At 31.7% G+C, this 72,089-nt stretch overlaps 5 protein-coding genes across 11 annotated transcripts; 4 read left to right on the top strand and 1 right to left on the bottom strand.

Moving 5' to 3' along the window:
* Positions 1-8,124: 8,124 nt before the first annotated feature.
* On the top strand, positions 8,125-15,057 carry LOC100787284 (probable sulfate transporter 3.3). Of its 2 annotated transcripts, XM_003529367.5 has the most exons (13): positions 8,125-8,712; positions 8,891-8,939; positions 9,035-9,242; positions 9,388-9,559; positions 9,706-9,771; positions 11,883-11,996; positions 12,133-12,249; positions 12,739-12,865; positions 12,957-13,243; positions 13,701-13,891; positions 13,984-14,066; positions 14,456-14,532; positions 14,633-15,057. In XM_003529367.5, exons 1-13 carry the CDS (start codon positions 8,413-8,415, stop codon positions 14,819-14,821), a joined length of 1,980 nt encoding a protein of 659 aa, XP_003529415.1. In that variant the 5' UTR covers positions 8,125-8,412; the 3' UTR covers positions 14,822-15,057. The 2 variants fall into 2 exon arrangements, with proteins under 2 accessions (XP_003529415.1, XP_006583911.1); XM_006583848.4 differs by lacking the exon at positions 9,706-9,771.
* A 10,831-nt stretch (positions 15,058-25,888) lies between these two features.
* On the top strand, positions 25,889-34,183 carry LOC100779433 (probable sulfate transporter 3.3). 2 transcript variants are annotated; one of them, XM_003528493.5, is made up of 13 exons: positions 25,890-26,478; positions 27,042-27,090; positions 27,205-27,412; positions 28,025-28,196; positions 28,291-28,356; positions 29,916-30,029; positions 30,147-30,263; positions 31,404-31,530; positions 31,631-31,917; positions 32,470-32,660; positions 32,762-32,841; positions 33,307-33,383; positions 33,483-34,183. In XM_003528493.5, the coding sequence occupies exons 1-13, from the start codon at positions 26,188-26,190 to the stop codon at positions 33,672-33,674; spliced, it is 1,971 nt and encodes a 656-aa protein (XP_003528541.2). In that variant the 5' UTR covers positions 25,890-26,187; the 3' UTR covers positions 33,675-34,183. The 2 variants fall into 2 exon arrangements, with proteins under 2 accessions (XP_040873311.1, XP_003528541.2); XM_041017377.1 differs by lacking the exons at positions 29,916-30,029; positions 30,147-30,263 and having other exon boundaries at positions 25,889-26,478.
* Positions 34,184-35,426: 1,243 nt separating this feature from the next.
* Positions 35,427-46,884, top strand: LOC100786727 (SEC12-like protein 2). Of its 2 annotated transcripts, none has more exons than XM_003529366.4 (10): positions 35,427-35,870; positions 36,259-36,359; positions 36,982-37,132; positions 37,526-37,617; positions 37,773-37,872; positions 43,669-43,744; positions 43,821-43,941; positions 44,111-44,227; positions 44,313-44,380; positions 46,478-46,853. In XM_003529366.4, the coding sequence occupies exons 1-10, from the start codon at positions 35,574-35,576 to the stop codon at positions 46,555-46,557; spliced, it is 1,203 nt and encodes a 400-aa protein (XP_003529414.1). In that variant the 5' UTR covers positions 35,427-35,573; the 3' UTR covers positions 46,558-46,853. The 2 variants fall into 2 exon arrangements, with proteins under 2 accessions (XP_003529414.1, XP_040873310.1); XM_041017376.1 differs by having other exon boundaries at positions 35,473-35,870; positions 36,297-36,359; positions 46,478-46,884.
* On the top strand, positions 37,881-43,661 carry LOC102665832 (uncharacterized). The gene is made up of 2 exons (XM_006583847.3): positions 37,881-39,545; positions 39,782-43,661. The coding sequence occupies exons 1-2, from the start codon at positions 38,897-38,899 to the stop codon at positions 39,895-39,897; spliced, it is 765 nt and encodes a 254-aa protein (XP_006583910.1). The 5' UTR covers positions 37,881-38,896; the 3' UTR covers positions 39,898-43,661.
* Positions 46,885-47,675: 791 nt separating the features above from the next.
* Positions 47,676-64,811, bottom strand: LOC100778905 (uncharacterized). 4 transcript variants are annotated; one of them, XM_006583843.4, is made up of 26 exons: positions 64,218-64,809; positions 63,415-63,527; positions 63,183-63,309; positions 62,683-62,781; positions 62,524-62,592; positions 62,271-62,405; positions 62,127-62,195; positions 61,411-61,466; positions 61,124-61,283; positions 59,827-59,991; positions 59,036-59,120; positions 58,259-58,492; positions 58,059-58,177; positions 57,896-57,938; positions 56,703-56,854; positions 55,611-55,721; positions 54,501-54,569; positions 54,249-54,392; positions 53,755-53,829; positions 53,476-53,652; positions 53,253-53,338; positions 52,270-52,324; positions 51,185-51,310; positions 50,934-51,047; positions 48,011-48,127; positions 47,676-47,915 (listed from the first exon to the last, which is right to left on the bottom strand). In XM_006583843.4, exons 1-26 carry the CDS (start codon positions 64,332-64,334, stop codon positions 47,850-47,852), a joined length of 2,883 nt encoding a protein of 960 aa, XP_006583906.1. In that variant the 5' UTR covers positions 64,335-64,809; the 3' UTR covers positions 47,676-47,849. The 4 variants fall into 4 exon arrangements, 3 of the variants coding, with proteins under 3 accessions (XP_006583906.1, XP_006583907.1, XP_006583908.1); XM_006583844.4 differs by having other exon boundaries at positions 58,059-58,153; XM_006583845.4 differs by lacking the exon at positions 64,218-64,809 and having other exon boundaries at positions 63,410-63,528.
* Between the last annotated feature and the right edge of the window lie 7,278 nt (positions 64,812-72,089).

Raw genomic sequence — 72,089 nt, 5'->3', positions numbered from 1 at the left:
ATACATGGAAGTTTTCAAGGCATACATCCACAAAGATACGGGTAAAGTTTAATTGATTAACATACTCCTAACCATATCCATTAAAGTTCTATTACGCCTTTCTGATACACCATTTTGTTGTGGTGTACCGGGAATTGTGTATTGCACACAAATGCACGTTTCTGAACAAGCTTAGCAAATGGACCTGGGTGTTGCCCAGTTTCATCATATCTTCCGTAATACTTATCACCTCTATCATATCTAATAATTTTCACATTTATGTCTAATTGTCCTTTTACTTCATTGTAGTAAATTTCTAAGGCATCCATTGCCTAAGAAATCTCGGGCAGTAAGTAGACATAACTGTAACGTGAATAATCATCAATAATGGTGATAAAGTATCATTCCTTTCCGAAAGAACTAACATCAAAAGGTCCACAAATATCAGTATGCATAATTTCAAGAAGCTGAGTGCTTCTTGTAGCTCCTTTCTTTGTATGTTTTGTTTGTTTTCCTTTAATACAACCCACACAAATATTTAGATCCGTAAAATCTAGATAAAGAAGAATTTCATTTTTTATTAATCTTTCCATCCTTTCTCTAGAAATGTGACCTAAACGTTTATGCCACAAGAAAGCAGATCGTTCATTCACTAAACTATGTTTAGTGCCAACATTATGATGCAGAGTTAAAACAGTTTCAACATACAAACTGTTTATTTCCAATTTATATAAACCATCACAAGAATACCAGTACCAATGAGATGATTATGCTTAAATAAATTGAAACATTCATTACCAAATTAAAAGAGTATCCAGTAACATCAAGTTTAGATAATGAAACTAAATGACTAGATAAACTAGGTACATAAAGAGTTTCCAGTAAATCTAAATGATGTCAAGTGTCGAGTTTTACGCAATAAGTCTCGACTGCTTACACTAGAGTTTCACTCTATTCCCCATGAAAATGAACTTCTCATTTGGGCTTATGCTTTGGATTGTAAGGAATCTCTGCATAATGTTAGAAACATGAGTCATACACCAGAATTAATAAATCATGTATCATGGAAAACTTTAGTTAAGTTTGATTCAAAACATACACGAGCATTAAGCTCACTTTTCTTTTCGAACCAAGACTTGCACTTTAGATAATCCTTATGGAAATGTTCGGATTTCCTACAAAATTAACAATTATTTCCCTTTGATACCTTCCTTTGGATTTGCAAAGAGTCGTCATTGTTCTTTAATGACCCTTTGCCTTTATCATGCTTCTTCATAAATTTCTTTTCAAGCTCCTTGATTTCCTTGGTGGCTTACATAATGAACTGAGTGACTTCCTTGATTCTTAAGCCTTATTTTTTTTCTGAACTAACATACTGTGCAATCCATGCACATTCCATTTATCTTTCATGGTATTATAGTTCATTTAGAACGGGCCAAACTCAGACGGTAATGAGTTTAGAACAAACTGAACAAGAAAGTTCTCATTCACAACCATTATATTCCCAAGGTCTTAAGTCTTGCTGCAATGTTTGTCATCTCAATGACATGTTCATACATAGTACGTGAACCATCAAACTTCATGGTGGTCAATGTACTCATTAATGTCCCAGCAACAGACTTATCAGCTGTTTGAGAACACTTTCCCACTAATCACATAAACTTTTTAGCACTTTCGATTTTAGGGAGAGTTGTCTTAATACTGTTTGCAACAGTCATTCTCATCAACATTAGGCTGAGTCTGTTAGATCTTTCCCAAGTTTTATAATGGACTTTCTCTTCATTGCTACTAGCATCAATAAAAGTAACAAACTTCTCTTCCAACATAGCAAGATCATGATCCAAAACACTAAGGTGAAATTGGACTTGCTCATTTCAGTCAGAGAAGTTAAGCCTATTAAAATTGGCTCAGATGATACATAAGAATCCAATGAATTCAAAACATGTATTACATAATAAAGTTCACATAAGTGTTTTGAGACATAAAATACATGTCATACATATGATTCATTTAGATAACGGTTAATGTATATTGATGTTCTCCTTTGGGTGATACACCAACACACAACATACAAACATAATGATGCTAATAAAATTTTAACATTATTTGACAATTAAATATGCACCAATTAGTAATATCTATTTCCTTTGGGCATATAAATAAAACTAATGATACACACAAATTGCCTACAATTATATTCATTAATTATAAGAACAACTAATCAACCTTTGGGCGATCCATAAATGCCTTATAACAATGAATTTCAATTACCCATAAACCAATAATCATATAATTTAGCATCCATTATTCTATGAGTAATTGGAATAATCATTAAGTTGGAATTAAATAACCTTACAAATTTGGTCACTTTGGTGACTAACAAATTCAACATACATTTAATTCCAACCAAGTATAATTGAAATAATCATTAATTTGGAATTAAATAACCTTACAAATTTGGCCACTTTGGTGACTAACAAATTCAACATACATTTAATTCCAACCAAATATGTATGGTCTGCACATACTTATTGCTATTAACAATTCATAGTCATTCTATTAATTTCATTCCAGGCCATAAAATAATATTTGCATTTATTTGTGTTTTTGCATTCAAACACGTTCAAGCAAATATGTAGCATATACATATATTTACTGCTACCAATAATTGCAAAACATTCACATTAATTTAATTACAGAATATAAACTTTCAATCCTTTAATCACCTTCAACAATAATTTTTTTTTTGAAAAAAAAAGGATCAAGTGGGATTGGAAATAGCAAACATAAGGTTGCAAATAGCAATTTCCAAAATTTCATATTCTTCCCTACAATAAACGTGCTTTTCAAAATTGGAATTGAATCTTTACGTTAATGGCACGCTTCCTTTCTTTCACCATTAAAAGTAAAAACTTTCTCCAAATTTAATATATACATGTCGTGTAGCTTTCTCTCCGATAATCATAAGTTTTCAAATAATCTTTCTCCAAAAATTGGTATTCAACAATAACAAAATATTGCCAATAAAACAATACATGCAGCGGAAAATAAAATTCCTAAATTTCATAATTAGGATTTATGCATAATTGGAAGAAATTAAATTATCCCTAAATTTCATAATTAGGATTCATACATAATTGAGAGAAATTAAATCATTCTTGGAGAATCATAAATTTCATAACACATGCTCTAATACCACATGTAAAAATTCTTAAGGGATTTCCTAGACTATCAATGATAGAAAACAACAGGATCTTGAAACCTATGGTTCTCACAAACAATCAATAAACAACAATAGATAATGATGTGTACCTTTCTCCATAGGAAGACTTGTACCTTTCTCCATAGGAACTTCTCTCCGGTGCACTTTGATTTCCTTGAAAGAGGAGAGAAATAAGATTTCACTTCCTTTGACCTTTCTTTTCTGCCTCTCTCCGTTAGTGATGACTATCAGTGAGAGAGAACACTTTTCTGGTCAGGAAGGGAACCTTATTTCATGTTAGTGGGTATTAAGCCCCTTTTATAACCACTACTCCCATCAAGTAGCAGTTAACCTAGAAACTTATCCTATTAAGTCCAATTACAATTTAGCCCTTAATCGTTAATTATTTATTTATTAGTCCTTACATAAGTCACATATCTCTCACATGAGACATTAATTCTAACAAAAGAATCATGAGACATGCAGTACTGTCTGGGAGGTGTTCTTCAATTCTTTCTTTTGCTTACAAAAAGTTTCAGTTCTTCTTTCTCGATGTACCATAATTTATAAGCAAAAATGAAGAACCTAATGCAATAATGTATGGAAAATTTGATTGCCATAGCTAGGAAAATTTGTAGTATGGCACGTTGGTGCTTTCTGCCAAATGCTGTCATATGTTTGATCGCATTACACTTAGAAAGATGTATACCGTTGCTTACCTTAGCAGAAAGGTACCGACCTTTTTTTTTTTATCACACACTTAACCGAACTTATTTTCATTTCTTTATTCTATCTAATTGTAGGGTGTGATTACCGGATAATATTCTTTTCAATTCCTCTTCTTAATAAAAAATTTGAAATTATCATTTTGTGAGAGACCAATTTTTATCGAAGAGTCTAATTGACCATTTTTAATGGAATATTTTCTCTTAATTATTAATTATTTCAACATGAATGAGATATAAGGTCCGGTGAGTGTGGTTAAAAAAGAAGTGAATGAGAAAAGATTGCTGGTTGAATTTTCTTCTTAAAAAATAAATAAATTAACAATTACTATTTAATACATCAATAATAATAGGAATTAGGTTTTTTTCAAAAAGTTAGGTTTTCTATTCTCACAAAGTCACGAACCATTATTTTAATCTTGATTGAAAGAGACACTGTCGTTCAGTTTTCAATGTACGTATTTCTGTTTGTAGTATTACTGAGTGGGGGGTGTGACGGTCTCCTACATCGTTTGTGAAGCATTTACGGACATCATTTGGTGAGATATAATACTGCTGTTGGGATATATATAAATTAATGTTGTCGACACAGTTTATTATCTATACGTTATCACTATAAAGATTTGTATATTATTAATGTAATAGAAGTTTTAAAATAGTTTTTTTTTACTGCAAGTTTTAAAATAATTATTAAAAATTCAATGATCTTACAAAGATGACTATAAAAAAATATTACACACTATCATAGTATATCAATTAAATTATATTATGTTTCTAAAAAATTAAAATTACATTAAGTACATTTTATGAATTATTTTAATATTTTAATTAATTACAGTATAATTTTAATATACTATTATTACAAGTATTTTTATATTATTAAATAAATAGAAATTAAATGAATTTAAATTATATATAATTTGTAAAATAATTATTACAAACACTAACAATTTGTAACTAAATTATTGGATGATAATACATAAAAGTATTTACATGGTTAGTGTATTTTAATTATTCTACATTGAATAAAGTAAAATAAATAGAAATACATTAGTTAAAGATAATTTAAAAAATATAATTAACTAACGAAGAATAACTAAAACTAAACAAGAATTATAATAGCCACACGGTCGTGACGGTCCACGCCCATATTGTTTTCGAAAAAAACAGTGAGATGGAAGAGTATGTATAGTAAGAGTCAGAAAAAATAAAAAAGTATGTACAGTAAGGAAAATACTATTTAGTACTCATGTAATAAATGAGCTAGTTAATAGAATAATTAAAACAGATAAAAACAGGATTTATATACGAGTGTGCCATGGACTTGGCTACATGGCATTGCATAGTCGCATACTCGCATTGCAGTTAGCAAATTAAAAAAACATCTTGGACGAATATTCTCGGAAATATTTTAGTAAATTACATACAATTATATATATATATATATATATATATATATATATATATATATATATATAATTTAGAAAGATGGATGATATAAGGAGGCTACTACGAAATATTTATTCATCGGTAGGGCAACCTCTGTTAGTCTAATTTATGGTTTCTCTTGATTATATAATTTATCCAGCTCTAAGAAATAAAATAAAATAAAATAAGATTTTTTTTTCTTATATTTATATTTATGAAGATAGAATTTATGTCATAATTTAAAAAATGAATATGTATAAATTATTTCATAATAAAAAATTATGTGGGAGTTATTATAGTTTGAAAAGAGTATTGAATGGAAGAATTAAGTTATTATTTAATAAATTTAAATTTGAATTTTTTAAAGGATGAGATGTCAGAAGTATTTTTTGTATTTTTTTATTTATTTAAAGAGATGTTAACATGTATTTTATTTTTTCTTTATTAAATGTATTTATTTTAAAAAAATTATTTATATTTTATACTTTATTTTTCAATTTATAACGGTATACAAATAAACGATTCAAATTAATTATTCAAGTTAAATTACTATTGGTATATTTTGATGTTGTTGGGAAAACTTACACGCGCAACACAAATACTCGTGTACATATACAATATATATTTACGTCAGCAAAAAAAAAATTCAGCAGAAAAACAATAGATATTTTTGGTCATTAGAATATGACCAAGTCCCTGATTTTAATTATTTTTGTTTAAATTGATGTTTTATTTATTAAAATATTCACTTTGATGCTTCATTTATTTAAATCAATCCAATTGGGTTTTTACCATCACTTTGTCGTGATTGCCATTGATAGATAGATAACAAAAAATGAGTCAAACAATTTTTAGTGGCTAAAAATCATCAAAAACACAATTTTGTTTTCTCTGTAAACATCTCCATTCTACAAACGTAAGAACAACTCCTAGAACCCAGATGAAGAACATAATGCATAACCCATGTGAAGAACATAACCCAAAATAGGAACAGAACCCAGAACAAATCAAGAATCCCAAATCCCAAATCAAAAACCCACAAATCAAGAATCCCAAATCCCAAATCAAAACCCCAAATCCTACATCAAGAACCCACGAATTAAGAGCCCCAAATCACAAATCATAACCCCAAACCACAAATCCATCTCAGGTCATGATGGTTTTGCAAAAGGAGAGGCTCCACGGGAGGGCCTTGAGGCGGGGCTCGTTGGCAATCTTGCTAAAAAAAAAATAAGATAAGAAATTAAATAGGTAATTTGATCTTAGAATATTTGAATAACTTAATAAAGTTAAAGAATATTTGATTGTTGATAAATCCATATATTCATACGCAACTTATTGAATGAGAGGACTTTTTAATATGAGAAACGAGAAATAAATTTAGATTTTTTTTGAGAAAAATATAAATAATTAGATTATATTTAAATGGTTAATATTAAAAGAAAAATACACCTAAAGTTCTTAATCAGTAAATAATTTTTAATTTTTATTATATGATTGTATGATTCAAATTTATAATTATAATATTCTTAAAATAAGAATTATTCTCGTCTGATATGCGACTATATTGATTATAATAACTAGAAATTCCAAACAAATGTTTATCACATGTGACTTTGTCTATTTTATTTTATACTACATATGTGACTTTATCTAAATAAAAGATATTTATACGACTGAAGAAAATTCATTGAGTGAGTAAACCAAGTGTTGCATAATTGTTCCAACTGTTTTTGAGTTTGAATAATCAATATATAAATTGTTAAACACTTGAAGAAAACTTTGTACTTGAAAAAATCTTATCCAATTTTAAAACAATAAATTGTATTCATACATTTGTTCTATAAAAATATTCTCAAGAATATGGAATTGATTTTTTTTTTGGGTGAAGATATGAAATTGGTCCTAATACATTTGGTAAATATTAATTATTAATTTTTTTTGTTAATAAGAAGATTAGAATCCGTGACTTGTCTCATTTTCCTTTTTTATTCATCACTAAACCAATCTTGTATCTTGTAGTCTTAATACATACATTAAAAAAATATAAGTCGAAGAAAAAAAAATTGAACCAAACAGGCAACTAATTAATTATATGTGGATTTATCTGAATAAATGATATCTATATGATTGAAGAAAACCTCCAAACTAAGGATATGGAATTTGGTCTTAATAATAATACATACATTTGAAAGAAAAAAAAAAGAAACCAGAGAGCTTAATTTGTATGGTCGTATTGTGCTAAGATGCTGATTAATACGAAGTAAAATTCCTTCTTAAATACGGCAATCGTTGAGACCAAAACTCTGTCTAAGCAATGATGCCACGTAAATCAACGAACTACGTCATGTTTGTACGAATTTGTGAGCCAAAATCATTTAGCTAATGATGTTCCTGATGTCAGTAATGTTTGAGTGGAGGTTGAATGTTGTAGTAAGTGATGATTTCCTTCATCAACTTAAGCATAGAGTCACTTAGAAGTGATATGGAATTTTAGCATGACTTTTTGAGTAAACATGAGATTGATACGAGGTATTTATTAAGTCTGATGATTAATCTCTTTCGAAGAATCTGATTATCATCTTTTGCAGAGTTATTTTTTTTTTAATAATTTTTTAATATATAAGATTTGAATTCAAAATTTTACTTAAAAAGATGATAATTCCACTAGAACCCATTGATTTATTGGTGAATTTTAACATGCCTTGAACAAATACTGTGGGACCTGATTTCTCTGGTTGAAAAAAAATTAAGTGTCCAAATATGTGAGGAGAATGTGCATATATTTAGCAGAACCGTATAGTATGGCCACTACAGGCACAGCTCCCGCTAGCTATCCCTTCTCGTGTTTTGATTTTCTGAAATTACATCTCAAAATTTGTTGTTATCCTCTTGTACTTTAGCTGACATAGGTGCGATCTTGTTTTATAGCGGTTTTGCAGACGTGTTGATTACAGGGGTAGGTCAGAGAGAGTTCCTCACATAAAAGGCATCATTGCTCAAACCACAATAAGAAGCTAAGAAGCCTAATAATAAGTAACACCACACCATTTCTCATATTAGTTCTGTTCTCTTCAAATGGAGCCTAATAATGCATGTACTATGCATTCTCATTGCATAGAGATGTCCATGGAAGTGCACCAAGTTGTTCCACCACCCCACAAGAGCACCCTTCAGAAGCTCCAGGGTAGACTCAAGGAAACTTTCTTCCCTGATGATCCTCTGCGCCAATTCAAGGGACAACCTCTTAAGAGAAAACTGATCCTTGGAGCACAATATGTGTTCCCTATTCTTCAATGGGGTCCTAAGTACAACCTCAAACTCTTCAAATCTGACCTTGTTTCTGGCCTCACTATTGCTAGCTTGGCCATCCCACAGGTTTTCTCAAGTTCACTCTCTGCCTCTTTTCTTTCTTGATACAAAAAAACCGTACGTATTCTTCACAGGAGACAATCTTGCTCGAGCTTGTTCTCGCCTTGTCTCTTAGTCATCATGAAAATGTTCATTCATATTTCTAACTTGCTTCTCTTGTTCAATTATGTATTTTATCATTCAGGGAATAAGTTATGCCAAGCTTGCAAGTCTTCCTCCAATTGTGGGACTTTGTAAGTGTATTGATTTATGTCCATAGTTTGGTATGTGCTAATTTATGTTACATCACATGCTTATGTATTGTGATTGGTCTTGCTGCATATTTCAGATTCTAGTTTTGTTCCACCACTAGTTTATGCTGTTCTTGGAAGCTCAAAGGACCTTGCAGTTGGACCTGTTTCTATTGCTTCTCTTGTGATGGGATCCATGCTGAGGCAGGAAGTGTCTCCCACAGCAGACCCTATCCTGTTTCTTCAGCTAGCTTTCACTTCAACATTATTTGCTGGCCTCTTTCAAGCTTCTCTTGGAATCCTAAGGTAATTAGAATTATTAGTCCCTTCCATATCATGCAATTTTTAATTATTATTATTGTCAATCTGAAAAACTACAAGAATGAAGAATCATTCTGATATACTATAAGACAATACAAGCCAAGGTATTATATGTTGTTAATGGTTTCAGGCTAGGCTTCATAATTGATTTTCTATCTAAGGCCATTCTTATTGGGTTCATGGCTGGTGCTGCTATTATTGTGTCACTGCAACAGCTCAAGAGCCTGCTTGGAATCACACATTTCACTAATCAGATGGGTCTGATTCCTGTTATGACTTCTGTTTTCCACAATATACATGAGGTAAACTCATTTAAATTTTACGCACAAACATGAGAGCACACAGATTGAGTGCTGGGGCAGTTCTTTATTTGTCTCTAGGTTAAAATGGACTCTACTTCTATATTCTATATACTCTTAAAAAAAAGTTTTCTATGATTTTAATGCAGTGGTCATGGCAAACAATATTGATGGGGATTTGTTTCCTGGTGCTACTGCTATTAGCAAGACACGTTGTATGTTGTTCCCTTCAGTCATTTTTTTTTTGTCTTACTAGATTTCTCACACACACTAACAACCACTGTAACAAGCCCTTAACTTCCAAGAAATACGACAAAGCCATTAACACAGTATTCTATATTATTGTATATATAATATAGTTTCACAGCACCAATTATCACACACATGGATCAGAGCTCAGGACCACTGACACATAGATTCATAGCCATGGTGTGGTGAACTCGTACACCACACCGTACGACTTTTTATTTTTAATAAAAAATAATTATTGCACAATAACTTTTTATTAATTTTTTTTTATTTTACTAAATTATTCAATAAAAATAAATGTATTTAATAGTACTAAAGTCTAAAAAATATTTAGTATGTTTTTTACATGAAAAATAAGAAATAGAAGTATTATATCTTGGAGAGATTAATTATCTGACAATAATTTTTCATTGATTATTTTAATCTTTTACAAAAAAAATTAAAAATAAATGCTTTTCATAGAATTAAAATTTTTTTTAAAAAATATTTAATGTGTTCTTCACTTAACAAATAAGAAATATTATATTATATCTTCGAGAGATTATTTATCCCACAATATTTTTTTCCATTAATTTTATAAAATATTGAATAAAAAAATAAAGGCTTTTAACAGTATTAAATCTAAAATATTTAATCTGTTCTTCACTAAAAAATAAGAAATATCATATCATAGAGAGATTAATTATCCCACAATAATTCTCATTAATTATTTTAATATTCTATAAAAATATTAAATAAAAATAAAATGCATTCATTAGTACTAAAATCTGAAAAATATTTAAGATGTTCTTCACTTGACAAATTGTTATATCTTAGAAGGATTAACTATCCTAAAATAATTTTTTCATAAATTATTTTAATATTTTATAAAATTATTAAATATAAAATAAATTAATTTAATAGTATCAAAATCTAAAAAAGTATTCAATATTTAATGTGTTTTTCACTGACAAATAAGAAATATTATAACTTTTTTTTGACAGCTTTCTTAACCAAAGTTAACAATTATCTTAAAGAGATTAATTACTATATTTTTATTAATTATTTTTATATTTTATAAAATCTAGAAAAAGTAAAAAATTAATATTTTCATAATTTTTTTATCTGTCTTTGCACATGTGAACATGTGTGCGTGTTCATAAATCAATATTTAAAACATAAATTGGGAAAATTATACTTCAAAGACATTAACATAAAATGAGAAAGTTACACTTTAAAAGATAAAATTAGTTGTACTTACAATTAAAAAAATTAATTATTTGAATTTTTACAACTTAATAATGTATTTATTTATTTTATTAAGAACTTAATAATTTATTTATATATGTGATGTATCTACGTGTATAAATGAATAGTTATAACAACATTTTATAATCTAAGGTGCATGAGTATTCTTATTTTAGAAAATCTAAATTTTTATTATATTTTTTTTCTTTCACCACAAGTTAATCTCATATCATAAACAACATTTCTCGGTTAGCAAACTTGAAAATAAACTCGTAAGAGAGATACATCTACCACAATCTAGATTGATTATCACACCCTTTATAATCTATAGTACATTTGCACACTTAAATAATAAAAAGGATCTCATTAGTGTATTCTTTAATACTTTTTTATTATTTATAAACTTTCACGTGAATTTTGTAAAAGAAAAATTATAATTCTCTTAATAAGATTCTCGTAAAATTCATTCAAAATGAGCAACAGTATTATAAAAATTACGTTAAAGGGTGCATTATTTTCTCTCGGTAATATTATATAATTAGTATTGTTCTAAGTTTTTTTAATTAAAAATCAAACCTATTTTTTTTAATGTTTGTGTAAAGGCATGTTTGAATTTGAATAATAGCCGACAATCTTTGGGAAAGTACCAATTAGTTAATGACTTTGTTATTGAAAATGGGATCTATAAAATTCAAGATCTTTTCATGCTCAAAACTGTTTAAAATGTTAGATTAATTTAAAAAAAATTAAAATGACGTAAACATGTTTCTGATGTATAGCCGAATAGTTAACTTCTCTCGAAATGAATGCAGGGTAGTATTGACTAACTCATGGAAATAAATGCATGCAGAGCATAAAGAAACCAAAGCTATTCTGGGTCTCAGCTGGAGCTCCTCTTATGTCTGTCATCATCTCTACCCTCTTGGTTTTTGCAATTAAAGCTCAAAATCATGGCATCAGTGCGGTAAGTCATCCCATCCCAACGCTTACTATTTGCTTCTGAAATTGTCATTAGTCTAGCATTAGATTTTCTTAGTTACAAATTATTATTAGCATAATTACTAAACAAAGGTTTTGCTGTCTGATGATGTCGTTGCTAGATTGGAAAATTGCAACAAGGAATAAATCCTCCATCATGGAATATGTTGCTCTTTCATGGAAGTCACCTAGGCCTAGTTATGAAAACAGGGCTTATCACCGGGATTTTGTCCCTCACTGTAAGTTTAAATTTTTTCTTTCCCCTCTTTCTTTTTATTTTTTTTTTCAAACTTTTTTTTAATTTTATTTATTTCCGTCCTGGAGTAAACATACAAGCATCTAAAATAAAATTTTGATAAGAAAAATATTATTAAGATTCATTTTAACACACTATGTATGGAGAATATCTAGTTTAGTTAGATTGAACAAAATGCGTGAGTTATTGTAAACTCTTCGGTATGGCCATACTATCTTCTATTCCTATGAATGAAAAAAAACACTATGTGAAATTCATGTGGAGTCCATTAAGTAATGCTGACCCTCATCCTCTAATTAATGATGATTCTCATTCATATTTAGTGGGGCTCACCTAAATTTCACCTCATAATAGATCATGTGTTACAAAGTATATTATTAACATTCCTCGTGTTAGTATATATGATATTTACACACACATAATTGGTTTCATTAGTGTCAATGGATAAGTGTTTTTTTTTTCTTTTTGACAGGAAGGTATTGCAGTAGGAAGGACATTTGCAGCTCTCAAAAACTACAAAGTGGATGGAAATAAGGAAATGATGGCAATTGGGTTTATGAATGTGGTTGGCTCCTTCACTTCCTGCTATGTTACAACAGGTTTTTGTTTTTTACCTAAAAACCTGTTTCAAAAGGCTTTCTTGAAGTCTAATAAAGCATAAGACTTACACATTTAAACTATGAAATTCAGGTGCTTTCTCTCGATCAGCTGTTAACAATAACGCAGGAGCAAAAACAGCTGTGTCGAATGTAGTGATGTCTGTGACAGTCATGGTAACACTCCTTTTTCTCATGCCATTGTTTCAATACACACCTAATGTCGTGTTGGGCGCAATCATAGTCACAGCAGTAATTGGCCTCATTGATCTCCCTGCTGCTTGTAACATTTGGAAGATAGACAAATTCGATTTCGTTGTGATGCTGACTGCTTTCTTAGGTGTTCTTTTCATCTCTGTCCAGGGAGGCCTTGCTCTTGCTGTAAGTTTATTTATTTCTTCAACTTTTGCTAATAATGCTAACATTGTGAGTATCATTGTCATGGAATTGCCTTTATGTACAATGCCTACAAGACTATAAATGTATTTTAGTTTTTCTAGATGAAGGTTTTAATTCCCTTGACACTTGTAGCTACTCATAATCATTTTGCAGTCCTTGCCCAACAAGATCAAGTGCTTTTGTATAAATTATAAACCATAATCCTGCAATTTAAACAAGGGGCTGAGTCCCAAGGAATCTAACTTAGTTGGTTGAGCAGGATACGTGAGTTATTATAAATCCTTTGATACTGTCTTCGATTTCTAAGGATAAAAAAATAAGGGCTAAGTGACTAGAATGCAGAGAAAATATAGTGCGGATGCTTTTAGCACCCTTTTATGCAAGTAGAACAAAATATAGCTCTTTTTAACTTACAACGGATGGCAATACTATTGATCAGGTCGGGTTATCAACTTTCAAGATACTCTTGCAAATTACGAGGCCGAAAACAGTAATGTTGGGGAAGATTCCAGGAACAGACATATATAGAAATCTTGATCAATACAAGGAAGCTGTGAGAATACCTGGATTTCTTATTTTAAGCATTGAGGCTCCCATCAATTTTGCTAACATCACATATCTCAACGAGAGGTTAGTTTCACCTTTGTAAATTTCATGATGTAAATTTCATTTTGGTGGATAGATGTTACCCCTGTTACTCAACTATTGACATGTTATGTTAGAACGTTGCGATGGATTGAAGAAGAAGAAGAAGACAACATAAAGGAACAATTAAGCCTTCGATTCTTAGTATTGGAAATGTCAGGTAACTTCATTAGATAGAACAAAGGTGAATCATATAGTTTACACATCATAACATTCAGTTCATAATTTTGGGGATCATTTTTGTAATGAATTGGTAATAAAATAATCTAAATATCAAAGTCTTACTATAATCTGTGGATGTTCCCACCTCCCATTTTCAACTTACACCTCCATCCAAGTTCCATGTGTGCTCCTAGCTTGCTTAACTAGTAGGCTGAGGAGTAAATAGTCATTTGTAAGACTGCATTTTCATCCAATGAGGCAATTGAGCCAATAGAAATTCACTAGCTATTCAAGCATATCACTGAACATATTTCATCTACCTACGTATCCTTCAAAATAGTACTCGTCCAATCAGAAAAATAATGAGTATCACTTTGAAATTTTCAGCTGTGAGTGCTGTTGACACAAGTGGAATCTCACTTTTCAAGGAGTTGAAAGCAACACTGGAAAAGAAGGGTGTTGAGGCAAGAATCCTAAACTCTGGCATACTTTTACTTTACACACCTTTGTATGTGTGTTTCAAATCTCAACTGTGACTAATTCATGTGTGTTGGGTTGTGACAGCTTGTGTTGGTCAATCCTCTTGCTGAGGTCATAGAAAAGCTTAAAAAAGCAGATGAAGCTAATGATTTCATACGAGCAGATAACCTTTTCTTAACAGTTGGAGAGGCTGTAGCTTCACTTTCATCAGCAATGAAAGGCCAATCATCAACCATTACAGAAGGGACACACACAATTGTGTCACATAATTGATAAATTAAGACTGCAAAATATATAAGAAAAGGTAAAAAAAAAAAGAAAAAAGAAATAGAAGCAGCAACAACTACAAGACTAGCATAGAATTTGCCTAATACCAATCATTGTAAAATCCTACAGTATAAACAATTAAAGTGAAATGTACCCTTGTGTCATTTGTGCTTGTTCTTACTGGATTTGCCTCACAGGCATTGTAGTCATAACTTATATGGGAACTACTTGTTGCTTGTTAATTCAATCGTTGAAGTTGATTTCCAAGCACTTTTCAGCACATCCAGTTCAACAAACTACTTGCAAAGTTCATAAGTTTGTAAATATTTCTTATCATTGTAGCAAGAAGCTTATCCCATGCATAGTATCTCATCGCCTTTCATTAAACATACTTTCATTCCTTATATGATTTATAAATTGTTCAAAGTTATTATAATTTGTTTTAAATCCATTTAAAATAAATTTATCTGTATGAATTTTGAATTAAGTTTACAATACATAGAAAACTATATAATATAATATAATATTTTTATTATTAAATTGAAAAACATGCATGAAAATATTTTATTTGTCTAAATTTCATTAAAATGTAAATTAGATAATATCAATTATCGTTTGAATTTTGCTTGAAACACACAAGTAAAATAACATTAAATCATTTGAAACTTGTCCTAAACATGCAAGCAAAAGCAAAATAATATATATCATTTTGTAATTGTATCTGAAATATGTAAATAAATTAATATTATTTTTTTTGTAATTTGTATGATATAAATTAATATAATAAGCAATGTGTTACTTACATATTTATCTGAATCTGTGGGAAATCTATATCTGAAATTTTTTTTAGATGAAATTTGTGACAAATGGAAATATTTCTAGTAAGAATTTTTCAAACAATAAATAATTTATATAAATTTTTTCCAAAATTAGTTTTTCGTTTGAAATTTATAAGAAATTTGTCCAAATTTCTCTTTGAAAAATAACTATTTTAGTAAAGTGATTCATTAACCATATCATATGAGGTCTTTCATGAGGGTGATTCCACGACATTATACATCCAAGGCTCGATCTGTGTTTATGTCCTCTTCTTCATGAATCAACTTATGAATTTATATTTGTCTAGGAGGAATATCATTACAAATTTAAGTTTTGAAAGTTCAATTGAGGGAGCAATCACCTAGTAATTACAATCAATCTTAACAACAAAGTAGATCAAACAAATTAAGCTCGGATGAATCACAAAACTTGCTTCAAAATTTGCAATTTGCAAAACAAAAATAAGAAATGGATGAGTAATGAAAAAAAAGTACATTCAATTTATAATTAATTGTAAATAAATAGGAAATAATAATTTGATCTCCCTTAAAATTCTCTCTCCCTTAGATTCTCCTTCCCACCTCCGCCCTTCAATTTAAAATATCAAAATACTCAATATAAAAAAAGAGAAGATAATGTGCGGTAAAAAACTTGGTCAAAGACATCTTCATGTTCAGTCAAATAAAATTGTAAAGTGTTAAAGACATTTGTGTGGTACAACCTCCAAGAAAACATGTACGACATGCAATCACTCTCAAGAAAATGTTGCAGGAAATCTCCTTCTCTCTAACTCTCAAAGTAATTTTTTGGCCCTCATTCTCTTACTCACCCTTTCTCACCTCCTTTCATTATGTTCTAATTCCATCATTCTCCCACCTTCGCTCTAGCTTCCACCCCTTGCTAAATATCAAAAATCTAACAAGGAGAACAATTTGAAAATTGTGATTGTCAATGACCTGTACTATTATGGTATAACTAATTGGGTGATGAATCAATGCTTCGACTGGTGATTTAGAAGAAGATAAGAATGAGGATATGCAATTAAAAAAGGTGAGTTCCAAACCCCTATCATGTTTGTATGATTGTATCAATAATTTTTATAAACAATTTTAATATTTTTGTCACCTCAATGGACGTATATCTGCATAGTTTAATTTTATAAGTTATAAGTATCAACAAGTTTTACTTTGTCATATAATATCACACCATTTGAAGAGAATTAATTCATGATCATAATTTTATTAAATGATGTGTTAACAAATATAATTATATATGTACTAGTTAATTTTTTTTCTACTTTATTGCCAAGAGTATCTTCACTTAAAATACAAATTAATTGGGTACAATTTAACACTAAAGATAGGAGCTCTTCTAGTGATAATTTCTTCTCATATACATAAATCCCTAAATCAATTCCAGGTTGCCATGCTTAAGGAACCAGGTTCCTTTTCATTCAGACGAATGTATAATACTTTGTTAGTCTAACATGCATACACATTAAATTATATTTATATTCTTCAAAATGTTCATAACATAATTAGTTTAAAGTTTAACATTTAACTAAACTATACTTCATAGTATATAAATTTCTTAACTGAGGTCAGATTGCTTTTCAATATCCTATCTAGTTTATTTTGAAAAGGCAGGCATAAGCATTATAATAGGAAAAACGATTCAATCTAGGTTGACATCGTATAACCTATCCATCATTTCCAGCACACTAAAATATTAATTAGAATAAAGGGAATTAATACAAAAAAAAAAAATCATGGGATTACTAGACCAAAACCCGTGACCAAATCAATGACATCTATAAGACGAAAGTTTAAACTTGTTTTGAAAGAAGTCTTCCCAGCAAAAAGCAGGCACTATATCCCACAAAAAAAAAAAAAAAAACCTCAGTTGTTAATAGCATAGTTAGCAAGTTTGTCTTCATACACATTATCTTCTCTGAAAATATGAGAGTTTAATTTAAGCATACATTGATGCCACCTATTCTTTAATTTCCAAGGGACCAATTCTAGACAATTGAAACCCTTGGAAACGAGAATGAAGTATCTCTTACAAAATAATACATATTTGAAATTCTACATTTTATCAATGTGAAGATAATAAGTGTCTAGATTATATAAAGTCGTATTGTGTATTTATATAAGGAATTCTCACAGCCGAAAGTATTTGGAAGAACTTATATGTAAAACTTATTTGAATATATTAAAATAAGTTATAATGTTTTATAATTTTTTTAAACTTATTTAAATAAATTTCACGATAGATTTATTCAAATAAACTATTTTAACTTACGCTTAACTCCAATTTTAGTCTTCTATTTTTCATAATCAACAATTTTGATCCCTTATTTTAAAATAGAGACATTTAGTCTTTATCTATATTTTAAAATTCATAATTTTAGTTTCTTATTTTAAAATAGAGACATTTAGTTCTTATATATATATATATATATATATATATATATATATATTAAAATCCATAATGTTAGTTTCTTATTTTAAAATAGAAACATTTAATCCTCTACTTCTATGAAATCTACAATTTTAGTCTTTTTTCTCAAACTTAAAAAAGTTGACAGTTAAGATTTTAATATTAATTATGAAGTAAACTAAACAAGTTATCTTGTGTCACATCACTAAATTTGGATATCAAGTTAATTTTTTAGTGATCAATATTTTTTGAATTTGATTGAAAGATTAAAATCGCGGATTTTACAAAATTGGAGGATTAAATATTTCTATTTTAAAATAGGGGGACTAAAATTATGAAATTTAAAAAATAAGAGGATTAAATATCTTTATTTTAAAATAGAGGAACCAAAATTGCATGTTTTTAAAAATGGGGGACAAAAATTGCATTTAAATCTTTAATTTATTTGAGCAAACTTTATAATTAAGCTTAAAATACAAGTTCTCACTTAATGATATGATTATAAATAAGCATTAATAGGAAAAATGAAGATAGTAAAATTTTTCTTAAAGATTTAATATACACATTATATTTAGAGAAATGCTAGTGACATAAACAAGTTCTTTTTGATAGAGACTCTCTCATTGATAAAAATTTATTAAGAATCACACTATTTGGTGAACTAATGCATATATGATCTTTAGTAATATTTTTTTGTTTAACACTTAATAAAAATGTTGTTAACAATTTTTGACAACATTTTAAAAAGGTCGTTAAATATAAATAAATGTTATTAATATATTTTTGTGATATTTTATTAAATATTGTGTATAGTCCATGGTGTTAAAATCTTTCACAATATGAGTTATACACAATATTTAATAAAATAACGTGAAAACATATTAACAACATGTATTCATATTTGATGACATTTTTCAAATGTTCTCAAAAAATTTTAGCAACATTTTTATTAAGTATTAGAAAAAAATATTGTTAAAGATCACATGTGTAGTGGTGGTGGGTCTCACACCTTATTTAATGAATATTTCATAATTTTTAAATTTTTAATAAACTTCAACCAAATAAAAGAGGATATATTTGAAAGTGTGTTAATAACACTCCTATTGTATTTATAGTTTGACTATAACTAGAAGATGCCAAAATAGACAAAGTAAGCAAGGCAACTCATCATAAAATAATCTAGCCTTTGCCACTCTAACAAATCAACATATGGACCACTATCACCTTGATTATGATGAGTTCCCATCTCCAAAAGGATAGTGACTCACTTGCATCCTATAACATGCTAGAATTCAATAACAAAATCAAGGGGGTATTAGATTAAGTGGTGGACAAAATTGTCTTGTATTATTTTTAATTGAATAAAGGAGTAGTAGTTAGGAGCCCGATGTTCCTTATGAGTAACTTTAGTGTCACATCTTGAACTCAAGATCTGATCTTCTATGAATTTTCTAATAAAGGAGTAGCAGAGATAATGAGCTCTTATATAAAAATCCTGAAGATCTCTGCACATGATTCAAAAATAATTTTTTTTACTCAAAAATTAGAAATGATCAACAACAACACATGGAAAGCACCCATAGAAGATGAGAATGATCAACATAAAAAACCAGAAAAACCAAAAACAAGAAGAAAAAAAAGATAAATCATAAAGATCAAAACAAAATACACATACCTAGAACCCCAAAGAGGGGAGGGGGAGGGAGGCCAGGAAGGGGGAGGGAGAAGAAGATAGGAGAAGAAGATAGAAGAAGAAGAAAGGAAGAAGGGAGAGGCAGATGGCCGAAGAGAAGAAGGAAAAAAAATCCAAAACTAAAAGAAAAAAAACTTATTTGCAAAAATGACAACAAATTACTAAAAATTATACTAAAATGAATTATATTTAATTTATTAAATATTTAAAAGTAAAGTTCATATAAGATCTATTAAAAATTATCTAAGAGCTTAAAATAAAATCTATTACTAAAGAAAATAATAAAAATCTTGAGAGATATTTAATCTTACTTAAGATCCTCATTTAAAATTTACCATTAAAAATACTCTAATAACATACTAGATGAGACCTTCATTCCTTGCCGTCATAAAACAAATCCAGGGTCCTACGAACGCCATCCAATGATATAAATTTTTTTAAGTTAATTATTTAAAGTATATAATTTATTTTGAAAGATATGCAGTCACGATCAGTGACAGCAGATAATCCATTTCCCGGTTAGTGTCATCTTTAGACTCCAATTCTCACTGCCTTCAATTGAATTCACAGCCACATTTACCATTCCCATTGTCTCCCTTTCCAGGGGAAATTGTGTTTCTTATAGTAAGAATCTATAGTACGCCTTGTTTTGCCACTATGTGCAAACTCTGTTATTATAGGAGTGTCGATTTTTTAATACTCTTATAATATCATCGATGTATTTTTTTTTTTATCTCTCATCCTATCACACTATATTATCAATCAAATTAATTACTCTCATTTCAATCACTTCCAAAGATTTTATGAACCCATGACAAAATACTAATTAAGACTCTCTTATATTAAAATATTTAAAAATAGACACATAATATCATAAAAAAATATACATTTTACTTCACTAAAGGGTAACATAATTTTAATAAATCTGGAAAATATATATCATATTTTTTATTTAATTTACTCTTATGTTATTATTTATTCTTTAATTTATATCTTTAAAAAAATTATATATATATAAATATTTATATATAAAGTATGCATTATAAAGGAGGGAGGGGGGTTTGACTCTCCTAATTCTGGCCCCCCAAAAGATAAAGAATGCTTTAAAAGATGAAATATTATATGTTTGAAACCAATTCATACTTCCTTCAAATTTTATTGAATTTGAATAAACTCACATGAATATATTTTTAAAATATTAATTATATTTATGATTTAATTTATTTTTTATATTTGATTGTCCCATAAAGGAAATTCTCTAGCTCCATTAGTATTTTAATTTTATTTTCTTTATAATTTTTATTTTTATTTTTATTTATTTGATATATTAATATATCATAGAATTGAAAATTCAATCAATCTGAATCTATGATTATAAAATGTTAGAAAATTTATTAAAAGGGTATGTCACATTTTAATTTGAATAAAAAAAGACATAAAATAAGTAACAATTTTAATTTATTCAAAAAAATATAAAATAATATAGAAAAAATTATTATAAAACTATAATTTTTTTTTAAAAAAAAATTGAGTCCGATCCAGGATGACCCTCGGGACCGGCCTGTTAGGTGAAGAGACCCAAAGAGGTGTCTAATTCCTTATTATAATTTACTCCCCCTCTTCAATAACTCCTTGTACCTTCTACTACATTTATTGTGATATGGTTCTCCTCTCTGGTAGGTGTTAGACCATTTAGCCTCTAATATTGTTAAACTCAGAGAAAACTCTAATCGTGGTAGGCAACAACTCCATCGTAAGGATCTGTGATCTTCCTTGAGAAAATTATCATTTAATCCCATGAGGAATTGAATTATATAATCGTGATCATGTACTTCTCATTGCCTCACGATAGTCTATTTTAAAAAAAAAATTATTGTCAACCTCTTTTAGGTATGAATATACCTGAGAAGGAAAAAACTTATATAGTATCTCAATTTCAATTCAAACAAGGAAACACATACATTAAGGGATATGCATATAATTTTGTAGCTTCTCCCATAATATCTTCAATTTCGTGTAAAAAGAAGTCACAAGCATAGATCCCTACTTGAAATAATACTCTTAATAATGCAATCCTGTAATTTGAACCAAATTTCCTTAGTGTGTTTGGATGGAAAAATTTTAAATTCTGAGAAATTCAAACAATGAATTCTAAATTACAGAAATTTAAATTCTCTGATAAATTACTTTACTCGGTTAAAATTCTCTATCCAAACACACTCTTAAGAGAATCAGGGTTGATAAAACACTAAATAAGACCTAAAATAAAATTTAAAAGACTTCTTTGTTATACTTCAAATAAGAAAGTTATATGTTTAATCTTTTTATTTATACATACCTTTTTTTTTTGCTTTTAAAATATTAATAGAAAATACTTTATTTTATTGGTAAACTTAACGTTTGAGCTTTAGTAATTTTATTTTTGAGCTGATTCTAAAGAAAATCATGCTTCCCAAGATCCTTTTAAACTTTAGCAACTTCTTCTTTATAGATGATGTTTTTGCATTATGGACAGCGACATAGAGTGCAAGATCCAAGAGTGGATCAAATTATTACATCTTTACTCAGCATCAAAATTGGGATCAAATTTGTCTAATGACGGGTATGATCCATCGCAAAACTTGATTTTTTTTTTTCCTTTGAGATCAAAGCCTAATTCATTAACCTTGCCCAAACATGGTAATCATTTCCATTAAGCAGAAGGCTCATTGGTGCTATATATGGATTTTCTACGGGATAACTATAATAGGGACTGGTTGGATTCTATGAAGGGTCTAAAATAGGCAGCGAAGTGTTATTGGCACCCAAATTGGGACTTGAAACATTTCGGGGCACCATTGAGTTGCCCAAGAAAGCTCTAAATAGGGAATTGAAATTAAAATGGGAGGTGAGTTGATTACAACTCTGTCACCAAATAAAATTAGACATGTGTTTCTCATTGTTTTGCTGATCTTAGATGCAAAATATTCATTAACAATTATGTGATAATGAATATTGAATTTTAAAGGGATAATAAGAGAAAAGTGAGAGCAGTAAAAATGAGAATATTAAGATAGATGTGTAGTAGTATAAGAAAGAATATAATGCAAAATAACTATGTATGAGGAAAGACAGATGTTAGATCCATTGAGAAAAAAATGATAGAAATTGATTAAAATGGTTTTGATATATACAAACAAGATCACAAAAGACTCTAGTTAGAAAAGTAATTTCTATGACTTTAGTTCCGTGAAAAGAAGAAGATACCAAAATAGGACCTTGAAGTAAATCATTAAGGAGGATTTCAAACTAAATATTAGTTTTGAAATTTTAATTTTTAAATATACCAAAAGACATTGTGTGATCCATGTAGCTTATTTCACTCAGGGAGGTAAGGTTTTAGGTAAGGTTTTGCTGTTGCTATTGGACAAGTAGATGTGTGTGACTCCTGTGAATTAATTTATAGTTACCCATCAATAAGCATTTAATTAAATTACCTTAAGAATTCCTTCTACTCTTAATATATAAAATTTTGCTTGTATAGAAAAAGGGCCTCGCTAATCAGTGTCTTTAAAACATTGATTTAAAACATTGATTAAGGAACTAAATGAGAAAAATATTTATTATGTAAATTATATAAGAGTATAAAAAAAATTATGAACAGTACAACTTTTTGCCTCCTAATAAAAATATTTCTACTTTAAGTTCCTTAATCAAGTCTTTAAGACATTGAAAAACATTTTCCTAAAAAGAAATACTAAATAGTATAAAACATAAAAATGTATAGAAAAAAAATGAAATGAAACAAATATTCTGTCAAATCTTCTTTTATATTTATAATTTTTTTTACTTAAGATTTATGTAAAAAAAAAAAATATTGGTATACGTTTTCACAAGGCTATGTTGATGTTTTGGGAAAATTTTATACTTAGGTTATAAATATGTGTGTTTTGTTTAGACTATATGTATCCTAAATTGAAGAGAATTTGAATTTGAAACCTCTGATTAATTAAGTTAGAATATTTTCATAGGGCTATATTAAATTAATACTCCCTAAAAGTTAAACTTATTTCAAGATTAATACAATAATTTTTCAATTCATTTTTTCAAATAATGAAATTCAAATAAAAAAGTAAAAAGTTATTTCATATTTTAAAACTTTTTCAAATAAGTTATAAATAAAAGAAAATAAATATATTTGATATATGTATATATAATAAATAATTAAAGTTTGGTTTGTGCAAATGTTACAACCAGGCTCAAAATTCTAGTTTAAGAGCAAATAGAAAAAAAAAATCATAATCAAGCTAAAATTAAAATTATTCTACCGAACACTAATAAGTAATAACTAGTCAGTAAAAAATAGAAGTAAAACGCGAAGGTCAGAAATTAAAGCAATATTTTATCTAATCACTATCCATGAGCTGAAAATTGATCTCATAATAATAATAACTTCGAGACAATATAAAAATATTAAAGTAAGGTATTGCGTACATTAGTTGATTCTTTGTCAATAAAATATCTTGTATGTATTAACACCGTTTATACTTTTGGCATGCTTCTAACTTTTAATTTTTTTTTCAAAAAAACTTTTAAATTTTTTATTTTTTGAAAGGAAACTTTGAAATCTTTAAATAAGACTAGTTTTTTTCTTACCAAAAGAGTTTAATTGATGTCCTGCAAAACCTAACTTAATTAAATAAGCCTATGGCGTTGACATTACCTAGGTAATAGGTATTATGGGTGTTAAAACTTCCTTTGGATTGAACTCCAATGTTCTTCCATGAGTGTATTTGTTTCCTGTATCATTTAACAACACTTTGGATTGTGCTCTACATAATCTTTTTTATTCTTTCCTATGATTTATACAATATTTTTTTTAATTTCTTAACCAATAATCTAAAAACACTCATTAGTAACATCCTTCTTTTTAAGAAGGAAAGTTAAAATTTGACATTTATAGTACATTTATTAATTATCAGTTTAATAACTAATCAAATTATGAATATCCTAAAAGAAAAAGAAAGAAAGAAAAAAAATCTAAGTAAGAAAAATGCTATTTATAATCAAATTAATGTTTTTCAAATCACAAGCTAATTTCCCTCACATTACTTCTTACATGTTTTAAAAAAATTTGATCAACATTTGGTTAAAAGAATGAGAAAATAGATTATACACCAATATGCAATCATAAATCATTATGTTTGATAAATTTATTAATTTTTACAATAACTTAAAGTCATATTAATGGTAATTTTTTATTTATTAATCTTTAATATAATTTTTCTTACACCAATAATGTATAGTGATTAAACTCTAGAGATTAGCACCATCCAATTCAAATTTCCCACATGTCTATTGTCTAATGTCATAATAAATAGACTTAATAACTGTTTTAGTTTTTGAAATTGGGGTGTATTTATCTTTTAGTCCTTCAAATTTATAAATGCTATATTTAGTCCCTTGCACAATAAATTTATACTTGTGATGGATTTTAGCTGTCATAAATTATTATTTTTATTTTTTAACCGCTAAAATTTATATTTTAAAACCACCACAAAGTGTGAATTTATCAAGCGATCAATTAAAAAGAATAATTTGTCAAAAATTCAAAGATTAAAAACAAAAATTAGTAACTAAAAAAAATACACATTTCAAATTTAGGGACCAAAACATTGACTAAGCCCAATAAATAACAGACTCTATGAGTAGTAAAAAATAATGAGCACATAAGAACTTTAGACTTTTAGGGTCCATTCGGTTTGTAAGAAAAGAAAGAGAAATGAGTGGAAGGTTTAAAAAATTTGGGATGAATCCCACACTTTCATATATTACTTTAATTTAAATAATTCTTCTCAATTTTATTTCTTTATTTTCCTCTACCAAATGGTACCATAGAGTCATTGAACGAGGAGTGAAAAATGTTTCATTTTCAAATTCTAGACCGTTTATAAGGTTGTTTTAGTGGTTGGAGAAGAATGTAAGGGGAAGGAAGGAAGGAGAAGTTCAAATTCTCCTAACAAACAAAATTAATAAACTAACATTTTTTATAAAAAAAAAATATATAAATGTACGAATGGGAATCCTGGCATATCAACCTGAGCATCAGCCAAAGGCCTACTGTGTGAGCTAACTGCCTCAAATACTAAATGAGAAGTACATAACACAAAAATCGTAGTACATAATGATAAATAACATTTATACCGCATAGGATTTTTTTTCATTTTTAAAACTATTTTAATTTATTTATTGTTTCTACCCTCTTGCAAATTTGTTTGATATATAATGGTGCGATCTTGTTTTGTGTAGTGTGTTGTGTGGGTGTAAATTAATGGGGTAAGGAGACTCAAAAGCATTGCTCAAATCAAAAGATAAAGCTATGTTTAGCACATAACTTTCCATAGTTTAGTTCTCTTTCACGGAACGTAATTCTGATTTTATGGAAGTAGCATTGGACAAAGTGACAATGGACCAAGTACCCAATGAAGTGCACCAAGTTGTTGCACCACCCTACAAGAGCTCCCTACAGAAGTTCATCACCAAGGTTAAGGAAACTTTTTTCCCTGATGATCCTCTGCGCCAATTTAAGGGACAACCACTCAAGAGAAAACTAATCCTTGGAGCTCAATATGTGTTCCCTGTGCTTCAATGGGCTCCTAGTTACAGCTTCAAACTTTTTAAATCTGACCTTATTTCTGGTCTCACCATTGCTAGTTTGGCCATCCCCCAGGTTAGTCATCAACAAGGTTTTAAATTACATTTGTCCAGTTTTGTTGCCATGTAGGTTTAAATATGTTTTCGATCCTTTGAAGTTGGTTCTATCCTTTTTTAGTTGTGACAATTTTTTACTGCAAGAGGAACTAAAAAAAATATTTCACAAATTTGAAGAACTAAAACATGCATAATTTAATTTGAAGACTAAAAATCACATATTTTTAAAGTTGAGGGACTAAAAACATATTTAAGTTTTAAAAAAATTACATACAAGTTGTGATGCAATCGCATCAACCTCAAAAAGATGTTTGACATTGCTGCCACAATTATGGTTACAAGTTGCGGTTTGATTGCAATTCTTGATGTTAAGGAATACTGTAGAAAAATGTGACTAATGCAACTGCAGTTGTGATTGCAACATAATTATGGAATCCTACAAACTGACATTGTGACATTAATTGTGGTTGTGTACTCCTTTTTAAAATCTTGCCTCAGGTTCAATTTGTTTCTTAGACAAGAAAAATTATTAATGTCCTCTCCACTTGGTTTTCTTCTTCAATTATGTGTCTTGTCATTCAGGGAATCAGTTATGCTAACCTTGCAAATCTTCCTGCAATTCTGGGACTCTGTGAGTATGTTGATTTTGCCAGCAGTGTGGCCGATGTGCTTATTTTGTTTTACAAATCAGAACCCATGCTATATCTAGTGCTATTGTTATAATTTTCTTTGGTACATATTTCAGATTCTAGTTTTGTTCCCCCCCTTGTGTATGTTGTTCTTGGAAGCTCAATGGATCTTGCAGTAGGACCTGTTTCTATTGCTTCCCTAGTGCTGGGATCCATGCTCACAGAGGAAGTGTCTCCCAGTGAACAACCTGATCTTTTTCTTCAATTAGCTTTAACTTCAACATTCTTTGCTGGGATCTTTCAAGCCGCTCTTGGAATTCTAAGGTAATTAATTCCTTATTAGCATTTCCATTTTTAGTTAAACTATTTACTTAGTCTCTGTAGTTATTTTAATTTTAAGTTTCAGTCTAGATACTAGAAAATGATAAGTTTTAGTCTTTACATATTTTTGTTAACCAAGTTTTGGTCCTAGTCACTAATATCAGACTAGAAAATTGAAAGTTTTTGACTTTACACATTTATGTTTACCTAAGTTTGGTCCCTCTCACTAACATGAATTTTTTTGCAGTATAAAACTGCTCCAAGAACTTTCTACCACTGATAAACTGGAAAAAAAATTGTATAGAGGCTAAATCTTACTGTTACTTTATGATAATTTGTTTAAATTTATTTGTTGAGAAAAACATTTCTTTAATAAAATAAACAGTTTTTTACTGTTTCAGTATGTTTGCTGAATCTGTTTTTGCATAAAAAGTAAATTTTTAATTTTAAACAATCTGACTCTTATGCATAGAGAGACTAAGAAGCTTAAAATTGAGACAACCATAGAAATTAAATGAATAGTTTAAGAGGTTAACCTTCAATTTTTCATTTGGAAAATGACAAAAGAAAAAGGGTCTCAAGTGAAATATGAGGTAAAGTCTCAAATGATTGCAGGCTAGGATTTATCATTGATTTTCTATCAAAGGCAATCCTTATTGGGTTCATGGCTGGATCTGCTGTAATTGTAGCTTTGCAACAGCTCAAGGGCCTTCTCGGAATCAAACATTTCACCAAAAAGATGGCCCTGGTTCCAGTTTTGAGTTCTGTTTTTCAAAATAAACACGAGGTTGCTCCTTTTTTTTTTTTATTCTTTTCCATTTTTTTCTCAATATAGTATACTTTATTCTAAAAAAAATGTTATGTGTGGCTTTCTTTTGCAGTGGTCGTGGCAAACAATATTGATGGGGGTTTGCTTCTTGGTGTTTTTACTGGTTGCAAGACACATTGTACGTTTTTATTTTTCATTTTTACTAATTAAGTTATACGTATTTTCTTACCGTTTTTGTTTGAAATATATAACTCAAAGCTTAAATGAATTTAACTTTGATAATTTACTAGTATAAAAATTTATTGCATATATTTTAATAATAATTTTTCAGATTATATAATAAATTTGTTAAATTATGTGAATTGGCTTATACTAATATATATATAATTAAATTATCAAACGAGATGCGAACTTTGACTAAATATTAGCACAAAACAATTTACATAAATAATCATTAAAATTAAACTAATTTTATTCTCATTTTCCATATTCTTTCTTTATTTTCTCGATCAGTCAAATTCATACAAATTAACAAATATAATTAAATTATTAAATGAGATGTGGACTAAGATTTTTTTCTTTTTTTTACAAAAAAGATGTAGAGTAGGACTAAGTATTAGTATAAAACAATTCATATAAACAACACGGTAAGAATATGTTAAATAAAACTAACCGAAAAATTAGTTGTAAATTTATAAATGAGCTTATAACTAAAAGCTGAAAAAAAATTACTTATTAAATTATAAGTATTTGATAAAATTAATTATTAAAGTAGTAAAAAATGTAAAAATGATAGAAAAATAATAAAATTATGATTTATTTAAAAATGATAATAAAAAAATTGGATAAATATATTTAAGATAAAGATAGAAAAAAAGTATAAAAAACTAGAAGTTAGATGCTAACGTTTAAAAAAAAATACTTCAAGTAACATTTAAAAATACTAAAAGCTATTAACTAGTTTGTAAAAGAAGTTCAAAACTAATTGAAATGTCTTGTCTAACATAACATAAAACTCTTATTGTTTCTTAAGTCTAGAGTTTTTTTTTTTAGTAGATCAACCTTCCTCTCCAATTTTTTAAAAATAAACTAAAGTTAAACTATTTTTATTCTCATTTTCAATTATTTTTCGGTTTTCATAGTTAAATTCTTACAAATTAAATAAATTAATAATTAACTGGAAAATTATAACTATTTACTTCAAAATCAATTTTGTTAATATCCATCTAAACACGCACTAAATTATTCAACTCTTTTTTTTTTTTCAAGATGATGATACTTTTTTTTATCATTTATCATTTATTAAGAAATTCTCTTTCCCTCTCCCTCCTTTCTTTCAGCTATTTTAAATTTCTAAAAGAGTCTTGTGTTTATGGTTGATGGCAAAGATTAGTCATTGTTTTCAATGAAGACTATTTTATACCAACCATGATGAAAGGAAAAAAAAAATTGTAATGATAACATAGCAACTCTCTCATAAGAGATAAAAGAACAACATCACTTCAGTACCTGACTAGAGCAACTTGTTTGGAACCACTTGAATGAACAGAGGGTATAGTATTATTGAGCATTCACTAACTAACTTGTACCAAGGGAGATATAAGGTAGGTTGAATGATGATTAAGGGAGAAGGAACGATCCCTCCCTCCCTCCTGTTAACAAAAAAATTAACATTCTAATAACTAACATTTGTTGATGAAAAACAAAACTAACTTGTACCAAAATAAATATGTGCAGAGCATAAGGAAACCAAAGCTATTCTGGGTCTCAGCTGGAGCTCCTCTTGTGTCTGTCATCATCTCTACTGTCCTCTCTTCTGTAATCAAGGCTCAACTTCATGGCATCAGTGTGGTAACTCTCTCCCTCCCAACATTGCTTTTGTAATCATTATCACTGAATTTTAAGAGCCACATGTTACTACGACTCTAACTAAACCAATGTACTGCTACTTGCTGGTGTGGTTGCTAGATTGGAAAATTGCCACAAGGAGTAAATCCTCCTTCAGTGGATAAGCTACTTTTTCAAGGAAGTCATCTCGGTCTAGCCATCAAAACTGGCCTTGTCACTGGCTTATTATCCCTCACGGTACGTTTCATCCTTCTCATCTATACACTGTTATTCATTGGAACTTGATATAAAAATAAAAGAAAACAACAACAACAACGCCTTATCCCACTAGGTGGGGTCGGCTACATGGATCAACTTCCGCCATAATGTTCTATCAAGTACCATACTTCTATCCAAACCATTAATTTCGAGATCCTTTTTGATAACCTCTCTTATAGTCTTTTTGGGTCTTCCTCTGCCTCGAATTGTTTGTCTTCTCTCCATCTGGTCTACTCTCCTCACTACAGAGTCTACCGGTCTTCTCTCTACATGCCCAAACCACCTAAGTCTATTTTCCACCATCTTCTCTACAATAGGCGCTACTCCAACCCTCTCTCTAATAGCTTCGTTTCTAATTTTATCCTGTCGAGTCTTACCACACATCCACCGCAACATCCTCATCTCCGCTACACCTACTTTATTCTCATGTTGGCTCTTGACCGCCCAACATTCTGTTCCGTACAAAATCGCCGGTCTTACCGCAGTCCGATAAAACTTTCCCTTTAGCTTGATCGGTACCTTTGCATCACATAACATCCCCGATGCTTTTCTCCATTTCATCCATCCTGCTTGAATGCGATGATTCACATCCCCTTCAATTTCCCCATCATCCTGTATTACAGACCCAAGATATTTAAACCGTGTAACTTGAGGGATAATATGGTCTCCTATTTTCACCTCTGAGTTAGAAACCCTCCTTCTTTTGTTGAACTTACATTCCATATACTCCGATTTGCTTCTGCTTAGGCGAAAGCCAAAAAGGTCATTAAAAATACATCTAAATTAAACCAAGGATATTTTGGAATGATAACATTAAATGCATGAAATTAGTTAAGATTTACTTATATTTTCGATAAGAGTGAGTAAACAACATCATTTTTTATGTCTATTGTTTTTCATTGTAATCGTATCTTTCATTACATTTGTACTTCTCTTTTTTTTTTCTCTCTCTTTCTCTTTCTTAGTTATGAAACATGTTATACAATTTCTACTACAAATAACGTTTATCTTATTTATATAACTAAACTGAGCATAGATTAGGATTTTCTTTTCTTGTGGTTTACTTAGTTAGAACTTTGAAGTATGAAGCGATAGTTGAGCATTGGTATTTTGAAACAGGAAGGAATTGCAGTGGCAAGGACATTTGCTTCTATCCGAAACTACAAAGTGGATGGAAACAAGGAAATGATGGCAATCGGGTTCATGAATGTGGTTGGCTCCACCACATCCTGCTATGTTACAACAGGTTCATGCCAGTAGCCTAAAAGCCTTGTAAATTAATGAAGCCTAAGTATTAAGGTTTCAAAAACAAATATTAACCCATTTAAATGATGAATTTCTTTCAGGATCTTTCTCTCGCTCGGCTATCAACCATAATGCAGGTGCTAAAACAGCAATGTCAAACTTAGTAATGTCTGTGACAGTCTTGGTGACACTACTGTTTCTTATGCCATTATTTCAATACACACCAAATGTTATATTGGGTACTATCATAATAACAGCAGTGATTGGCCTCATTGATCTCCCTTCTGCCTATCTCATTTGGAAGCTAGACAAATTCGATTTTGTTGTGATGTTGACTGCATTCTTTGGTGTGATTTTTATCTCTGTCCAGCTTGGCCTTGCTATTGCAGTAAGTTCATGGTTTCTGCAATTTGTCTTGCAATGCTTACCTATCAATCATATTATCTATGGAATTGCCATTATGTTTGATGGCTGCTTTTTAAATTTACTTTTCTAGACAGTGGTCTTTAGAAAACTGCTAGCAGCCTAGTAACACACTCTTTCAAATATATTCTTTATTATTAACTGAAATTTATTTGGATTCATAGGGCAATGTGAGTCTCACTCCCTATTATTATTGTAATAATTTCATGATACTCAACAAATTTCAATTAATTGTAAAGAGTATGCTGGAAAGAGTGTATTAGAGGTTGTGTTGCCAACACTCCTCAATTCTTGGTAATCTATGACAACTAAGACCCATTTTATTTTGCATAAATCATATTTCTGCATTTTAGAATTTAGTCATATAAACAATGAAATGATAAAATCCAGAGAATAAGTGATCTGTGGAAGCTTGGGAAAAAAAGTTTAAGAGCTCTTCTTTTTTGGTTTAACATTCTAATAGCTCTTTTGATTAATCATTTTGATTGACCACTGAGATGCCAATCTTGTTGATCAGGTCGGATTATCAGTTTTCAGGATACTCCTGCAAGTTACAAGGCCTAAAACAGTAATGTTGGGGAACATACCTGCAACAACCATATATAGAAATATTCATCATTATAATGAAGCTACAAGAGTACCTGGTTTTCTTATTTTAAGTATAGAGGCTCCCATCAATTTTGCAAACATCACATATCTCAACGAGAGGTTTGGTTTCATTTTTACAGATTTTATGATGTTTGTGAAACTTTTCTAGCTGCATTGGTTATTGTTTTCACTGTTATTTAACCATTTGCATTTATTATCAGAATATTACGATGGGTAGATGAAGAAGAAGCTACTATAAATGATAACTTATGCCTTCAATTTGTGATTCTGGAAATGTCAGGTAATTACATCAGTATTTGAAACTGTAAAATTGGACTTTGGTAAACATATTGTCTTGATTTCTTGTGAATCATTTAATTTTTATTTCAACTATATTAAAACTTACATGATTTAATTCAGGTTCACAATAGCTGGATTTTTTTTTCTAAAGATAAATCTTTTTTGTTTATATATTTATTACTTATTATTGGATTGTTGAACCTGGAAAATATAAGCACCAATTAAACCATATAGATGACGGAATTTCTGGTGTAATATGGGGGAGTTATCACCTCTCTTGAGGGCAACTATATGAAAGACTTAACATTTTCATCCATTGAGGGAGGTTTGAGTTGATTGTATTTTAGAGATCTTTGTTCGAGTATATTACAGGACATGTTTCTCATACTTTCTTTTGTATGCAAAATGGGATACACATTCAATAATAAAAAAAATATATCAATGATATGATCTTTGAGATTTTCAGCTGTGAGTGCCATAGACACAAGTGGAGTCTCACTTTTCAAGGACTTGAAAACAACATTGACAATGAAGGGTGTTCAGGCAAGAATACTAAACACTGACAAACTTGATTTATTTACACACCTTGACAGATAAGAATTAAGTCTCTCAACTGCAACTAACTAGAATGAGTTGTGACAGCTTGTGTTGGTGAATCCTCTAGCTGATGTTATAGAAAAGCTGCAAAAAGCAGATGAAGTTGATGATTTCGTTCGAGAAGATTACCTTTTCATGACAGTTGGAGAGGCTGTAACTTCACTTTCATCACTAATGAAGGGCCAATCACCAACCATGGAAGAAGAGGAGGCACAGAAAATTGTGACTGAGTACTAATTTGTTACTTAAGATAGCAGAAAGGAAAACAAAAATTAAAAAGAAGCAGCAGCGGCAGAGTAGAATAGAGTTGGTATGGACTGATTAATGCAACTAGTTTAGAAAACTAGGCTCCACTAGGCATCTCCTTGTGGAATTGAAACTGTCTCCTAGAATATATAGAATGGCCTCACAACTCACAAGCGATCCTTGGCCGTGAGTTGAAGTGGTAACAAGTTGGTTGTGAATTTAGGCTTGAGAAATACTAGTAACACACTTTTTTGTGTTGCTAGCACTCCTCATTTAGGCATCCATGCTGATTTCCATGTGCTTTTGAGCACCTCAGGCTCAACAGAACCTCTTGTGAATATCTGTTGTGTACTATAAAATAAAAACCTCAGAAAAATTGACTAGTCAATGTAATCCATAGTGCTACTCAATCAGTGTACATAACATTTGTGTGTAACTAGCATTGAACTCTGGAGGATAAGTCCTCTTTATAGCATCATTATCTTCTTGGTTCTTATTTTCTCTTGAGGTTTAGTTTGTGTCCTGATTATTTTCTTGGGGGTTGGGATGTCTGTGCTACTAGTTTTACTATTTGAACAAAAATTGCAGCACTGCACATTATCTATAGTGAGAAAATGCAGTATCAATCTAGTTTGTCACTTTATGGCCGTCTAAAAATTATTGAGGAAGGCTATATTGAACTGCATACAAGATAATTGAGTTTTAGATATCTGTTCTTACTGCTGGTTCAATAAAAAAGCAATACAAAGGTATATAATCAGATACATATATGACAGATTAGATTAGATTACACGATTTACTATACGGGTGTGTTTTGGAGGAGAATAGAGAGTTAATAGTAAAAACTAAGATTGAATTAAATCAAATCCATTTGTGTTTTTTAAGGTGACAAGCATCCTGTACTAGAAGACACAAACAAGAATCAAATCTTGTTTGGATACGACTAAAACTTTAGATCATCAACTCATAAAATATATTAAAAAATCAAAGTTTAAATACAATTTTGTTCGTCTTATTTTTTAAAATTCACAATTTTGGTGTTCATACTTTAAAATAGAGACATTTAGTTTTCCTTTTTTTTTTTAATTCATAGATTTAGTCCTCATATTTAAAAATAAAGGCATTTTGTCTCCTATTTATATAAAATTTGTTATTTTGATTTTTCCATCAAACTAAAACATTGACTATTAAGGGATTAACATTGACTATAACACATTAAACAAATAATCTTATGCATTATGAATATAAAAATTATTTTCTCTATCTATAATAAAATTTTACTTTGACCATAACTAACATCAACCTTTAGTATTATGAAATTAGATATCTTATTTTTTTTATATATACTTGTAATTAAACATAGTTATTCAAGACAACTTACAATCTGATCTTTAAACAAACAAAGTTAATTCAGTTAATAAAAAATAGACTCATGTCCTAGTCAAAAGATATAAGTTTGATTTGTGTTGTTAATGCAATGATATTATTAGTGAATAATTTATAAGCATTATTATAGATGTTTTTTTGAACACGGAGGTTTACTTCTTGATGAGTCTTAAGCCCAACTCACCACTTCATACGAGTTGATCTACATGCTAAATGGTATAAATCTCATGACTTATTGCATCAAAAGAATAATGAAACTTTATTATAAAATATATTCATTTTATAAAAATACAACAACTCTTTTATTTTTAATAAAATTTTATAAATTTGTTTATTTGCGTAAAGTCAACCTGCCAACTAATACATTAATGTTTTTCATTAAAAGATGAAAATAAGTTTTGTGTTGTTCATACTTCATAGCAAAAACGCTTTCTCAAAACAAGCAGTGTCACGCAGCTGAATCATATTCACTCCAAAAAAAAAAAAAAAGCTCAGAGAGAGAGAATGGGGAAAAGACAAATCCCAGACCCTCCGAACTTTAAGAAATACGGCGTTCCTTTCTACTCCGTTGCGTGGATTCCCCAACACGTTGTCAAATCGCGCCAAATCGAAACCGCCGATGAGTCCTCGGACTCCGATCACAGCACTTCGCCGGCGACCGAGGCGGAGAAGGAACCCGCGACGGTCGCCGGTAACTACCTGCTGTTCGCCGGCGGCGGCGGAGCAGGCCACAGCGGTATCCCCAATGCTTTGGTTATTGCGCACTTCGATGTCGCGTCGAATTCTCTCTCTGATCAACCGGTACGCGATATATTCCTTCTGTTGCTTGCACGATTCCGGAATTGTTAGGGATTTGATTTCGTGGCGAAATTTTCGTGATTCCGAAACGAGAGGAATCGGATCTGGTTTTGATTAGGATTTTCGTTGTGTGATGCAATGCGGATTATTGGGTTAATGCTTGCTTTTGTTACAATGTGAAAAATCTGTGCTAGTTGCTTGATTTAGCTGTGTGGTTGATTTTCTGTGTTGTTTTGTGGAAGTAGATTTGTTCGAATTGTTATCAATTGATGTATTGAATTTTTATTGTTTGTCTAAGATTGTATAAAGATGTCTGCAGAAAGATGTGGTTCATGTGATTATAATAATATTACTATATTCTGTTGTTTGAGTAACCTTGTTAATATTTCAGGTGTGTAAGCTAGGAACTGATTCTGAATTGCCTTATAGGATGGCACTTAACTCTAATGGTGATGGCCTTATTTGTGCAATGGAAACGCCCATGGTTTGCAGGTCCTTTTTCTTCCCATCACCTCTTTGCGTTCATATCTGTTAAAATTCATGTCAAATGTTTTGGATGAGTGAACCCAGACTAGTTTGAGCTTACATGTAGAGGTCATGCTTGGTTGAGCATTTGGAAAATTAAATCATCTTTCATCTAGACTTTATCATGTTCAAATAAATTTCCATTTTCTCCCTTTCAACCAAGTGGTATGAAATACAGATAAAAGTAGGAAAATAAGATGACGGTTTCAAAATTGCCTGCTTTGTATGCTTTTATGATCCAACGTAGAGATACAATTCCTAAAAGTATTAAGAACTTTCTAGTTTCTAGTATGTTGAGGAACTATGTGACACCTGTATAGATTAGGTATGTATCTAAATATAACCTTGTTTATGCTGACCCTCTAGGTAAGGACATTAGCTTCGAATGAATTGAAGTAATTCAATCATTTAGTTATACAACTCTATCTATATAAATTTTTACTCACAAACATTATCTTTTATCTTATATTTTAGTATAGAATATTGAACTGAAAAACGAGAAACCCAATAGACTGTATGGTAGTTTAGTAGTTCTAACCATAGTAATGATGTTGAACATCATGATCAATATTATGCCTTGTTCATGAAGATGGTTTGACTGGGATCAAAACAAGAGCTCTGAAATTCATAAGTTGAGTCTGAAGTTGTCAGAGAAAGTGCTCTCACAGTTGGAGGATGTTGGACAGCAATTAGCATTGGCATTCAACAATGATGGTACTGCACTAGCTGCTGGTGGGGAGGTATAGATTTCCTTTATATTTACAGAAGTCAAAAGATACCATTTTATAACATTGATGTTCATTTTTAGCAACATGAAAGAAAGATGATTTTTGGAAAATATATCCACTAATTAATTATTACTGCACTTCGTTTTCAACTGAGGAATATTTTCAAAAAGATTAATATCCAAATTCCAAACTCGTGATGTACTTTTTCTAAAATTAATATTAAACAGTGAGAAACTTCTGTTTTATTGGACAGTAGTTGCATGCCATGCATATGCTTTAAATTTTCTTCACTACAGGATTATTCATTCTTCTGGCAAATAACTAAATAAGCATTAAAATGTAGAAAATTCTTTGCTGATAAAGGAGTGGAATGCTTTATGATATTGTAATTTTGGTGCAGTACAGGATGGCAATCTAAGGGTTTTCAAGTGGCCTAGCATGGAAATTATTCTCAACGAGACTAATGCTCATTCTTCTTTGAAGGACTTACATTTCAGGTTTGTTGTGCATAGCAACATATGCATTTCACAGATATGTTACTCTTTGGCTTCATAACTCACAAGGAAAAGAAGACAGTTGACGAAGGGGTCTCTATAAACCCTGTTATTTGTGAAGGATTGTGCCTTACAGTTTGGTTTTGTTTGTCTTGCAGTTCTGATGGTAAATTACTTGCCTCTTTGGGAAGTGGTGGCCCTTGCAAGGTTTGGGACGTTTCTTCATCAATGGTCTTATCTTCTCTATCAAATGAAAATGTGAGCAATTGATACCAGTACAGAAAGTTAACTTCTCTTAAACTTTGCATGGGCTTGATAGTTTTATGAGCTTTGTTTGAAATTTTCTCTTCCTTCTAGATTGTTAAAGTATTGTGTAAGTATTGTGTAAGTATTGTGTATATAGCTGTATGTAGACAGTTGTATTGTGCAAGTGTAAACAGCTGTCTCCCTCTCTTTGTACCTTATATGTATATATATATTTATTAGTGTGTAATGAAAAAGCAGTTTGAGTGTGAGTACACACAAATTTCAAATCTCAAGTTGGTATCAAAGCGGGTACGGTCTCGTTCTGATTGTCTCCGGCATCGCCACCGCCGTCTTTGACCACCATCCACCGCCGTCTCTGTCTTATCTTCTGGCGATCCCAGGGTTAGGTGCGCCTTGAAGAGCGCGACTCACCCGTAGAAGTTGCGTGGCCAGAATCTTAGCCACGCGCCTCCACACGCCGCCACCATTCCGCGCCAGATCTGGCGCGTGAAGCTCACTCGCCGCCCTCCGGTGACCGGAAGCTTACCGGACCAGTCCCAGCAGCTTCATCGGCCCCTTCTAGGCACATTTCACTTCTTGTTTTCCAGTATTGACGCGCTTGGCCGTTCCAGCCCTTGCGTCTCCTTCTTCTTCTTGATCGGAAATGGCATCTGCCGGTCCTGTGTTCTCCTTCTCTGGAACTCCCACCATTACTACTGCAAAACTCAATTGGAAGAACTACTTATCTTGGTCGGCCTCAGTGGAGTTGTGGTTTCTTGGCCAAGGATATCATGACCACTTGGAAAAAGGAGCTAGTGCTGTTCCAAATGACAAGAAACCTGAGTGGGAAAAACTTGACTTTCAACTATGTGCTGTGCTGTGACAATCTGTTGAGCCAGATGTTTTAGAAATCCTTAGATCATTCAAAACATGTTGTTCTTTTTGGAAAAAGGCCCAAGATATATTTGCCAATGATATTCAAAGTCTTTTTGATGCAACCCAAAAGGTTGCTGCACTCAAACAGACCAACCATGATATGATTGCACATATAGGTAAAGCTCGAGCGGTAGTGGAAGAGTTAAAAAGGATTCTTGTGGTTGATTCTTTGGATGAAGTAAATAGAAAGTTGGACAAGTTTTACATGGTTCTTATTTTGAAAAGTTTACATTCAGATTTTGATCATGTGCGTGATCAAGTCCTTGCTGGTGCTGACCAAAAAAAAAAAGTCCTTGCTGGTGATCAAGTTCCGTCAATGAACTCCCTAGTTACTAGACTTCTTCGTGTGCCCCACGTGTTGAAAGATGAAAACTTAGCTGAAGTTGTGGAAACATCGGCCATGGTAGCACCTCGTGGAAGAGGAGGAAGTCGTAACAACAGAGGAGGCCATGATGGAAGGAGTGGACGTCCTCAATGCACATATTGCAAGAGGATGAGTCATACTCAAGAAAATTGTTACTCCTTACATGGCTTTCCCGACAAGGTAGCACATGCATCTAAATCTGAAAAATTAGAGTCTAAGTTTTCTGATGAGGAGTACCAAGAATATTTGAAGCTTAGATATGAAAAATCCAGCAACCAAGTCCAATCCTCTTTGGTACCCTGTGTTTCAACAGCATGTATTTCTCAATTTATGGAAGGTCCTAGTCCTTGGATACTTCATTCAAATGCCTCTGATCATATTTCTGGTAACAAATCATCTTTCTCATCTATTTCTTTTCCAAAAACTCCTCACTTTGTTACTATAGCCAATGGGTCCAAAGTTGCATCTCAAGGAATTGGTCAAGTTTCTTTGTCTCCTTCATTAAAGTTGAACTCTGTGTTATTTATCCCTCATTGTCCCTACAACTTAATCTTATTAAGTCAATTGATTCGTTGGTTAAATTGCTCAGTAACCTTTGATGCTAATTCTTTTGTTATTCAGGAACATGGTACGGGTCGTCTGATTGGAGAAGGACGCGAATCACAAGGTCTTTATTACTTAGAATCCAGCCTTCCTGTGTCCTGTTTTGCAACTTCAAAGCCCGAGCTTTTGCATGATCGTTTGGGTCATCCAAGTTTAACAAAATTGAAAATGATGATTCCTAGTCTTAAGAACCTTCAAGTCTTAGAATGTGAGTCTTGTCAATTAGGGAAACATGTTAAGTCATCATTTCCTCAAACTGAAAAAAGATGTAACTCGACTTTCTCTACTATTCATTCTGACATTTGGGGACCAAGTTGTGTCACATCTTTTGGTTTTAGATATTTTGTAACCGTCATTGATGAATTCTCTAGATGTACTTGGGTTTATTTAATGAAAGACAGATCTAAACTTTTGTCTATATTTATCTCTTTCTTTAATGAGATTAAGAACCAATTTGGGAAAACTATTAAGATTTTCAGAAGTGATAATGCTAAAGAATACTTTTCTCATGATCTGTCCTCCTTTTTATCCTCAAAAGGTATTTTACATCAGTCCACATGTCCTCATACACCAGAACAAAATGGCATAGCAGAGAGGAAGAATCGTCATCTCCTTGAAACTGCACGCTCCTAATGTTAAACTCAAATGTTCCTATACACCATTGGGGAGATACAATTCTCACTGCTTGTTTCTTAATAAACAGGATGTCTTCTTCTTCTCTTGAAAATTAGATTTCTCACTCAATTATTTTTCCTCATGATCCATTATTTCATGTCTCTCCTCGGGTGTTTGGTTGTACTTGTTTTGTTCATGATCTCTCTCCCGGTTTAGACAAACTCTCTGCTAAGGCTATTAAATGTGTCTTTTTGGGATATTCTCGTCTTCAAAAGGGTTACAAGTGTTACTCTCCAATTACAAGACGGTACTATATGTCTGCTGATGTTACCTTTTTTGAGGACATATCTTTCTTCTCGTCCTCCATAGACTATTCTTCTTCCCTTCAGCAAGTTCTTTTAGTTCCATCTTTTGGTCCAATGAGTAATTTCAACCAAAGTGTTAGTGGAACCCCATCTGATCCACCAAGTTCAACTGAAGTTGCTCCTCCACATCTCATCACATATCAACGTAGGACACGGCAAGTTAGTTCTATAGTGCTTGAGTCTTCTTCTCGTGATTCTGATCCTCCTCTAACAGATCCTCAAACCATGGATCCTTCCTCCTCCATTCCTTCTCATAACTCTGATTCAAACTGACCCATTGCCTTCAGGAAAGATACTCGATCTACTCGTATTCCTCATCTTATTTATAATTTCTTGATTTATCATCGGTTGTCTCCTTCATACTTTTCTTTTGTTCTCTCATTGTCTTGTCTTATTGTTCCTAACAATATCCGTGAAGCACTTGATCATCCTGGATGGCGACAGACCATGATTGATGAAATGCAGGCTCTTGAAAGCAATGGTACTTGGGAGCTTGTCCCTCTTCCTCCTGGCAAGAAAACTGTTGGTTGTAGATGGGTTTATGCTATTAAAGTCGGGCCTAATGGTGGTGTTGATCGGCTTAAGGCTCGGTTAGTAGCTAAAGGATACACTCAGATCTATGGCCTTGATTATTGTGATACCTTTTCTCCTGTAGCTAAAATCACCACTGTTTGATTGTTTCTTGCTATGGCTGTCATGCGTCATTGGCCTCTCCATCAACTTGACATTAAAAATGTCTTCCTTCATGGTGATCTTGAGGAGGAAATTTATATGGAGCAACCTCCTGCATTTGTTGCTCAGGGGGAGTATGGTCTAGTGTGCAAGCTACACCGATCTCTCTAAGGGTTGAAACAATCTCCTCGAGCTTGATTTGGTAAATTTAGTCATATTGCGCAACTTTTTGGATTGAAACGTAGTGAAGCAGATCATTCTGTTTTTTATTGTCATACATCTCCTAGAAAGTGTGCTTATCTAATGGTCTATGTTGATGATATAGTGATTACAGGAAATGATGCTACTAAGATCTCTCAGCTAAAAGAACACTTATTCAGCTATTTTCAGACCAAAGACCTGGGTTATTTGAAGTACTTTCTTGATATTGAGGTGGCTCAATCAAAAGACGGTGTTGTGATTTCACAGAGAAAGTATGCTCTTGATATATTGGAGGAAACAGGCATGCAAAATTGTAGGCTTGTTGATAGTCCTATGGATCCAAATTAGAAGCTCATGATAGATCAAAGTGAAATTTACCCTGATCTCGAGAGATATAGGAGATTTGTGGGAAAACTCCTTTATCTTACTATTACAAGACCTGATATTTCTTTTGTTGTTGGGGTTGTTAGCCAATTTATACAAAATCCCCATGTTTATCATTGGAATGCTGTCATGCGTATTCTCAGATATGTAAAAAAGGCTCTAGGACAAAGATTGTTGTATGAGGACAAGGGTAGCACTCAAGTTTCTAGATATTGTGATGCAAATTGGGTTGGTTGTCCCATAGACAGGAGATCTACCTTAGGATATTGTGTTTTTACTGGAGGGAATATTATTTCTTGGAAGAGCAAGAAACAAACTGTTGTTGCTCGATCCAGTGCAGAGCCTGAATATAGATCTATGGCTATGGTTACATGCGAACTTATGTGGATTAAACAATTTCTCCAAGAGTTGGGATTTTGTGAAGTTGTGCAAATGAAACTATACTGTGATAATCAGGCAGCTCTTCACATTGCCTCAAATCCAGTCTTTCATGAGAGGACTAAACACATAGAGATTGATTGTCATTTCATTCGAGAGAAACTATTGTCCAAGGAGATTAACACCGAGTTCATCAACTCTAATGACCAGCCGGCAGACATTCTAACTAAGTCCTTAAGAGGAACTAGGATTTAGTCTATATGTTCCAAGCTTGGTGCATATGATTTGTATGCTCTAGCTTGAGGGGGAGTATTAAAGTATTGGGTATATAGCTGTATGTAGACAGCTGTATTGTGGAGGCAGCTGAATTGTGTAAGTGTAAACAGCTGTCTCCCTCTCTTTGTACCTTATATATATATTTATTAGTGTGTAATGAAAAAGCAGATTGAATGTGTAAGTATACACACAAATTTCAAATCTCAAGTTAGATAATTGGTTTAAATTTGGTTATTTCATGGATTGCACTCCATAGTGACATTATTTAGTCATGTTGAAGTATTGGGAAATATCATACATTTATCTGAAGTAGAAATTAGTTATAATTCTGAAGACATAGGCAACATGTAGTATCAAAGTGGTGTTGGAAAGTCACCTTAATTGCGGTCACCCCTGGGTTCTAGCCAACCTTAGTTGCAGCCTCTTTGATGGTTGTCTTAATCGCAGACTCAAGGGTGGTGTTTAGTCCCACAACAATTAGAGATATGGCTTAAATAGAACTTATAAAGCTTGAGCAGTCCTCGCCTTACAAGTTAATTGTGTGGTTGTGGACTAAACACTACACTTGGGGCTGGCAACCTCCAAAGAGGCCACAACTAAGGCAGGTTAGGGTTGACCGCAATTAAAGCAGGGCTTTATAACACTCCCCCTCACACCCAGGACTAATGAATCTAGGATAAGCTTTGAGACCATCTTAGGATTTGGATTTAGGGCCTAATTCAATCCCACAAAAGCAGATTGTAAGATGAGGACTGTCCAATCTTTATAAACTCTATTTAAGCCATATCTCTAGTCGATGTCGGGACTAAACACCACCCTAGAGGCTACAATTAATTCAGCCCCCAAAGAGACTGCAACTAAGGCAGGCTTAGGGGTGACCGCAATTAAGGCGGTTTTCCAACACCTATGCTGAACATGGAATATATGGTGCCTCAATATTATTCACATGTTTGACTTGGTGATTGCTTTGTCAGTAATTGTATACACTAATCGTATTTTGTTGAATTTATACAGCGCGAAACTTTTAGCTCTTGCAGATTTTCTCAAACAAATGACGAGACTCTGATCCTATATATTGCTGCCATGACTGGTAAATAATTTTGCAGAGAAAAATGATCTCCTTTTCATGTCTTTCAACTGACACAAGTTTTTATTGTTGTATATAGATAAAGGTGGAAGCATCCTGACCTGGAATACACAAACATGGGAAAGGATGGCCTCAAAGCATATTATTCGTGATCCAATCTCTGCATTTAATGTCTCAGCTGATGGAAAGTTTCTTGCGTGGTACATATTCTAATCTTTATTTTTGTACTACTTAAGATGTCATTCTTGTCTTTTCTTAAGCTACCTAGAAGCAGCAAATGGTGACTTAATTTTTGTGGTTTACCTTCAGACCTCAAGGGTGCATTTTGACAAGAACTTATTTCTTCTGTTTTGGTGGGTTGACATGCAGTGGAACACCTTCAGGAGACATTGTAGTTGTAAATTCAACAAATATGCAGATTCACACAATGATAAAAAAGGCTCACCTTGGCATAGTAACTGCTTTAGCATTCTCCCCTGATTCAAGGTTCGAACTCAAATGTACATACATTTTTCATGTGTCTTATGTCATGTTTTAAGGTAGTCATTGATGTGGTTGCTTCTGTATTTAGGGCGGTGGCTTCTGTATCCATGGATTCAAGTGCGAGGGTAACAATAATTGAAGAGAAGAAGACTAATGGTACGTGCATATTTCATAGTTTGTTGACATGTTAACTCTTCATTTTCTTGCTATACAGATTCATAATTGTTTTGCAGAACTCTTTTTACTTAGTGCAGTCCTTTCAGCCTATCCACCTGTAACTTAATTAACCTGGAATGTTAGTGGTCCAAAATTTTGTTGAAATGACAACATTTCAAAAAAGTTAGAAAGTTTAGCACGCTCCCTGTGAAGAATATCTAGTTCCCGAAAGTGAAAATTTATATAATTATTTTTGTGCATGGGTATAATACTGTACTGTCAATAACACTCGGTATAAGACTGCTAAGTACTGAAGCATGCCTGTGTTTAAACATGTGACCAGCCTAAATTTTCAACTCCTGCTACATGTGAAATTGGACCATATTAGCTTAAAGTGGGAAAATAAGTAATCCAACATAATATTTTTTTTTATCTGCAAAAATAATATTATATATTAGATAAGTTTCAGTATAAGTCCCCAAGTCGTACTGTGATTTTTACAATCACTAATGAGATCTCCCATGTGGAGGTTTGGTTCCCTAATACAAAACTAATCGTGATGGATTAAAGAATCAAAACTCTAAGTACATATTGATGATCCCTATCTGTGGAACTATTTTCCTTTAGTTAGAAAACCCTTCTCTGATATGGCTTGACCATTGATGAAAAGGATTGTTGAATCCTTTTTCTAGGTTCCTCAACCAGCTCCAACAAAAGAAAATGGCATCATCCAATATCTTACTGGTGTTGGGGCTATCGTTTGCAAATATGATTCTATTTCTATGGTTCCATATACTCCAAGTTAGTGCCACCCACCAAATTAGCCATCTTTGTGACTTGATACCAAGATGTGTATTGCAGAATGAGTGCTGCATGAAATTCTGCCTTGGGTGTTGCGAAAAAGGTCCCACCATGTTGATCCAAGACTAGGATTCCCACCAGATCTGCCTAATTCTATGACAGCTGAAAAACAAATGCCCTGCATCCTCCTCCTTTTTTGTACCGAATGGGCAGAGTGCATCATTGCTATTGATATTTCTTCGAGTCAAGTTCAATTTAATGGGCAGTCTGTCCCTCATTAATCTCCAGACAAAAAATGCTACCTTGTTTGGTATTTTTAGCTTCCATATGGCATGAAAAATTTCATCTGTGTTATCATCTTTTGAGTTCCTGTCCAGTAATTGGTATGCACTTCTAACTGTGTATTTTCCAGTGGTATCATTTGTCCATACCCATTTATCCAATTGCTGGAGATTTATATGAATAGCTTGTATTTCTTCCAAAAAATCAGCCCCCATACTTATTTCATTCTCGAATAGTAGCCTCCTCCACTGCATATCATTTCCATTTCCCTTCTGAACTGTCTCCCATCTGCAATATGTATTGCTTTTGTTGTTTCATGTTTAGGTACAATCTAGGATACTTTGCCTTTAAAGGGATCCCATCAGCCATCCATCCATCTTCTTAGAATCTAGCTTTTGAACCAGACCCTACACTCCTGCTTATGCCCTGTTTGAACCAGCTTTCCTCCCTTGAATTGTGGCACACCTTTTTCAGGTCATACCACCATTTGGAGACTGCTTGAGGTGTATTGTTGCCATCCAAGCTCCGCCAACCTCCATATTTGGAACTCTAGCCCAGAGTTGTCCCTGATGGTGAAATAGATTCCACTTCCACTTTCCTAGGAGAGCCTGATTGAATTTGGTCTAGTTTCTAATTTCAAGGCCTCCTTTTTCTTTTGATATTATTGTGTGATTAATTGAATATTCTTCATTCAAGCTCCGTAAGCCCCTTGCCATGTTTCAGTCGTTTGTATTCTGACATTTCTGTTCAAATAGATCTATTCCCAAAGATTAAACATATAAAAAATTTGCCTGGAATTGGGGAAAGGGTCGAATGTAACAACTTCCAAATTTGACCAACCCCACCACGACAAAAAAAAATAAAATTATATAATGCTACAAATGAACTTGGGAACTTGCAGTTCAATAAAATATATATGCTTTGCTTTGCTAAATGGATGTTGTATTTGATCATAAATCAAGTAGAGGGGCAATTTAGCACTTGACTCACTCCCCCCCCCCCCCTCTTAAGCAGGGCTTAGCTTGTGGATTGCATTATTTATCATCCTACTTGCAGTAGCCGCTTACTTCCTGAGGCAAGAAATTGAAAAGTGAAGGTTCCAAGATTTTGCTTATTGAAATATGAAACAATTAGCATCCTTGTGAATGCTACTGCTTATTTTTGATGCATTGTCATTTTTTAAGGGGTTTGCTGATACTTTTATATATTTTGGCATCTTTATGAACAGTTGTTCTAGGACACGACCCTCTCTCTAAAATGCCTTGTAACATGGGTTGTATCGTTACGTTACATGTTTCGTACAATGCTTCCAGGTAGAATTGAGCTATCATTCATTACTTGCTATTTGCTGTGTATTTTGATGTTATATGATATATAGCTTTCACTGTCAGAAGTAACCCGAGGGCACGGGTTTTGGATTACCAAACTTTCACAAATGAAATGATTCAACCAATAATGAAGGCTTCATGACTGAATTTTACTACAACTTCTAATTTTAATGAAGGCAAATTATTTCTTATTTAATAGTATTTTATCATGTTCTTCGTGGGAAATTATTTTCCTGTATTCTTGTTTTCTGGTTCATAAATTATATATCAAAATGATGACAATTTTCGTAACTAGTACGTTAATCAAAGTTCTCTTATCTGATATCCAGAATTCCTTAAAAGAATGCAGAATTTCTCTAGGTTTAAAATTTTTAGTTTCAATTTCGCAAATGTAGTAATTAGAAGAAAAAAAATCTCGAGTATTAGAGGGGCAATAGTAAACTAACCTCATTTGTTATCACCTTGTATTATAAGATTTACGGTTGTGTTTATCGCTACTTATATACTTATGTGAAATGTAATTACTCTTTTAAGTATCATATATGATTATAAACTTAATATCTTAATCATTCATATAAGATTGCATGACTTAGATTTTTAGTTTTTATTTCTTATTTAAAAAAATTCTAAGTGACCGTATAATTTTTTTAAAAAAATTGTAATCTTTGACCAATTACAATTCATGGTTCTACAGCCCAGATACCTCCTCTCAATTATTTTTTTAGCAAACATTGAACCTTGGAACAGGCTACAAGCTTGTGATCATTAACGTCTTTAGGTGTGTTGAGCCATAAAACTTTCATTACTTACAAATTCCATAGCCGGGAAGTAGGCGGTGGCTGCATATCTCACTCGTTTTGGTCACCAAATTATGAACATATGGATGAATTAACAGTTAACCATTGAAATGACGAACCGCAATGTATAATGCAACCTACTCTCAAGGGATTAGTTTCTGTAGTTAGTTTATGGAGTGGCCAGTTAAAAAATTGGGATCGGTATACGAAGGTAACTAAACAAGAACGGCAATGCATGATCCTGAAAATTTCCAAAGATCATTATTGACGCTTCCTTTGATACAGTGAATAACCAACGAGGGCAGACATCAGAAATGTCCATAGAACCTGCCCACAGTATCAAAATAATTAAAACAAGATAAGTGCGGTGAATTCATAGGAAAAAAATCAGCAAGCACTTTGGAATAGGGATTTGGGAGTACCGTATTTATCGCTAGCCATCTTTCAAGCCTTCTAATCCTTGATTGCATCTCCTCAATAACCCCTTCAATTGGAGAGACTACCCTACTTGATGAGGATTCTGAAGCAGAGCTACATCCCTGTTTGTTTTAACATAAATACTGCTAAATTATAATGCCTAAAAATGATATTACATGCTTCAAAAACACAGAAAAGGTTCAGTACATTCAATAATGCAGTAGATTAAGATCAATGGAGTCGTCTGTGCTGTGAAGGGTGTGCATAGCTTTAGCATGACTTGGATGTGTCAAATCAAAAGGGGTGGATAACTAGGTGCTACTAGTTTGGGATAAATCGGGTCCAGTGAAGAGGCTGTGCTACACCTTTACTAACGATGTTGCATTATATAGGTAAATATTTGATGCATCAAAATGTCAATTTTTTAAAATAGGCTGTACTACCCTTTCTGATGTTACATTTTATTATAAGGTAAATATTTCATGCATCAAAGTATCAAGCATTCACTTTTTTTGTAACAGACTGTACTGCCCTTTACAATGTTGCATTTTATTTGATAGGGTAAAGGTTCCATGCATCAAAATATCAACCATTCACTTTGTGTGTGCACACGTGTGTGTTTGTGTTAGGATCCGATTGCAATGTGAGATTTTAGTGTGGGGTTTATAAGCCTTTGGGCCCTCCAACTACAACAATTAGCTTTTGTCGTATGGTTCTTCCAAGGTTAGTATTATAGAGTGTGTCTGTCTAGTGAGAAAGTCATTTTTATATGAAAGTAAAAAGAGCAAATTAAAATCACATGATCACTTAATTGTTTTAATTTGACAATTTCTGATAAAATTTAACAACCAATATGTATTCCTTACTCTCATAAAAAGGACCTCATTTGATGTCTAAAATGCTTGTATACTCATATGAGGAATGAATGAATGATCAAGTTATTTCAAAAGTAACTCAAGTTACTCTCTTCAATAACTCTTTGTACATGGTAAATTTTATTAATCCAATCATTGAATTAAAAGTTGTTATTGGATAGAAGTCTACAATTTTTTTATAAATTAAACTTAACGTATAACATTCTTTCTAAAACTACAACTAAATGTTGACTATTGGAGTACATAACTATTACTGTTCGTTTTATCTAAATTTTGGTGTGCATAATCATTGAGTTAATATCAAAATATTTAATGGATGGAGTAATAAAATTTAATATGTGCATAGAGGTATTTAAGGAATCAACTTTACCAATAGCTACTCCTGAAGATATGACCAAAATAGAGCTTATAAAAGTTTGGAAATCCTCACTTTTGGAGTAAAATCCACAACCCCAATTCAAGGTGGTACCTGGGCCTATCATAGTAGATCTAATGTTGGGTCAGCCTCAACTATCCAAAAATATATCTAATCCCATGGCTTTCCAAGTGCAATCTACCCAACCCCATGGCTTTCCCAGTGCAATATAAAAAAATCAATTCTACAGTCTCCATGATCTAAATGTCTAATCCTGATCCAAATGTCTAATCTTGGGATCAGGGTAAGTGTTCAGATCTCACCTCGACTATAAATATGACCAAGGTAATCATCATCTCATGGGCAGCAACTAACTTCTAGAGTTAAGTTAGGCTCGTTCCAAAATCAAAATACACACACAAACTACAAACATTATCCTAGGCACAATCCAAAGTTCCTAAAGATGTATGCATCCAACAACTAGCATATATCAAATTGTCTGTTCTTTTTCTACCATTTGATATTTAATTCTGAATTTCATGAGTGGAGACCATTTCCTAAGCTACAATTAAGTGCAACTTCTTAAATACAAATGATAATAAATGCATTTTATCATGTCATACAAGAACATATTTTTATGTGCATTAAATATTATTTCCAACAGTCATATTTTTATGTGCATTAAATATTATTTCCAACAGTCTTTTGTGCCCAATGCAGTTCTGGTGTCACCAGTCTTTGTCCTACATGTACTATGTTCCCATTAGTCTTAGTCCTAGACATGATTTGTCCCTGTCAATGTCCAATCTCATCCCAGACACTGCATCTGTCTCAAGTCCCAAATACAATATGGCCATGTTTGTGCCTCACTCGTCTACATTCTAGATGTGATCTGGATCTCTCTATCCCAAATGTAATTTGGGACCCATCTTGGTCCCATATTTTGCTTCAAATTTTTGGGTTTCCAAAGTATCTTGTATTCCAAATGCTATTTTTAAAATTTCAGTTTAGTACCTAATTTAACCCCCCAAAATCGGCAAAAGAATAGTTCGCTATGTGCTTATCACACAACTCCATATGATGAGGATTGCCCAAACTTTGTAATGATATGTTGATCATATTTCTAGTTGATGAAGGGCTAAACACACCCCCTCACACCCAACACAATGAAGGTGCATCAAAGAGGCCACAATTAAGGCATGCTAAGGATGACCACAATAAAAGGGCTTTCTAACAGTTATTTTTGACAAACTAGGGGAAACTTTAATTTTTTTTCCCGTGTATAAATGCTTGGCAGGAATTTCCATCAATGATCATTCCAGCAAAATCTCTTTCTTGGTCATGTCAGTTTCCCACTAACTCTTTAATTTGCTGATCATTCTAGCCATCTTGATTAGTTGTTTTCCCATTAAAGCTGCAATAATCTACAATAATCCGACGTCTCCAGCACCCTAATCTTAGATGATCTCTTGGGAATAGTTTCCATATTTCATGATTTGTTTCATTCTTTAATCTAGGATAAGTATAGATAAGAGTTAGTAGTTTATCTTTTGCATCGTATTAAAATACACGAGAATATTATTCCCAATTTCTACTCCTTTACCTATATACCTATAATTTCAACAAAGTTAAATGGCTAGTAGTTGATGAAGCAATAAATAAATAGACTAAAATCTGTCCAATATGAGTAAGGGCTACCTGAGATTGAATAAACTCAACAATCTCCAGCAGCCTTGCTGATTGCTGAGAATGAATCCCACCAGAAGTTCTTTCTATTGCTGGTAGTCTTTCCAAAATTATTTCAAGATAACTCTACATAACAACAAACAAGAACAATAGTTAGTATGGTAACAACCATCTAGACATTCACGACATACTTAATTGATCCAGAACCTGCAATACACACCAGAGACAAAAGGTGAAGTACAATAAAACAAGAAAATCAATACCTTAGTAGTATATGAACCATCCAATTTAAGCATTGAACCTGCTGCTGCCACTGCATCTTTATTGACACCCTTTATCTGAATGTATGGGCCAGGGACATCTTGTAGATGATCAACCTCAATTAAAATCTACCCCAGAAAAAAAAATGAAATTTTTAATGCAAGTTAAAAGCAACCATAAATAAATTATTCCAATATGTATATGAAACAAATTTTAGTGTGGCAAAAAAGAAGTAAAGAACTCACACAGTAACATAGCTAACCAGAAAGTTATTTTTGTAGTTGCAAATGAGCTATCTGCTATCATGCTCATGAGCTTATCTATTAAAAGAATTTACGCCTTGTATATATATTAGGCAGATCCATTTGGGATGCATATTTATAAACTAAGCACATTTATGAATTTTTACATTAAAATCCACAAATTCTCACCATCAAGTAGTGAGAGCAAGGTGAATATATCAATTTTTTATAATTATGCAAAAAAAATATAATATAGTATTTCTACTAAGCATAGCAAACCCCAAAGTAATTAGTTTTTTGTATAGAGGCACCAAAAGTGAAGGGAATAAAGGCCATTGTTCAGTCATAGCATTTATCTAAATAGAGGTCTAACTTTTATAACCATTCCAAAGTAATTAGGGACATCCCTCTGAATCTTGCATCTCTCCATTGTCTTCCATTTTCCTTCTCCTTATAACTGTTGTTTTCTATGATAAAGTTTTACATTAAAACCCAGTTCTATAATAAAATAATGATGTCAAAATAGACTTGGATAAATTGTCCCAAAATCTTCAGTTGATTCTTTGACATTCACAATACTTACACCAAGCAGAGCTATCAATACATGGTTAACAGTTCAAGAATTCATGATCATAATATAAATCCGGTCTCAAGTTCTAGTGAACACAATCCATTATAAAATTCAGTTTTTAAAATGATTTGAATCCCCACAGTGCAAAGATCAGCCAAGTTTGTGAGAAAAGGAAACCAAGAACAAGTTCATCTCTGCCTTATAAATTTTATCAACTAATTAATGGAAACATATATTTTCAGTCAAATCTAAGTCATAAGATAAATCATGTGACCTTTCCATCCTGATAGATGAATGCAGACGCTTCAATATAAGCAACTGCTTGATACCTGACAGAAAGTGCTACCAATCAATAAATCAATGATGATTCGTAAATACACTAACGGTCAAACAAATAAACCAAAAAAGGAAGTGATAGAGTGGAAAATGGTCTTCAAGAATTGTGTGCTACCACACATCTAATCAGATCTATATACAAGAATAGTGCATGAGGGCAGTAGTAATAACTATTTATAGGCACTATTTCCTATATACTAAGATTACAATATCTAGTAATTCGAAGAAATAATACAATGTACAGTGAAGCATATGAAGCATGTGACTAATACTAACACACTCCCTCAAGGTGGAGCATATATAACATGCATAAAGCTTGTTACAATTAAAATCGACTTGAGGTCCTCTGAGGGATTTAGTAAACATTTTTGCTACAAAGCAAATAACATTTCACCTGAAAGAACATTTTCTTTAATAAAATGATAGTAAATCACTATATGTTTGGTCCTTTCATGAAAAGTTATGCTAGAAGAAAGACGAAAAGTAGCCTGATTGTCACACAGTAATTTCATGTTTGGTCCTTCAAAACTATATTGGATAGTGGATCACAACAAACACCAGCCCCCATAGCTGGACAAGAAAAATATATTGGATAGTGATTTAAAATGTAAAAGAAAATAAAGAATCAGCCTCCAGCAGTATAGAAATATCATTGACTGTTGGTGTTTTCTCCTCCTTTACTGTTACATCAAATTCTTTTTTTTTTTGCTTCTGCCTATCTAAGTTTGATAGCAGCATAGGGAATTTTATTTTTTCCCAATGCTTGAAACATAGACAAGCGACTAACATTGATGATAATCACTTACCCTTTCATTTAATATAGAAATATAGAATCCAGACAACATGAAACATAGTAGTGGTACATTTACTGAAGATTTATAAATGGATAAGAATATCTTTTTGCATTGAATTATGGCTTACCCAAGATTAAGAAGACCAGCAACCGTACTAATGCCAATATCAAAATCCACTTTAGGCTGAATGATAAAGTTCCCTTCTTTGATAGGCTGACACATGTACAAGATAACAAGAAAATTTTCAAATAAAATAAATCATCAAAATGGCACAGTAACTATACACTGACATGTATAATTGTGTTAAGGAATCAACAAGCAAATAATGGGAAGATAAAAATATTCCCAACCTCTCGTATCAGCAATGCAAATCTGCCTTCACATATTCTGACTCGAATACAATCACTATCTCTCAACTGCCCATTAGAAGGGATCCCAGGAAGCCTTATATAAATATCAATAAATTTCTGCACCGAACTGCAAAATTTTGCTGAATCAAGAATTGCAACAATATCTTGATATGCTACCTGTTATTTATTGCTATCTTCAGTAAACATGTTGAACAAAACCTTGTCACATAATATGTATAGATAGATAAATACATATATCTAAATACAGATAAAACTTACTTTTTTGTTACTCTTTAATACAAATAATGAACTCTCAGGAGAAAGCACAGGGTCAAAGTCATTTCGAATTTTAAGCTGCAAGTTTACATTAAATGATGATGTGTCATATATCCATCAATTCTCCAAAAACAACAATTCATTATCCAAAATAAAAAGAAAACTGAAACAATACTGCAACTACAGGGTGACAGGTGAGAGCAGCAAATAGAAAGAGCAGACTATAAATATTAACTAAAATAACCAAGTTTTATATTGTTATTACTTATTACATTGTCAGTAATCATGGATGAAGCCGAAGTATTTCTCTCAAGATTAACAGAATAACATATTATTGTAAAGTAGGCATAGTTAGAGAGCAATATAAAAGGTAAGGAAGTGTAGTTCTTTACATGGATCGTTAATGGTTCAACTGACAAATCTAAAATCATCAAGGCTTTAACCATTAATTCTTAAGCAGTTTTAAAATATGGGGGAAATGTATATTATCCACTAACATGTGCATGAACAAGATGAGGTTCAATGAGCTGCTGGAACATAGGAAACACTGTCATCATGATCTCATTTTGGGAAATAAAACACCCCACTCTACTCTTATCCCTTTGAACACGTGAGATCAAATGTGAATGAACACCTCCAACCTGTTTCAAATAAGAAAATCAAAGTGAGAGGCTTCCTAGCCCCAAAAATAACAAATAAAAAATAGACGAAACAGAAAATGGCTTTCGAAGATGGAGACTCGTTCTTACAACAGCAATCCACAAGTCAAGGGATATTCGAATATCAGGATGCAGAGCATAGATGCCTTCAAATATAATCTGGTTAAAATTAACAGATAGCCTCTCAAGAATCACATTGAAGAAATGGAATAAAGAACTAGCATAACATGATTAGAAAACTATATCCGGAATTCTGCATACAGACAGAGTATATAACATGTCAAGTTATCATGCATAGCTGCACTTCATTTTTTTGGTGTCCTTGATTTGTGAAAAAAAAGGAAACAAGTAAAAAGTGGGTCGAGACAACATTTTAGATGTGAAGTGTAAATAGTGTATACAGTCCATTTTTGGGACAAATCAATTGCTGTACCCCAACCCCAGAGTGACATGGATTTCAAGGATGCAGGAATCACACCATACAGCAGTTAGTATCTCAATGAATCAATGACACCCTTTGCCAGATCAATAGTGATTCGATTCTTAGGAGGCACTTTTAGCATAGCATCATAGCCAGCAAGCTATGAAGGGTAAAGCTCTAACACCATTTGGAAACTCCTGAGCAGCTATTGGCATGGGAACTTCAAAGATATAAGCAGGTCAAACAAACATGGTATACTATCAAACAAATGTTAGAGCTTAGACCATTCCAAGGCCTACGCAGCTACACCTAATAGCTCAATCTTTTGGAAAAGTTGTCCACTGACATGATATCAAACTTCTCTGACCAAGTTATCAGGAGTTCAATTCTTGCTTTCCTTTCTTCTAGTTAAAATATAATATCAGCAAAAGGTTCAGGCAAGCTTGCATATTGTTCAAACTTAAAGCTCAAGGAGCTTTTAGAAATAAATAATATATATTCCTACGTTGGCACCTGATAGTAGTTGCATTTGGAAAGGTTGGCTATTGACAGCTAAAATGGCTATCTCAAGTTCAGCAATAATCCATTACCATGTTAATATTTCGATCAGCACTGAATTCAAAATCTAGTAAGATATATGTTCTCATGGAGTTAGCAAAAATAAAGTGCAATGAAGATAATATCTTTTCAACTTCAGGCTATTCTATTAAATCTCACAAACAAAGTTATAATGGAGGCAACAAATTTCAGGTGTTGGGCGAACTAGTTTAATAACTGACCACTCCACAATCTTCAGAAACTTCAAGTTCCTTGAAGCCACTCCGAGCACCACTTTCCAAGTCAAATATAGGTACTTTTGTTCTTTGACCATTTCTTATGTCATCAATATTCTGCAAGGGACTCGAGAATAAGAATGTTAAATAATCCATTAGTAACATGGCTGAAAATATCCAAAAGATTTGACTAACCAAGCATTTAAAGCAAAGAGATATTACCATCTTCCTTTTTTTGGTAAATACAGATTATACCATCATCTTATTTGAGCCTTTGGACCACAACAACGTTTTCATATTCAAAATGCATTTATTAGAATTTTGATTCTGGGTAGAACAGTGTAATTTTTTATCCAAATAGCTGGTCACTTCTAGTAGAATAAGGCTTTGTTGTTGTAGCTATGGTGAGGATAGCAAATAGGGACCATAATTTTTTTCATACAACTAGCTGGTCCCTTCTAGTGGCATAATTTTTATCAGTGTAATGCAACCATCCTGAAAGTCACTAATAAAATCCTTATCCCAAATGATGTGGTACTCCAAATCAACATTGCCAAGTCATCAATCAAATATTTATAATAAATTACAAATTTACAGTTATAAAATGATGAGAAAATTATTCAAAAAAAAAATCTATCCTTGGCCTCAAATCCTTAACTACAGCATTTTAGACTTAATTGATGGCACTGCGGCACTGAGTTGGACTGGCACATCATTCAGGATAGGGGAGAAGAATTTTGGAGAAATTGACAGAACATGCTGACTCTCTCTGTCAAACAGAACTACTAACTGGATCAAGTCTGACCAAGGTTGTTCCCAACCTTGCAAAAGTTTACATCTTCTAAAAGCAAATGCTTCATATTAACTTGTTCATTACTTCAAACAATGAAGGGGAGGAATTAATGGTAACCAGAGGTAGTGACACTTGATTAACATATCATGTTAAAAAAATTAAAAAAATATTCATTTCTCAGAAGAAATATATACATTTTTATACAGAAATCAGTACACAAGAAGTTATATATACAAAGGTGCAGCATCAATCAATTATCATGCAGAGCCCCAATCAACTGCATCTGAACTATTCAATTACCTTACCTTTGATAGCAAGGATAAATCAAGTGCGCTGAAGTCATCATATTTAAAATCCTTTACTTGTTTATAATAGCTTTCCAGTGAAACTACTTCACAACCAATTATGTTTGCCATTTTATGAGCCAAACTAGTCTTCCCAGACCCACTTGGACCTCCTGAAAAGCACAAATTCCTAAGGATCAATGATTTTATCAAAACTAGAGCTGTTAAAAATGCATGCTTTGAGCCTTTGAGATGAAGGAAAATTGATTTAGCAATATTCAGTACATCAGTAACCAAAAGAAAGAGCAGAAGAAAAAGAGGCTCAATATGATTTTTATAGACAAATTCATGCTGAAATCATTGGGCATAATATATTCAATTAATAAAAGGCTCAATGTTGGCTTATTAAACTTGAGTAGCTCTTGAGCTTAAGGTGAGCTGAGCTTGAACCAAGAAAATGGGCTCCATTTCCTGTTAAGGTAAGTTTGAGATAGGCCTATCTTGGTTCAGCTCAATTAGCTTCCAGCTTTATCAGCAAGCATGTGAAGAACCAACACGGTATTTCTAAAACAATAATAACTAAATTGACCTTATACTTTTCACTAGCTATTTTTCACCTCAAATAACATTACACTTGTTTTGTAATGCCTCCTTATATAGAATTTTAGTTTTTATTCATAAATTTATAATTAAAAGTTATTCCACTTGCTGTTAGATTTGTTTCTGTAATACAGCTAGCTGTATACTTCTTTCCAAGTGGTGTGGCAAAGAAAGACAACAATCTGCAGGGAGCATGGCTGCATGGAAACTAATTCAGCTGTACCCATTTTGTGTTTCCTTCCCTATCTACCCAGATAGAAAAAGATACTTAAGCAAAAAATACTTAACCAGGAGAAAGATTATTAATTTTTAACCACTTATCATTTTCTAATTGAAGGGATAGGGAAGGATTTGGATTCCCTGCAGTCAGCTATGTAACAGCAGGAAACATTCAAGATCCAATGGTTTAAATATTTTTGTGCTAATATTCCATTAACTTTTTAATGTATGAAAGATAAAACTTAAGGGTGGAGATTTTGTGCACATGCTTTTGACAGCAGGGAATCCCATTCCAACAAGAAACAAAGACAGTTGAAGTCAATCCAGGTAAATGGGGCGAAGCACAACCACACACAAAGGAAGGAGGATGAGGTATCAAGAAACATCCATATTACCGATTCCAACTATGACTGGGACACCTTTATTCTCCAACAATGCCTGGAACAAAGATAAATAAGCATATAGGATTTTATCAAGCATATAAATATGCATGTCCTATGGAATTGTTAGCTTCAAAACATGAGGCGCAGAAGAAATTTACAGGTTTCTACTCCTTACTTGTATTGCTTGAACTGCCAAAAGCAATCCCCTATCCAAGTCAAATGAATCAGGCATTGGAGCAAGCCTAACACTATCCCTGAAAGATGAAGGATCTGTGGTTGCTTCATGAGAGAAGTCTTGACACAATGGAAATCTTAAGTAAGCATGCAAGAAATCATCTCCAAAATTAGCTACATCCTCCAATTCAAGGAAAATACCTAGGACTGAGTTGTCAGGCAGGGAAGAATCTGAAGATATGAAATGCCATTCAGCCACAACAGGTTCCATTTTAGATTTTGTTGGAGATCGAGTCCACGGCTGAGGTAAATCATCAAGCCCGGTAACAAGGTTAGGGGTAACACGAATTGGCTTTGGCGCAGCGATCACGGTTTCTTGACTACCAGGCACAGTTGTATTAGACACAAGTGGTGGTGTACTAAGACGAGGTACACCTGCATGTGAAAGTGAGAAGGCATAACAACAATCGCACAATTCATTGTTAAATACAAATCAATGCAACATAAGGAAATTATTTTTGTTTTTATCTATAACCTATAATAACTATAATAAAGGGAATAATACCCTTTTTGGTCTTCCACAATTTATTGGACCACTTTTCCCTGTAACAACTCCCTAAACCACCCACTACACCACTCACTATTTATTTTCTTACATACTCATGTCAAATTAATTATATTAAACTGTTAATAAGATAAATATTGTTTAAAAAAATTAGCATTTATAAAAAAATAAAAAAATAACAATGGGTACAGACAGGCACTCTGCACCTATCTTTCCACTGGGCTTGATAATAAGATAATCTACTGATTAGACAATTCAAGTTGTCATAAAGCTAACAGACCAAATGTTGTCCTCACTCCTCAAATCAAACAAATATTCCTATTATAGCAGTCATCATCACATGTAAGAAAAATAACTGAATTAATCAAATGTGCATAAACGGTATTAAAGGGAGAGAGCATCCAAATCCCTACCTTTTCTTTCAAGAATCATTTCCAGATATGATTTAGTAATCCAAGGTCCATTAATGCCCATCCTTAATGCTTCTGTTCCAACAGTCTGCAGATTTTTTTTCCAGCATATTATCAACCAGAAAAGGCATAATCAGACTGAGCAGAAACAGAAAGTTAACATGGAAAACAAAAAAAAAATGTCATTTAATATAAAAAGGAAGGAAATAAAACAACAGTAAAATATTTTTGGTCCCTATACTTTCGGTAAAACTTGGTTTTAGTCCCTGTATTTTCAAATCGATTAATTTGGTCCCCATACGTTTAAAACAAATAGGTGGATTTAGTCCCTATTTGGTTCCTTTGTCGTCAGTGAGTAGGGACTAAATACACCTATTTTATAAGGTGTATGTAGGGACCAAATTGATCTATTTAAAACTACAGGGACTAAAAACATATTTTACCCATAAAACAATCATGATCTACTAGGAGTGAGGACCAAGCAAAGCTTTTCATATAAGAAATTGTTCAAGAAAAAAAAAGTTCACTGTGCAAGGATCAGAAACCCTCCAAAAACTGAGAAGAAAACAAGGAAATTTAAATCTGATACAGAGCATTAAATCTTATTTATATGATTATTAGACTCTTCATCAAACAAGGAAACAACAGGAAATATAATGAAATCTACAATAAGATTATTTGCATAAAATGAACATGATGACTGATGAGTACCTTGAAAGTAAAGAGTAAATGCAGTCAAGAAGATTGAATTTTAAATGGAACATAATCTAGTGTGATAAGAAAAAAGTATATACCTTTCTATTAGTTCCTCTCATCACCATGAATGTCTCACCAAGAACATCAATGGTTTCAAAAGACATTGAAACCTTGCCATTATTAACAGTTGTGGAGGCACGCTTATAACTAACCACAACAATGTACCCAAGAGCCAATAATCCGCCCAATGTCATTCGACCAACCTGTTCCAACATCAAAATCATAAAGCAAACAAAAATCTGCTAAAAAAGAGTAGGTTTATTTTTTCTTGATGGATAATAAGTTTAACAGAATAAAATGCTAAAGGAGACATAACCAGGGTACATTATAAGTGTAAGAAGAATACAAGGAAGAGGAACCAAGACTAAATAAAATATTTTATCAAGCTTAATAACAAAAAAAAAATCGCCATGTAAATAAAAATAAAAAGAAAACACTTTAATTCCAAATCTCCACTTTCTGAATTCCTGCATAACTTCATCCTGACAATATATATATATATATATATATATATATATATATATATATATATATATATATATATATATATATATATATATATATATATATATATATACTTCAATGGAATACAATGATCTATGCCTTGTCCTCATCATTCAAAGTGAAGTCATTCTCAAAATATAAACGTTGACATGTTGACAAAGGTCAGTTCTAATCCCTATTCTGCAATACCAGTCACGCCTCTTGCAGACTCCCTTCCAAACCCAAAAATTAAGAAGACATTAACTTTAAAAATAAAAATAATCATACCACAAAAGTATTATGCTGTAGCCTCTGGTTTATCCAGAAATCAAAATAGAAACCATTCCTAAAATGTCTAATATTATAATTAAGAATATATATATATAATTTCTACACTGTAGTTGTAATTTCCATCCAACGATGAAGCTATCCAAAATGTATATACTGAATAGTGCTATCTAGGAAGGATGCTAACTTATGCCTTTAAAGTTCTAAGTTCCCAGCATTATTGAACAGGACAGCATCTAAGTGATGGGATGGGCATAGGAAAGATGTTTAGCAATTCAAGTGCTAACTATTTTAATGTGGCAACTAAGCTTGAAGGGAACATTTACAATTTGCATATACCACAAAAAAATTTAAGCACAGACAGGATAAAAATCTAGGCCTTCTTCTTAATACATACTTTTGTTGTAATCAGCAGGTTTAAACTAGAGGGAAGATACAGTGCTTTGCTAATATATCCTTTACCTAATTTGTGCATATGAGATACACCACTCATGCTGCTTATTAGTTTTTTTATCAGAAGAAAGGAAATGAATAAAATGAAAAAGAAATGAAAAATATTCATACCTCAAATTCAGCTTTAGGCCTGATAATGAAATTCTTGTCAACAATCCTCTGGTCACCAAGTGATAAATAATATCTAATTCCAGACTGCCGCACTTTGATCCAATCATTTATCCTTGCTTCTTCACTAGCTGAAGGTGGTCTAAGGTACATTTCGATAAAACTGAAAGCAAGACAAATTCAGGGATAATATTTTAAATTCTACATATTAGAACTGTAGTAAGAAACATCTAAAGATAAAATACACTGGTCACCACCAAACTCATTATTTCTGTAATCAAAATACTAACTTGTCTGTTTGGGCTTCATTTCCTTGAAAAGCAGAACCTGAATGTCCATCTGAAGACTGTCACAAAATTTAAGAGTTAAAAACATAGAGTTTGTACACCAGAACACACACACACACACACACAAGAAATCAATTAAGATGGTTTGGACATGTGCAAAGAAGGTCACCAATGACACTGGGGAAAAGAGTAGATTGCATGATTTCTAATTCTGTGAAAAGGGTAAGAGACAAGAATAAGGACATTGGAGGAAATTATTAAAATGGATAAATAATATTCCTGAGAATTTGGTTTTTGATTGGGGCAAATGGCATCCGAGTAATTCATTTAGCCAACCACACCTAGTGCAATAAAACTATTGTTGTTATTGTTGTATATTATAAATGAGAAACCATTAAACTTATTTTAAAAAAAAAATCTATCATCTCCATTCATCTTTGATAAACTTTAAAAATAATTCAAGGAGAAAAAAATTCAAGTCATAAATGAGTCAATCTTAAACTTTCATATTTTAAAAAGGTCAAGCTTATGCTTTTAATTTAGCCCATTTAAATATAAGTATGAGCAACCTTTCTTTTTCAGAAGCCAAGCTTGAACTTCAAGTGTTCAACTTGGCTAGATAGACTTGTTTGCACCTTTACTGATAAATGACTAATCAGAAAATTAAATTCACATAGAGGAATACAATCATTATACTAATGTATAGGTGACAGACACACCTTACTTCTGCATTTAACCTTGTAGACTGCCTCTCTGAATGATGAGACAAAGCTGTTATTAATTCTGATCTGCCAATAAAAAGGCAGGGGAAATAAAAAGTATTAGCTGTGAAATATAGAGGTGAGAATAAGAACAGAACCAACCTGTGCATGATGAAGATCTGGCTCAATGTGTTTCCTAAATAATGGAAAAATGCTATCAATAAGGTAATCCAGTGAACAAGAATCTCCAATGTCATAGCGAACTTTAGAAAGCAGGCTAAAATGAACACCACCAACCTGATTTATCAAAATATATGCTCTGTATTATTTTGAAACTTGTAAGAAATTGAAAACATAGTGAAGGACATAAAATTATTGCAATATTAAGAAAACAAAAAACAAAAAAACAATTTACCACAGCAACTCGAATATCCAGTAAAGACCGCAGTTTTGCATGCAATGCATATGTGCCATCAACTATTACCTGAAACCAATTGTATAAAAAGAAATAAATAAGTAAAACCTAAAAACATAGAACTCCTCCAAAACCAAAACTACAATTAGTTTAGCTTACCACCACAGATGAAGGGCTCTTTATTGCTTTATAGCCAACACGCCTCTTTTGCTGATAGTCAAACTCTGGGATTGATGTATCATTGCCTTTAGTCAAATCCTAATTAAAACAGAGGAAGCTCGTTAACAAAGTATTAAAAAATATATATATATATAGCCCAGAGCAACATAAGACTCATTGGCATTTGTTACTAAAACCATAAGCTAGTCCTAAACAGTACATGTTAAATTGACACATGACCTAATCTGTTTCAGTCCAAAAGAAAACAAGCAGATAATTACTTCACCAACAGTCTATTTCTCTTTTTTTTATCTCATGGTGTTGTTAGTTTTGGTCAGAATCAGATTTCTGGAATGCTGGATTTTACAAATATAACATATAAAGCTAGAAAAGGCCAAAAAGTAAAGCATAAAATTTAATGGCTTTGTAAGGATCAGCCTTGCAACACCATGAGACCAGCAGTTTAGGCATGGCAAAGTAAAAGAGAAGCAAATGCAAACCTCAAGATTCTTGATCAGGGTATCAAAATCTATAGAATCCACATCATTCCCTTCATCAACTCCATCACGATAATTCTCCATTGATATAACAGTACAACCAATAACAGATGCCACCTTTTCTGTTAAGCTTTAGGAACCATGAAAATGAAAAAACAAATAAAGCAGCAGCATAAACCTTACTTCAGCAATACATATTCAAAATAATGCATTGGCAACACTATCAGTACCTTACCTAGTTTTACCAGATCCACTTGGTCCACCAATGCCAACTGTAACAAGGCCATCTTTTTTCTCTCGGAGTTCTTGGATAGATTTTACCAACAAATAGTATCCATGATCAAAAGACTGCACCATTTCATCCACATATTAGCAATACTTACCACAAATTTCAAGAATCATGAAAAATTAAGCATACAAAAGTTCAATATACATGAATAGCAATTCCATTCAAACAGCAAAATATTAATTTTGTAACAAATCACACACACACACACACAAACAAATAAAAAAATAAACAATTATAAGACAATAGTGAACTGATTATCACAAAGGAAATCAATTTTACTACTTAGTTATTAGGTGTACTTATTTATATGTAAAATTTCAACATGCATTAACAGCAGTACCATTCAACGTACAAAATATAAATTTCGCCACAGTAATAAGCAAAAATCTCTCTCTCTCTCTCACACACACACACTCATCTAAGATAAGATGACAGTGAACTTATTATATAGAAAGGTATCAATTATATTTTTCAATTTTCAGCTACTAGGAGTGCTTATCAGTACCTAAAATTATCAAGTGTTTAAAAAACAAAAAGACACAGCCTATAAAATTAAGCTTCGAATTCGAACCCTAATATTGAGGAAGGGGAGAAAAACATAAAATTCAAGGAATATATAAACATACGCCAAACTCGGTTCATCCAAATTGCAAGCAAAACGTTGAAAAGCAAAGCCTATATCTCAGCGAGAAATGAGAAAAAGCGATTATGAAATTGGTGCATGCTATATATACATATATAAAATATACCACATGGAGAGGGAGAGATTGGAGGATGGAAGAGGAAGACGAAGAAGTCGAAGGCTGTTGCTGGAAGTAATCGCGTCCTCCTTCATGGAACACTCGCTGAACAACTTCATCATCCATTTTCGTTTTCTCGATCAATCAACAACTCTCTCTCTCTCTCTCTCTCTCTCTCTCTCTCTCTCTCTCTCTTCCGTTGGATTGCTTGTGACTTGTGAGAGAGGAACCACTCTTCTTCAGTTTGATGGAGTGTAATGCGACGGAATCTCTCCAAAAAGTATACGACTCCTTATTATTGTTATTGTTTTTTCGGTTGGTGCCGGAAAATTAAAAGTTAAAAAATATATATACAATTAATTTGGAATTTGTTTCAGTTTTTCGTGCGTACGTGCGTGAGAGTGGGCGTGGCATACTTACACCACCCAGTTCTTCTCTCCCCTTCTACTGCACGTCTTTTCGCTCGTGTAAGCTTTTTTTTTTTTTTTTCACTGCATTTTTCTGAAATTTTGAGTTTTATTATGTTCTTGCCTCACTCGCGTCGCAACACACGCTTCCTTTTTTTCTCGCGTTTTTCTTCTCTTGCACGGTTCCGTTGGTAAAGGAAAGGGATGCAAGGAAAAAGAGATAAAGACGAGAATCTTTTTTTTTTCTTTTAAAATAGTATTGACAAAAAAATAGTATTATTTTAATGAATTTATTTTCCAATGAGAGTGAATTCATATTTTTGGTGTGGTTTACTTGTCAATTCAAACTATCAAACGTAAATTTATCTCGACCCCAATGAGACAAATTCTTACTTTTCCATTTTATGCTTTGAGATGTGTTAAAGATCATTTGCACTTAACTGAATGGGTTCACGACGAACAATGATTTTTTTAACACTTTTTTAATATCTAGATAACATCTATTATTTTTTAAATATTTTTCTTTCTATCTGCTAACACCCAAATTTAATTTAGTTGTTGAAGATTAAACTAAATGGTTATATCTTAAGATGGAATTCAACTAACTTTTATGTTAATTGAATGAGGTGAATGTTAGTTTGGTCGAAACAAGGGAACTTGTCTAAATTTTAGAAAAAATTATCAAAAGATAAATTTGTCTCAAGATTAGTAAGTTGAGATGTTAGTTGAATTCCACTCCTCTTTGCCGCCGAAATCAATAATTGCTTGTCAAATTCAACAGTTAGAATGAGTTGAATTAATGTAAAACTAGTCAAATGATTCCCAAACCTAGCTGTATAAGTCTAAAACCACATATTGAGTGAAAAAATATGGTCCAATAGGAGATGTGAGTTTGTAGCCTATAAATAGGCCTTGTACTTCAAGTTTTAGAGACACAATCAATCAAATACAACCCTACTTTACTCAATATTTTATCTTTCTATCTTTTGTCTCCTTAAATTGCATCTTTCCTTTACTACTTTCATTAACAAGTTTTCATTTAGAGTCTTTCTTTTATAGTTTTCGACCTTTATTTTTACAAAAATCTTCATCTTCTTTGGTCTTCTTTATCCACCTACACTAAGTACTCTTTGGAAAAGCTTAGGAACCCACAGCCAAGGAGCATATTCTTCTTCTTGGCATAAATCGTTTGATCATTATTTGGGATCGTGTTGAAGAAAAGATGGTCAAAACATATTATGACTAATTTTACATTTTTACGTGATAACACTATCATATTACATAACCTACTATACTTGTATCCTTCTCTTTTTTACCTCTCTTACTAAGTGTTATTAAGTAGTATTCTAGGTGTCCATATATCATATTGGTTCACAAAATTAACAAATCTTAGGTTTAAGAGGAGATGTTAGTCTTTTATAACGTCAAAAAATGTGTATACATCTAGTATGTAAATGTGTCATATATCTATAATCTTGTAAATTTATTTTAGTTTTGAGATCATTGATTTGAAATAAAGGTATTGGGAAATAAAATTTCACAATGAAAAATCTAGATAAGAAACTAGCAAAATATGCAAGAAAGTAACTACAACACTCCTATCAAAAACTTTGCCTAAGAAAAATGAAGATCTACCTATTTATACCAAAAGAAAGGCATTACAACTACATTACTTATTGAATAAAATATCACATCACAACTACTACACTTAAAAAAACATTACATTAATACTGGTATAAAATATGATAACTATAGAAAGAAAAGAAAAAGGTACAATAACTGGTGTCTATGATGGCAAGGCTTCAATTCCAAACTCCTCTATAAAGAAGTTTGTAAGCAGATGTTAACTCTCTAAATTTTGATTTGTATGCATTTACTACCATTTCGTTTTGATTTTAATTATTTTGCACTGTGAAAATATGCTTACAGAAGATTATAGGTACAATAAGTGGTTCATGCAAATGCAAGAATGTGATTATGGATTGTTCTACTCAACAATTCAATATTCAAATTACACTTATTGATCCTTCTTGTGCTCATATTGAAAACACTAACCAAAGGGTACATGTTTTACCCACCTAAAAATAGTGAGATGGACCATTTTACCAGGCAATCAAATGGCATGTATTTTAATCTAGCTTACGAGATGGTTCCTACTCAATCTCATGTTAGCTCAATTCTTCAATTTACCACTCCACCAACTATCTCACATCCAACTTACAAGATAACTCTTGGTAAACCATCAGTTAGCTCAGCTCCCCAATTTACCATACCATTCCACCAACTTTTCTAGATCCAACTTATAGGATGGTTCATAGTCAACCTCCATTTAGCTTAGTTTCCTAATTTACCTCTCCACCAACTATCCTAGATCCAGCTTATAGAACAATTTAGGATTAACCTACAGTTAACTCAATCCCCCAATTTACCACTCCATAAACTATCCAAGAATCAACTTGCAGAATGGGTCTTATGTACAATTTACTTTAGTGATGACCGACATAACTTTTTGAATTATTTTTATAATTTAATTTAATGGTATGGAATTATTATTAACTTAATATGATAAATGTAGGTTGAATCTCTATCAAACATTAGTAGGCAATGAACAAGTTGATTGCCAACCAAATGCTGCAATTGCATTGTGAATACATTTTATTAAAATAGTTGTTGGTTAATACTTATTTAAGGATTTTTTTTGTTGCTTCATATGGTCCAAATGTAACACTTTTAAGTAATTTTGAATTTTTGTTGTTGTGTATGATCCAAATGGAACAATGTTTCCAAAACAAAGGGTTACAATTTAAACTATGCTTGTTTGTTGACTTTCATGATATAGATTTGATTTGTGTTGTATGTTCGTGTGGTGCATTCTAATTTTGTTGACGAATTAACAAAAATATTTTGGACAAGAATTAGTACTTTATGTTTGTTGTGAATATTAGTTTTATTGACAAATTGAAAAAATATGTCTTGGGAAGATAAAGGTTTATGCTTTATTTTTGTTGTGAATTCTAAATTTTATTGACAAAAACAATGTATCGTAAACTTGTAAATAAAAATAAATTATATTCACAAGTTAAAGCAAATTATAACTATACTAATTGACTACACAAATTTGGATAGAATTCTGCAAATGCTAAATCATGACATCCATTTCCTTATTTTAAAATATGCTTTTGTTAATAAAAAATATTGCATGATTGAATGATAACTTAAATAAAATTGAAATCGCCAACATTAAATTAAAGGTTCAACACACCTTACGGTAAGCCTTTTTCCTCTACTTGTTAGACATGAAAGTAATAGAAATTTCAATCTTTTCATTAAATTGTCATCATATTTGTGCACTCCCAACAAAGAAAACATAAGCAATATGACAAAAAGAACTCTTAAACTCCACATGTGAACCACTGATGATGACCAACAAAACTCCTTAATGCCTTATGATCATAATTTTGATGAAATCCTCTTGATTTTTCTTGGAGAAATGCAATTTTGTCTTGATAATGCAAAAAATTTGATTTGACAGATTAGTACCATTCCTGTCCAAACTGGTAGATCCTATGCTCCCCACCATGCCACAACAATTCTCACATCTCTATAACTCCACAAGTTAGCATTTTCTTTACTTCACTTTCTTTTTCCTTAAACAAAACTCTATGAATATTGACAAAAATAATCTACAATATAAACCTCACAAAATTTAAGTATCAAATATCATTAGTATTTGATTGAAAAGGCAAATGCAAGTTTGTCTCCTATTATGTTCTCCGTTGCAAGTTACCAATTTACTTTAATATTCCATGGATTTGGTTATGGACCAAATATAAATGAGTATTTAATGGTGTTGGTGTCTAAAATCAAATTTGATTCTTGTACTTGTCTTGATGTATTTCCATTCACAACTAATTCGTGTGTAAAATTAGATGGTGACAATTTTCCGTCTTATTGTTATTGCTCGGTTGTTGTTGAGAAAAAAATGTAGACACTTTGCTTAATGGTGACTTGCATTGGTTGACCTTTAAAAATGACATAAATAAGGGTGTGAGTGTTGTGTTAGACATTGTAAGTAGAAGCTTTTTGGATATTCAGTTGCCTAATCATATTGATTTTGACATTTACAATCATTGCACATTGAGGGTATCTAGAGGGATGCTTAATTTGTGCGTAGTTAAGCAAATTGGTCTGAACAATTATATGGTTGGAGCATGGGGTTTGAAAGAGTATGAAAATCATTCAGCTTCGAAGAATACCTTGCATGTGCATGTTGTTCATCCTTCTATAGGGTACTTAATACTCGTATGCAATGCAAAAAATGGAAATGTTGTTGTAGATAATGTTATTGGCTTGATTGCTAAATGGGATCACAATGGAATGATTAAATATCAATTATCTGATGTTAGTTCATATGATTACAACCTAGTTATGCTCAAAGAGACTTTGCTTTATTGTAATGTTTTTTTTCAATGTAATGCTTAACTCTTTTGTGATGTTATTTAGCTTCCTTTGTTGTTAAAAAAATGTTATTAATCGTTATTGAAGATACTTTGGTTTTCTTTTTGCTATTAAAGTTGTAACTTGTAAATATGGTTATCATGATATCATTTATGAGTTGTATATGCCTAATTAAGTTGTAGGTTTTTTAATTTTTTTTACTAAATTCATTATTAAAGCAATGAACAATGTCCTAATAGTTTTGTAGTGAAGAAGAAATCAAAGAAAAAAACTATCATTCATGACACAAAATGTTGTAATATGTAATAATTAGTTCAAAGGAAGAAATAGAAAAAATGATGAGGACAAAAAGTAGAAAATAAATATATGCATTACATCTGAACTTGTGGAACAATCATCACTATTTTTTTAGAACTCTGCCTACATAAATGAAACTCAAGATATAGTTTGACATTAACCAAAAAAATTATTTTGTCTATAACCAGCTTCCAACTTTTCGTTAGATTCAGGCCAACAACTTTAATTATCTAGTGTATGTTAAAGCAATGAACAATGTCCTAAAAGTCTTGTAGTGAAGAAGAAATCAAAGAAAAAAACTATCATCCATGACACAAAATGTTGTAATATGTAATAATTAGTTCAAAGGAAGAAATAGAAAAAATGATGAGGACAAAAAGTAGAAAATAAATATATGCATTATATCTGAACTTGTGGAATAATCATCACTATTTTTTTAGAACTCTACCTACATAAATGAAACTCAAGATATAGTTTGACACTAACAAAAAAAATTATTTTGTCTATAACCAATCAGCTTTCAACTTTTTGTTAAATAATGTATATTGATAGACATCCTTTTAGGTACATATAACATGTAATGATTTTTTTCTTTAAATATTTTTAATCCTAATTAATTATTAATCATTATATGAATTGTAAAAAATAGAGTAATTGAAAAATATACTATTTTTAAATTATAATGAAATAGTTATTTTCACTCAAAAAAGGAATAATCTTATTTGAACATTTTATATTATCATATGAAATATGTCACTAGCCAATAATTGATATAATTGTCCCTTTATAATGTTTCCAAATGTGACTCAAACAATATAAATTGCATGAGACCATTTACAATAATGACAAGTCTTTACAATTATTAGAACTTAGATGGTTGCTTCTTGAAGTAAATTAAACTACTTTCTCTTTTTGCTACTTCAATCTTTAGTATACATCCTTTGTATAGAGCTTTGCAACAATTGAGTCATCCTTTGACAAGGAAGAAATATCCAAGTATCGTAGATTTCCTTATAATTTTACCAGCCCCTTTTTTTTTTCAATTTCATCCACCAAGAAAACCAAACTGAAACCTCTAGCAATGCTTTTTGACAAAATCCTACAGGCAAAGGTTGTTAACAAAACATAGACTTAGATTAACATTGAATAGATTAAGGCACATAATTGAAAGAAAAAACCATATATTAAAGTTACCAAAATAGATGAAGACACATTAGTGGCAGTCAAAATCTTGATAAGAATATGGTAAAAATGCTCATCTAGGTTACGAACACTTGGATCATTATTGACAATTTGATCAATTGTTGCCAAACTTAGAGTCTCGCTAATCCTCAAAGGGAAATTAGTTATTCCTAAAGGGTAAGTTACTTCATGTCTCATTCGATCCTTGAGACCTACAAGAAAAGTTGTTTTGTCCTTGTACATCATTGTTAGGCAACCTCTATCACTAAGTCCATAAAATTCAGGGATATATTGCATTTCATTAGTTACATAAACTCTTCTGCCCATTTTCTATGCTGACAACTCAAATATATTAAACACATAATCCATCAACTTAATCACATATGGAATTTCATTATAGAATTCTTTTGCAAATAATGTCGACATCGTTATCATATCCTAAGAAGTGATAAGAAACTAAGAGGTTCATCATTTGAACAATGTAAAATATGAATTTGTGTAACATATGATTATAGCATTACCATTTCAGGGTAAATTTCAATTATGTATGTACGACTCCTTAATTCATTTACAAACTAAAGTTCCACCATCTTTCAAAAGTATTTGAAGTAATTGTGTCTCTCCTCTAATCATGCAATGATTTCAAACAATACTCATAACTAATAGTAGTATTATATCTTGGTTGACATGCGAAAGGCCTATGTTTACATACATCATGGTGTCGATCATTGGTAATTGTCATACATTTATCACCATCTCATTCAACCATAGGTATTCATTGTACTCTATGCTTGAAAGTTGTAAATAGGAATTGATTAAAAGGTCAATTTCATTGAAACTAGGACATGGGCTGTAACAAATAAATCACTAGTGTATATGTGTGTGTGTGTGTTAATTTCAATAATAAAAAAGTAAGTAAATTTAATTTATGTAGATCTAGGGCATGGACTATAATAAATGAATCACCCATCTCTGTGTGTGTCTTAATTTTAGTAATTAATACATGTTAGTAAATTTAATTAATACAAGTCATGATGATTTTCATATATCCAATGTTTCTAGGACACGAATTATAAGGATTTGGATTAAGATAATGTTGCATGTGTGTCTAGGGCATGGGCTATAACAAATGAATCACTTATATGTGTATGTGTTAATTTTAGTAATAAAAATACAGGTTAGTAATTTTAATTTATATAGATCAGGACCATTTTCATATATCTAAACACGAATTATGAGGATTTGGATTAAGATAATGTCACATGTATATCTAGGGCATGGACTATAATAAATGAATCACTTATATATGTGTGTGTTAATTTCTACACTTGTGTGAGTGTATGTGTGTTTGTGTTAATTTTCAAAAATACTAATTTTAGTGTTTGTTGGTTTTGATAATAAATTAATATTTTGAAACAATATTCTCCATTGTTTTATGGACAATTGTTGAGACTTGATAAAAATTCATCTTTAATTTCTTGAGATTAAGTTGAATTGAAAACTTTTTGTGTGAAATATAAGGAACCCCTTAGAAGGA

Source organism: Glycine max, chromosome 7 (assembly GCF_000004515.6).
Source record: "Glycine max cultivar Williams 82 chromosome 7, Glycine_max_v4.0, whole genome shotgun sequence".
NCBI lineage: Eukaryota > Viridiplantae > Streptophyta > Magnoliopsida > Fabales > Fabaceae > Glycine > Glycine max.
This window is presented reverse-complemented; position numbering and strand designations above follow the sequence as displayed.

Coding starts and splice junctions, on each gene's coding strand:
- LOC102665832 (XM_006583847.3), top strand. CDS start 38,897: ATGATTGCACATATAGGTAAAGCTCGAGCGGTAGTGGAAGAGTTAAAA. Junction 39,546..39,781: donor TGCCTCTGATCATATTTCTG/GTAACAAATCAT, acceptor TTTGTTATTCAG/GAACATGGTACGGGTCGTCT.
- LOC100778905 (XM_006583843.4), bottom strand. CDS start 64,334: ATGGATGATGAAGTTGTTCAGCGAGTGTTCCATGAAGGAGGACGCGAT. Junction 57,939..58,058: donor TGGCAGTTCAAGCAATACAA/GTAAGGAGTAGA, acceptor TCTTTGTTCCAG/GCATTGTTGGAGAATAAAGG. Junction 56,855..57,895: donor CCCAGTCATAGTTGGAATCG/GTAATATGGATG, acceptor TGTGCTTTTCAG/GAGGTCCAAGTGGGTCTGGG.
- LOC100779433 (XM_003528493.5), top strand. CDS start 26,188: ATGGAAGTAGCATTGGACAAAGTGACAATGGACCAAGTACCCAATGAA. Junction 28,357..29,915: donor TACTGGTTGCAAGACACATT/GTACGTTTTTAT, acceptor AAATATGTGCAG/AGCATAAGGAAACCAAAGCT. Junction 30,030..30,146: donor AACTTCATGGCATCAGTGTG/GTAACTCTCTCC, acceptor TGTGGTTGCTAG/ATTGGAAAATTGCCACAAGG.
- LOC100786727 (XM_003529366.4), top strand. CDS start 35,574: ATGGGGAAAAGACAAATCCCAGACCCTCCGAACTTTAAGAAATACGGC. Junction 37,133..37,525: donor CACTAGCTGCTGGTGGGGAG/GTATAGATTTCC, acceptor GGTGCAGTACAG/GATGGCAATCTAAGGGTTTT. Junction 44,381..46,477: donor TGAAGAGAAGAAGACTAATG/GTACGTGCATAT, acceptor CCTCTTAAGCAG/GGCTTAGCTTGTGGATTGCA.
- LOC100787284 (XM_003529367.5), top strand. CDS start 8,413: ATGGAGCCTAATAATGCATGTACTATGCATTCTCATTGCATAGAGATG. Junction 12,866..12,956: donor TTCCTGCTATGTTACAACAG/GTTTTTGTTTTT, acceptor TATGAAATTCAG/GTGCTTTCTCTCGATCAGCT. Junction 13,244..13,700: donor AGGGAGGCCTTGCTCTTGCT/GTAAGTTTATTT, acceptor ACTATTGATCAG/GTCGGGTTATCAACTTTCAA.